Source organism: Rissa tridactyla, chromosome 19, assembly GCF_028500815.1.
Source record: "Rissa tridactyla isolate bRisTri1 chromosome 19, bRisTri1.patW.cur.20221130, whole genome shotgun sequence".
NCBI classification, from domain to species: Eukaryota; Metazoa; Chordata; class Aves; order Charadriiformes; family Laridae; genus Rissa; species Rissa tridactyla.
Genome location: NC_071484.1, coordinates 1,003,892 through 1,057,538, shown reverse-complemented (window position 1 = coordinate 1,057,538; position 53,647 = coordinate 1,003,892). Strand labels below are relative to the sequence as shown.

General features: G+C 51.5%; 2 protein-coding genes, 1 pseudogene and 1 gene segment (V, D, J or C); 1 reads left to right on the top strand and 3 right to left on the bottom strand.

The window, feature by feature from the left end:
* Positions 1–8,153: 8,153 nt before the first annotated feature.
* On the bottom strand, positions 8,154–9,092 carry LOC128919360 (olfactory receptor 6F1-like; annotated as a pseudogene).
* Positions 9,093–26,528: 17,436 nt separating this feature from the next.
* On the top strand, positions 26,529–29,088 carry LOC128919464 (T cell receptor alpha variable 1-1-like). The segment is given in 3 exon segments: positions 26,529–26,642; positions 27,532–27,827; positions 28,984–29,088. Coding segments are annotated over 3 exon segments (450 nt in total).
* A 690-nt stretch (positions 29,089–29,778) lies between these two features.
* Positions 29,779–32,648, bottom strand: LOC128919463 (feather keratin Cos2-3-like). The gene is made up of 3 exons (XM_054224782.1): positions 32,475–32,648; positions 30,555–30,656; positions 29,779–30,108 (listed from the first exon to the last, which is right to left on the bottom strand). Exons 1-3 carry the CDS (start codon positions 32,646–32,648, stop codon positions 29,779–29,781), a joined length of 606 nt encoding a protein of 201 aa, XP_054080757.1.
* A 14,630-nt stretch (positions 32,649–47,278) lies between these two features.
* On the bottom strand, positions 47,279–48,075 carry LOC128919252 (feather keratin Cos2-3-like). The gene is made up of 2 exons (XM_054224460.1): positions 47,995–48,075; positions 47,279–47,614 (listed from the first exon to the last, which is right to left on the bottom strand). The coding sequence occupies exons 1-2, from the start codon at positions 48,061–48,063 to the stop codon at positions 47,279–47,281; spliced, it is 405 nt and encodes a 134-aa protein (XP_054080435.1). The 5' UTR covers positions 48,064–48,075.
* Between the last annotated feature and the right edge of the window lie 5,572 nt (positions 48,076–53,647).

Genomic DNA, 53,647 nt, shown 5'->3' with positions numbered 1-53,647 from the left:
CACAGCAAGGCATGCACACTCACAGGCATGCACACACCCCAATACGTGTGCTGTTGGGGGATTTTTATTGTATCTTTTGAGGCAAATGAAACACATGTTTATGCTTAGATTCAAAAAAAAAAAAAACCACAAAACAAAAACCAACCAACAAACAATGACCAAATGATGAATGTATTGGACAGAGTCTTACCACAATATGCAGTTCTACAAGGAGTTTGCAAAGATGAGTCAGAAGCCAATTCCTGATATACACTGGCAGCAGCACAGGTGCCAACTGTCATAAGTGATCTCCCTAAGGGTGACATAGGGGTGTGGGACCAGCCCCAGCTCTGTAAAGGGAATGGTGCCTCAGTGATGAGTATTCACAGGGCAGCAGATTGTGGCACACCTGGGACAAGCCAGACTCCCCACAGGCTGCAAACACTGAGGCTGGGGCACCCAAAATTATAATAACCCAGTAAGAAAGGCACTCCTCCTCTTCAAAGCATTCCTTAAAAATGTCATTTATTAGTGCTAAGACTAGAAAGAGATGATAATATAGGTAACCTTACATCCCTTGAGACGCTGGGAACACTGAGCAGATCCCATTCACAGAAGAGTTGCCCCATTTTGGTCCATTGAGTTTTAGAGCCTTTTCTTCAAAGGAAACAATTCCATTCATCATTTTAACTCTCAAACACCACGACTCTGCCAGTTGTTTATTGCATGTGAACAACTACGAGCAGCTTTCCGATCCTTGTTTCTTAGGGTGTAAATCAAGGGGGTTGAGCAGGGATGTAAGAAGGATGCAAAGAAGAGCCACTGCTCTGCCTAGTGACCCTTTGGAGGGGGTTCATGTGTAGGTGGAGACACACGTGCCATAGAAACAGGCCACAGCAGTGAAATGGGAAGCACGGGTTGAGTCAGCTGAGTGCCTGCCTTCTGCACAGCAGAGCTACAGGACGATTCTTGCTCTGCACCTGTAGAGAAGTGAGGATGAAGTGGAAGCAGCAGAGGGTCACCTCATCAATACCAAACATGATGACATCCTTGTTGGCACAAGTACCAGCACAAGCCATGTCCAGGAGGGGTGGCAGATGACTGAACTGGTACATGTGCCTGGGTGCACAGTAAACCAAATGGGACATGATTATTGTAGGCAGAGCACGCAAGGAACTGGCCAGTCATGTCACTGCCACCAGCCAGATGCACACAGCTGATGCGTGATGGCCCAGTAGCACATTGGGGTGCAGAGAGCCAAGCAGTGGCCACAGGACATAGGAGAAGTACAGCTGGGCCATGCAGCACTGCAAGGAGATGGGTTTGTTCCCTGGCCTGAGGAAGCCCTCCAGCACCTTTGGAAGGAAGACACCGGAGAAGAAGCTTTTTGTCTTCAGTTGTGCTGAGCTGGACATTGTCAGCTGTAATTCCCTCTTGGTGGAGGACATGGCTGTGGGGATTTCCATCCTTCCACTTGTACACTTTTGTCAAGAAATCCAGATTTACATGTAGGAAATAAGATATGTAGTGGCTGCCAAGAGACATTTCCACTGATCAGAAGGGAAGAGATTTACATGTAGAAGAAACCTCTCCTCCCCGAATGGCACCCAGTCCCTGAGCACAGATTTTCTGTGGGGACCAACAAAGCAGTCACGGGCTCTGCATTTACCTACACCTCTCTTGGAAAGTGCACCCAGTCCCCTCATCCTTGCTGATCTTCTCATTCCCCTGCATGCTCCTTATGAGAACAACTTGATCTCCCTCAGAAATACACCGTTTCACTGTCCCCATTTCTGTGCTGACTGCCCTCAGTTCCCACAGGTTTAGCTCCAGTTTCCAGCCTCAACTCATTCAGCAGAATGAGTGACTTGGGAGCATGGGTGACTTGACAGCATGGGAGCTCCTCAGCATGGTTGGCAGTCCCCGCTCCCTGCCTCTCCAGGCCAGGACACAGCTCCTTTCCCCAGTATTAGGGAGTTCAAAAGGATGGGGATTGCTTTCTGGGCAGGGAGAAAGGATGAGGAATCTTGTCCACCATGTGCTGGCCATCCCTGGGTGCAAGTTTCCAATGCGGTGTTGGTGGTGTCTGGGGTGGGATGCAGTCTTCTCTTATGTCCATGTCAATGCCAAATGGACTTGTACAGCCCATTGACCTGATGCCATGTCAGGCAGGGGCTAAGACCTTGAATCAAACAGGTCCTGAATGAAAGGAACATGAAGCCTGAGGTCACTGGTGAGTGGAAGGACAGACCCTGTGGCTTGCACAGGGAAAGCCAAAGAGCTGACAACTGCTTTGGTCTTTCAGCCTACAAGGACCTTCATGTCCCACACTGGAATCTCAGTCTGAGTGCCCAGCAACTGCCGCAGGAGGGTACAGACATTAGATTTGAGGCCACATCCACCAAAGCCTAGTGCTGTCCCAGAGGGGTGTCGGTCCTCTTTCCGACACGGGGTGTCAAGGGTGTATGGAGTTCCTGAGCCCATCTCCCCTCCCAAATGTTTGTCTTCCTGGGCTCAGGCCCAACCAGGAGACAGTGCAGCCAAGCCTTCCCCCACTTCGAGTGTTGTTCCTCACTCCCAGCAGAAGGAAATGAGTGGCTGCTGGTTCCAGCCCCTGGGCTCGGAGAGAGCTCTGGGAAGCTGGTCCATGTGCTGGGCCAAGGCCCTGCTGCTGTGCCAGGCTGCAGCTGGCACTGTGCAGGCTGCTTCTTGCTGGAGGACGGGAAGAGTCCATTTCCCAGCTGGGCAAAGTAGTGCCCCTCCAGAGTCATGAGCGCTTTGAGTCCGGGCGAGCACCCGAGCAGCAACGGCAGAGGGCTGAGCCCCGGGGTGGAGCTGACGGTGGATGGCAGGAGCGGAGAGGAGAGGAGGAGGTGGAGAGGAGGCCGCGCGGCTGGAGAAGAGAGCCGAGGCTGGCGGTGGGCAGCGGAGCGGCGGGATGCTGAGGTGCTGAGGCGCAGGTCTGGCAGGGCTGGCAGCGCTGCTGCTGGGTGCGTGGGGCTGGCGGCGGTGCATGTGGCCAGGGCTGTATCCGGTGGGTTCCCCGGGGAGTCTAGCGCCAACTCTTCCCTCTCCTTCTTCAACATGTCTTTCCCCCTCCTGCCTCTCTGCCATCTTTTGTGTCTCCGAGTCTCCCCTTGCTATTTTCCCAATGTCTTCATCATTTCTGTCGGTAGACCTGCTCTGCATTCATGTCTACCTTTGCATGCACCCTCTCCTTCCCCTGTTCATTCTACAGTTCTTATTGCCCTCAATATAGTCCTCTGTCCTTTGCTGAAACACCCACTTCCCCTCTTGGTCTTCTCTCTCCATCCATCCATCCATCCATCCATCCATCCATCCATCCATCCATCCACTGATCTGACTTTTATTTAACCTCCGCATGCATAAATTTCAGCTTACCTCCCTTCCTCCTCTAATCCCTCTGGACACCCACACCAGGATCATTCTTGATCTGTGTTGGTAGGCCCATGTCCCCATCTGTTCCTGTCATGTGTCACTGCTACAGTTCCTGACAAATTCTCTGCTTCAAGCGCCATCAGAGCTGGACCATCTTTTAGAGTTGTTGTCCTTTCGTTCTCCTTTCCCAGCAGCATCTGCAGGAGGAGCCCAGGTACAGCAGCAGCAGATGGCAGAGACCACCGAGGGCATCAGCATCAACATCACTTGCTCGCACCCCAATATAAATTCTTATGACTGCATCCACTGGTACTGTCAGCTCCCAGGACGAGGCCCCGCACTGCTCCTGAGCACTCTCAAAGACTCCAAAGAGCTGCGGGACCCGCCGGGGCGGCTGTGGGTGTCGGCAGACCGCCGCTCCAGCGCCCTGTGGCTCGCCCGGCCCCGGCGCGGGGACGCGGCGGTGTATTACTGCGCCCTGGGAGACACGGGGAGAGGAGCCGGGGCTGCGGCCGGGCAGGAACCGGCGCGGGCGGGGCCGGGCGTGTGTGTCGGGGCCAAGGGGACCGGCCCGGGCGGGCCCGCCAGGGGGCGCTGCCGCTCCGCCCGCCGGGGCCGCCTCGCCCCAAACGGCCCCTCGCCCCTCGCCCCTCGCCGCTTCCCCCGCCCGACCGGTCCCGGCCCCGGCAACCCCGCACTTCCCAGCGGGACGCACACAGAAATCCCCTGCCACACTGCCGGCGCCGCCGGGGCAGGAATGGCGCCGGGAGCGCTGGCCGTGTCCGGCGGGACCCGGCAAGGGGCGAGGGCAGCCGCCGGCCCCGCTAGCGCCCGGCCAGGAGCAGCGCCTTTCTCCTCTGTACAGGCCAGCTGGCGGCAGAGATCCTCCTGCCCACGGGCAGCCGCCCAGCCCTCGCTCCTGCCGCACGGACTGCCCACTGCTGCTGCTGCTTCACGGGCAGGGGCTGGGGATCTCTTCCACCCCACTCACTGGCATCATTGGGGAGCAGAGGGCAGCCCACCACCCTTCTGCCATGGCCTCGACTGAACAACAGGACAGTATAGGCCTTGTGGAAGTGTGGTTGTGAATGGGGGCTGAGGAGACCTGCTCCAGGCAGAGATGTTTCTCTTCAGGTTCCTCCTCTATGGCCAGAGGAGAAGGGAAAGAGTGTGTGACACCTGGGTCCAGGCACTTCAGTGTGTGCCTGGTCCTCTCTCCATCCAGACAGTCCCAGGGACAGGGTGGACATGGGTGGGTGCAGGGGTGCCTTCTCCCTCTCCTGCAGAGCTGGGTGCAGGCCTGTGCAGCTGGCTAGGTGGTGGGTGTCAGGAGAAGTTCTCAAGGGATCTTTGTTCTTTAGATGGCCACTACTTAAACCATGATTCTTTTATGTCTCTAGAGGGCTGCCTTGTGGTAGAGGTCGGGGGAAAGGCCCAAAGAGGCCTGGCTGGAGCAGCAGGCAGAGAGTTTTGCTCCACCCTCTGGGCTGTGGTTTGGAGGCCTCTTTGATCGGGCAGAGGTAGAAGAAGAGGTGAAGGTGCAAGCCTCGGGTCCCTCATGCTCGCAGGTCCCTGGGCACCCCGTGAAGAGAGAGCGTGACATGGTCCTGATTTTTCTGTCAGCCCTGGTGGGACTGGCTGACTTTGGTGAGATGTGACTTTCAGGCTGGGCTGGTGGTGAAAGGGAGGGGATGTGAGTGCTGACTGCCTGGGATACCTGGGAATGTATCCGTAGGGAGATCAGGGTCTGCATATGGGTACAGCAAATAATCTGGGAGATGTCAGGAGTAATGGGCGTCAAAGGAGGACTAAGACCTCACCTGAACTTTGCAGCTGCTCAGCATTCCTGAATGTGCTGCTAATGCATATTAAGCCTGAAAAGAGGGAGGGGTGCTGGGGAATGGACCAACGTGGCATAGAGCAGCTTCTCTGCTGTTTGTATTGGATACAATGCTACCAATCTCTGTAGGGATGGCTATAAACAAGAAGCTGCAGAACAAACAGGGACAAACAGCTCATCATTTCTGAGGCAAGGAAAAGTGAGATGGACAGTGGGGACAGTGAGCAAGCTGATGAAGTGGTAGATGGACAGGTCCATAGGCAAGCAAAGCTGAAAGCCTTTTCTGGCTTTACAGGTCATGCCCAAAAGGACTCTGTGCTCCAGTTCCCAGCAAAAATGACCATCCAGGCGGGATGCAAGGCAACGCTGCACTGCAATTTCTCCACCAGCGATTCCAATCCCTACGCCTTCTGGTACCACCAGCACCAGACCCAGTCCCTTCAGATGCTGCTATGAGTAAGCAAGTACAGACCTCATGAGGCATCAGGGAGGTTCTCCTCCACTGTCTGCAAAGGACTCCCAGGTGCTTCTGCATGTGCGAGACACCGAGCTCCAGGACAGCGCTGCCTATTTCTGTGCACTGAGCCCACACTGGTGCCCACAGCTGGCAGCAGTGCACAGAAACGTGGGGGTGCTCTGAGGAGCAGTTCCCTCCCTGCCACTGCTTGCATGGAGCTCTGAGCTCAGCCTGCCCAGCAGTGGCACCTGGGGCTGTGGTGAGGGTGGGCCTCTGCCTCCCCAGCCTGTGCTGCTGTGAAGCACATGCCAATGTGACTTTTACAGCTGTGTCTAGATCCAGGGTCTTTGGTGATGAATAGAACCCAAGAAACCTGACTTGGGCAGGCCCATTGGAGGCTAAACCATAAAGAAGCCAAACCAGGCTTGTAAATGCCCTCTGCTTAAAATAGCTGGTACACTGGCGTGAGTCCTCAGGGCAAGTAACCTATCAGCTTGTGTGCTTCTTCCCTTTCCCTGTGACTCCACTGATGGACACAGCTGGAGAATGAAGCTTGTGGTAGGAGGCACAACTGCTCTTATGGTTTTGCCACGTGGCCATAGTAGCCCCAGAAGGGAAGAGCCCTTCCTTGCCCCATATGTAGGCATCATCAAGTGTAAAAGACCCACCAGCCAGATGCTGAACAAGATTCTCTGGTTAAACCCTTCCTGCACTCAGCCACTGCCAGAGAGTGGTCCCACTCTTTTTCATGTCTCTTTTCCTTCTCAGGAAAACCACCAGTGCTCAACTGGGAGGAACCCCTGTGTCCCCGAGCCCATGCTGGTTTCTCTGTCCAACAACTGGTAATCACATCCCAGTGATCTTCTTTCCTGCCATAGGCAACAGGAATCATTCTGGGGATCCATTCTCAGGTGATCCCATCCCAGCAATGCATGTGGAAGCTCAGGTGGAGGGTGCTGACTTTCCAGGTGGACCCCACCCTATGAATTGGAGTCTGTTGCTCATGAAGCATCATCCACTGCACCTGAGAAAGCCTAGGCTAGATTGCAGTTGTCCTAGTGCTGCTGCAGCATGGCCTGCCTCTCCCAAGTGATGTGGGTCTGCTCTGCCAGCCCTGTTGCAGGCTTTGAATGCCCCTGTTTATCTCAGAGGGCTTTAGGCAGTGTTGATGGGGAGTTGACAGCAGCCTTCGGGGTCCGCACTCCTTTGTGTTTCAGGTCCCTTGGACACTTCAGGTCCTGCTTTTGATTGCTCTCCAGGGCTGCAGAGTGCTTCAACACTCCACAGACACAGTTCTCCCCCAAAAGCAAGGAATGACAAACAGTGCTGGCTACTTGAGGACACATCCAGTCTCAGGTTCTTTCTCCAGCCTCAGTGGTCTGTCGCAGGGATTTTCCAAAGTGCCCCTGAGAAAGAGAGCACAGCTGACAAGGGCGGGCATCAGACTGTCCTTGGCACTGGTGCCTGGGTCTGGCTGCAAGTCTAGGAGCCAAGTGCCCAGGACAGGTGGACACAGGAAGATCACCTCCAGAAGCTCCACTGCTCCAGAAGGGAGGTGCAGATGTTCAGTATGGATTCAATCATCTCAATGGAGAGCTCTACACTCAGGTGAAATCAGTCCCACGCTGATCTTAAAGGTGTGTCTGCCATCTTGATGCCTCCTCCTTCTGAAGTGGTGATATGGACTCCCTTCATTGTCCTTGTGCAGAAAGAAGAGCTTTGAGAACATGATGCCTCAAATGAAAATTGGAACGGGAAAAGCAAGTGCCCTTTGGAAGTGCTGACGTCCTCCCAATGAGTGTGAGGAGAGAGCTGCTGCCCAGCCAGCCTTTCACATTTCTGAAGTTTGGGGACTTTGCCAATCTCATTGAAGTGTTTCCACAACAAAGCCCAAAATGAGTGGCATGATGGACTGTTAAAAGCTGATGTGGAGTTTCAGATGTGGAAATGTCCTGCCACATCTAGCATGAAGCATAGTGATTTGCATATTTTTAATTAAATATTTAAAAATACCTTAAGATACAGGATTGAGGGAAGGAGAGGGAGTGTAAATTTTGTTGACTGACTTCTGTTAGGAATAATGGCTATAGGTAGAGATACCAGACATTGCCAAATTTTCTGTTGAACCAGAGCATGATTCTCTGAAACAGCCAAGGGATTGGGACATAAATCCTTCCAGAAAATGTCAAACTAAACAGAGAAATACATGCCCATTTCCTAAAGCATTGAACCAGCTGCTGGGAATAATTTAGGGGGCACAGGTGAATCCTTGACAAAATGAAGCCCTTGGCAACCTGGAATTCAAACCTATGGGAAGACCACTCCTCCAGTCTTCTGTTGGAGAGCTGTTTCTGGATGGTATTTGTGAGCTGTGAGTGGAGTGAAATGGGCTCAGTGGGAAACTGGTGGCAGGGTAGAAGTCATGGGAGGGAGGGGATGTACCTGTTTGCTCCCACTGAGGCCCTTTGAAAAGTCACTTCACTTGTTCTGGAAGGCCCACCATGAGAACAACTCATCTTTGTTTCTGAGTGTGTAAATGAAGGGGTTCAACAAAGGAGTTACAAGTGTGTGAAAGGTGTTCATGAGTTTGTTCAGATCCAGGGAGTTCTGGGCCGATGGCTTGACATACAGGAACATGGTGGAGCCATACCAGATTGTGACGACACTAAGGTGGGCGGAGGAAGTGGAAAACACCTTTTTTTGACCATGGGTTGACATGATTCTGAGCATGGAAGAGGTGATGTACACGTAGGAGAGCTGGGTAACCACACAGGGCGCCACCAGAACAGTTTAGGAGGCAAGGAACGTTGCTAGCTCCATGGGCCACATGTCACTGCAGGAGAGGGCAAGGCAGGAATCTATATCACAGAGGAAATGATTGATGACATGTGGCCCACAGAACATCAGCCTGGATGTCAGAAAGGCCATCAGCGAGACGGACAGAAAGCCTCCCAGCCAGGAGCTGAGCGCCAGCCGAGCAGAGAGGACACTGCTCATGAGGGAGCTGTATCTCAAGGGGTAGCGTATGGCTAAGCGGTCATAGGCCGTGACAGACAGGAGAAAACACTGAGTGGAGCCTAGGGAGAGAAGAAAGAACAACTGGAGGATGCACACACTGAAGGAGATGGTCTGGCTACTCCCCAGCATGACTCCTATGGCTTCGGGAACAACACGAGTGGTGTGCCAGATCTCCAGAAAGGGGAGTTTACGGAGGAGAAAGTACATTGGGGTACAGACGTTGCTGTTCGTCCACATGAGAGCTATGATGGATGCATTGCATGTTACTGTCAAGGAGCACGTCAGTGCAAATACCACCACAAGGGAGACCCAGAAATGCCACGTGCCTGGGAAGCCAAGATGGATGAATTCTTCCACAGTTGTGCCATTTGCTATGTGTCCCCCAGGATTGAGGTTCATCTGCAAAGACAGGAAAGTTTCTGGGAGAGTCTGCATGCCTGTGCTGGTCCTTCAGATGGCACTAGGAGTGAAACTAGAACAAATGATGCCTCACCAACCTCATTGCTTTCTATGTGGAGATGGGAGGCACTGTGGGAAGGGGAGGGGCACTGCCTGGGGTGTACCTTGACTTCATCAAGACCTTTGAAATGCCCTCATGGGTGCACACACATGCACACCGAGCTATGCACACTCACAGGCATGCACACGCATAAATATGTCTGCTGTTGCGGAATTTTATTGTACCATTTGAGGCAAATGAAACACATGCTTATGCTTAGATTTATAAAAAAAAACCAACCAACCGACCACCAAATGGTCAACGTATTGGCCAGAGTCCTACCACCATAAGCAGTTCTACAAGGAGTCTGCAAAGATGAATCAGGAGATGATTTGTTACATACACTGGCAGCAGCACCAATCCTGTGAATGGTGCATGGGACACCTCAGCCTGGCATTGGGTCTATCCCTCAGCACCAGCTCTGCTGCCCAAAGGTGGCCACACAGCATTCCCATTCCAGGGTTGCTACAAGACAATGCTGCAGCTGTTTCTCATCTCATCACCAAGGGAAACTGCTCTCCCTTCCAGAGAGTCCTTCTGTCTCTGCATTCCTGCTGCCAGCCACTTTAACCCCTGCTGCATTTGGGCCTTCATGCCCTCTGTGGCAGATCATTCCTTGGTCACAAATTACCACTGCTGAGCAGTTACAAGTTTAATTTCCCCTTCATTGCACACACAAACTCACACACATGAGCACAACCACACACGTCAGCTGACACACACCCAAAGAGCAACTCATTCCTGTGCACTTATAAGGAGGTGTGTGCACACACATTTCCAAAGGAGCCCATCTCCATACCAACACGCACAGCCAACCCACACACAAATGTGTACGCACAGATATTCACACACACGTGCTTACACTCCTGCATGCATGCATTTGCATACAGATTACATGCATGCTCCTCTACACAGATGCACACACACTAAAGCACACATATACACACACCTACCCCCACACAATTACAAATATACAGACCAGTCACACACATTCATGCTCTCCTCCATCAGTGTACGTGTCTGGCAGTGTGCTCTCCCCCTTTCCCCTCCTCGGCTGCTGCTCAAGCCATAACCATCAGTGGGAGTTGTGATGAGTTGCACCTGGACTTTGGGGGATGGCTGGCAACACAGTCAAAACACTGTCTGGAGTGGGGACCTAGATATTTTGTTCACATGTGAATATGACTATAGGTCAATTCTCTTACTCTATAAATAGTGGATAGCCCAAGAGCCCTTGGACCTCTCCTGTATGGCAGAGGGCTGCATGCCAGGATCTTCCCTTGAGTGGGTTCTGCTCCTCAAGGTTGAGAGATTCCTTGCCGCAACAGATTCTCGGTAAGTGACTAATAGCATGCTAAACTTTGAAATCTTAGCTAAGTGATATAAAGGATTAATTGTGCATATATAATCCTTTAGACATAACCCATTGACCAAGTCTGGGACTAGGCTTGGATCCAGCTTCAGCCAGCCTCCTCTCTGAGAAGGAGTTTAGAAAGCAAGGGGGTCCTTTCTGAACCTTGTGACTCAACGGGAGGGTCTCCCTGACAGCTTGTCTGACCCTGTCCTCTATGCAGTAAATAAACAAGTGTACCCGTCTACCACAGGCACATGAATGTATGTGTGAATATGTTGTCCCAAATCTGGGTTCTTTACCCAGTGTGCAGGCCAATAACACACAGAGCAGAGGTATTTCCAAGTTTATTCCATTACTGCACAGAAATGGAGTGCTCGTTCCAAGGGAGCACCCCTTAGGTTTTAAAATTTCCCTTTTTATACACTGATTATTACATATTCTAATAATTGATACATATGCGTTTCTATTCTCTTTAATGATTGGTCAAGGTTTCTTTGCTTCCTTTGTGTATTAGTATGCAGACTCTGTCCTCTTCATCCACGGTTCTCTTATAAGTAGGTGGTATCAATGAGTCAGTGGTTGTGATCTCCCCCTGCCGAAATTACCTTTTAACTACTTCTCCTCTAATCTTAGACTAATCATGTCTAGTTACTATTTCTCTATAATTAATGAAACATGGTTGGGGCTGTATAGATGACTTCTAGCAGCAGTGGCAGGTTCCCTTGGTTGCTTCAGATACCTGCTATATTTCACTTTTCAAGTTAATATCAATTTTACTACAAGTGCACACATCAGCACAGTGAGAGGAACATGTACACAACCACGATCATGCACACACACCACTGAGAACCAGGACTCCTGACACCAGCTCTCAGCCCCTCTAGAGGAATCTAGGCCAGTCCTTCAGACCCTACAGGTAAGGAAGGAATCAGCCCTGCATGCTCTGTATCAGAGCAATATGATCTCCCTCAGAAATACACCGTTTCACTGTCCCCGTTTCTGTGCTGACTGCCCTCAGCTCCCACAGGCTTAGCTCCAGTTTCCAGCCTCAACGCATTCAGCAGCACGGGTGCATTTCCCAGCTACTCCTGCACACACGTGTTGGCCATGGCCCCTGGATTGGTTGGTGGAGGGGAGAGGAAGGTGGAGTGGCAGCTATGGGCCATCCCAAGGGCTGTTTCCTGCTTAACCACTCCTGCCATTCTGCAGAACAAATCATCTTCTGCAGACCCACATTCACCCCCTGCCACACCAGAGCAGCTCTGGCCATAGCAAGAGGAATGCCCTTCTCCAACAGCTCATGGGGCTGCTGACACCTCAGGGTCTTCTGCCTTCCTGGGAAGGGGCAGAGATAACAGCAAGGCAAGGCCTGATGGTCACTGGCAGCAGAGCAGTGGATATCTTCCTCAGGATATCTTCCTCAGCTCTAACTAATGGTGCTCAAGAGAGGAGGCCCTGCGAACTGTCCCAACCTCCCACTACTCTGCAATTGGTGACAGGTCTCCTTGTGCCCTCACCCCTTTCCACCCCAGAGCAACACCCTTCTCCTTCGGTAGCTTAGAGAATGTCCACAGAGGGAAGGACACCATGGAGGCCAGGCTTGAATGCAGCAGAACTTTAATGAGTCCAAAGAGGGTAACAAAGTCACTCCAGGTGGGGGCCGCAAGTTCATGGAGCCCTGGCAGCCACGGAAACTCTGCGGTCCTTAACCACAGAGAAGTTCTTGCATGATGTCTGTCTGCCTGCCCCATAGAGGAAGAGGAGACAGAAGGTACCCACCAGGCTGGCATTAGTGGGACCATGCTGCAAAGGGGAACCAAAGCAAATAAAGAAAATGGAGAGAAAAGCAAAGCCCTTCAGCGACACCGAAAACACATCCTAAATCTCAATCCCTTGCCCAGCATCATGTTCTGCGTTGCTCGAGGTGTCTCCCTGGGGCTTTCCCAGCATCTTTATCAGAGGAGGGACCTTCTGCCATAGTAGCGGCTGGAAATGCCAGAGAGGTCACAGCACCCAGAGGTGATGGGCACTCCATCACAGCTGAGGATGCTGCCAACAGCAGCAGAGGTGGAAGATCCCACAACGGTGTTCTGTGGGAAGGAGCTGAGGATGGGGCCAGGCAGGGTCACCACCACAGCAGGAGGCTCAATGACGACGCAGGAGTTCTGGCACTGCCTGACACAGGGCTCGTTGCAGCTGTTGGCCAGTGGGGTGGGGCCACAGGGCCGGCAAGGCAGGCACTGGTTGTAGCAGGACATGTCTCGAGTGTGGATATGCACCTGGGAGAGGATCAGGGAGGAAGAGAGCACAAGGGTGGGTGAGGAGCAGCCTGTTAGAAAAAGAGCCACGACCACTTCTGGGTGGGGAGCTGGCAGCTCAGCCAGGAGACACACAGTTTTCATCACCCTATATTGAGCAGCCGGGCCTGTAGTGACTCTCTCCTAGTCTGTAGACCAAAAGCCCCTCTGCCACATCCCAGCCTCTCTCTACACTTCTCCACACTTCCCTCTAGCATGACAAGAACATGCAAAACACAAGACAGGAGAGAGCTGAGATGTCCATTGAGGAGATGTCACTTTGGAAGAGAAGGAGAAGGAACTGCAGACTCACCTGGTTCCCAAGGACAAGGAGGCCAGAGAAGTGGATGAGAGAGCAAGGACTTGGGCTGGCTTTTATACCTGCCCTTCATTGCTGCAGCACCAGAGGCACCCTTTGCAGAGGTAACAATTTTTGCACAAGCTCATCTTGAATGCAAACCATCACAGCTAATGATATGGGCTGTGCTTTGGTTTCCAACACTGCTGCCTTTTCATTTCCAGGTTTGTTCCATGCCCATTCCCCAGTGAAGGCTTCCTGTGATCACTGGGATGAAAGGCCCCAGGACTTCCAGGGCAGGAATGCAGCAGCGCGGGTGGAAGGGTAAACTCAATTGCTGTATGGTTCCAGGGCAGGAAAGACACGTCAGCTTGGGTCACCTGTTGGGGCTGTTTGAAATGTTGTTCTCAGGACAAATCTTCAGCCAGCCTCAGCTGGATGCCCATAGGCTCCTGTGCAGGAGGACCTGCCATGTCCTTCTCTTTCCCTCGCTCCTCAGCTCACCCTCGTCGTCACTTGATGTTGCTTCCCGAGATGTTGCACTGCCAGATTTTGGTCCCAGCCTGCTTAACACTGCCCGGTCCTCAGCAGAGTCCATCGTTCACGGTGTTCCTGTGTGTGTTCTTATCTTTTGTGTACTTGTAAGTAGCCAGATTTTTGTGCCTATACACGGGAGCACAAATTTGTGCCCAAGCCTCTCTGTGTGTGTCCCTGTGTATCATCAAGAGGGCATGTGCTGGTTATGGCAGGGATACTGTCCACTGCTCTCTCCATGATCACCACAGAGCAGCAGGTTCCCAGGGTCAGAAGGATCCCGAGTGCAGTGGAGTGGTGATGGCACCAGCCTGCTGGAGATGTGTCCAGGGAAGAGGCACTGAAATGTAGACCCTGCCTTCTGAGACCTCCTTCTTCTGTCTCTGCACAGTTGATGCTCTGCCATTGCTGATTGCAGGCCACAACAAAGATGGTTCCACTCCAACCTTAATCCTTAGTTGAATTCATTGTGACAATATTGGGAATGCCTCAGCATGGCTGGCGGTCCCCGCTCCCTGCCTCTCCAGGCCAGGACACAGCTGCTCTCCCCAGTGCTAGAGAGTTCAAAGGTTGTGAATAGCTTTCTCGGCAAGGTGAACACTGAGATATCCTGCCCACCATGTGCTGGCCATCCCTGAGTGGATCTGCTTCCAAAGCACTGTGTACTGTGTCTGGGATGGGACACAGCCCACCCTCATGCCGAAGCCAATGCCAAAAGTACTTGTGCTCTTCACAGGCCTGGTGCTGTGCCAGGCAGGGGCTGAGACCTTTTCCCAAACAGGTCCTGAATGAAAGGAACACAGAGTCTGATATCACTACGCTGTGAGCAGAACAGTCCCTGCGGATTTCACAGGAGGAGCCAAAGAACTGATGACAGCTTTGATGTTCATGCCCAGAATGTGCATGTCCTATATTGGAGTCTCAGTCTGAGCACCCAGCAACTGTCCCTGGGAGGGAAGGACATTGGATCCAAGGCCACACTCCCCCAAAGCCCACTGCTGTCCCACAGGGCTGTCCAGAGATACCCTCATTCAAACAAGGGCTATGCACAGTACAGAAAGTTCCTGAGCCCATATCCCTGCCTGAAGGTTTGTCTGCCTGGACTCACATCCAGCTTGGAGATAAGGCAGCTGAGGGCTCCTCCACTTCCCTGTAGTGACCCCGTAGAGATGAGTGCCAGGGAGCTCTTCCGGGAGAGCTCAGCCGGGGCTGGTTTCCCTCTCCATGGAGGTGCTTCTGAGCTGAGAAGCTGATGGCCAAGCTCATTGCTTTCTCAGGAGGTAACAGGCACTGTGGAGAAGGGAAGGCATGAGTGTCCGTAGAGTTTAGCAAGACCTTTGACAGCCTCTCTCCTACTTTCTTCAGAGCCAAATTGGGGATAAATGGGTTGGAGCATGATAAGGTGAGAGGAAAATTGGCTGGAGTGTAAGGCAGAAAGAGTTATGAGCAGTGGTGCAAAGCCCAGCTGGCAGACACATACTCATTTCTGGAGACCAGCTTTATTGCTACAGAGACCAGTTTCAGGGCAGGTAAGACTGCACTGGGGAAGGGATCTGCAGCAAAAGGGGCCCACAAAAAGCTCTTTTTGGTGGTTTTCAAAGCCAGGAAAAGCCATCGGCTTGTGCTGGGGGCAGTCAGTTGGTGGGCAGGCTGCTGAGTGAGCCTGGGTCGAGACAGCACCACCCCCGGTTGATCAAGCCACCAGCTTATAAGAAGCCTCAGGGAGGGCAGGGACTAGTCCCTGCCGACAGAGTACAGAGCAAGCAACCAGTGCTTGTGTGTGCCCTGGATAGCTGCAGCTTGTACGTCACGGTGCCGAGCCTCTGCCACTGCAGGAGGTAAATTCAATCCCTCTAGGTGGTCAGAGGATGAGGGCGCTCACCCCAACTGACCCTCGTGTCACAAGGTGTCACTTGCTTGTAGAGATCCAGCCATGGTTGCTACCCTGTCGAAGGCTATTGTTAGAAAAGCTGTGGGCACCCAGACAGAGGTCCCATGCAAACACGTGGGTGTCCAGGCCTCCTCCTGCAGAGAGTGCCAGAGCCTGGCACTTGCAATGGAGGGCAGCAGAGACAACACCTTTGTCAGATGTGAACAGGTAAATGATCTGTTCAGCCAGGTGGCTGAGCTGAAGGAGGAAGTGGAGAGGCTGAGGAATATCAGGGAATGTGAGAGGGAGATTGACTGGTGGACCCACTCCCTGAGAGAAAGGGAACAGGTTGAGGCCCCACACAAATCAGAGGACCCCTTCCCCTCTCATCACCAGGCAGTAGGAGGGGATCTCAGAGAAGGGGGGGAATGGAAACAGGTCCCTGCTTGGGGAAGCAGGTGAATCCCCTCCCAGCTTCCCAGTTACCCTTGCAGAACAGGTATGGAGTCCTGCAGGAGGAACTGGCTGTTGGAGAGGAGGACGATACACCCAGGCCAGAAATGTCAGAAAGACCAAGTTGCCATGGACCCAGCATCACAACTGTCTCCAAAAAGAAAAGCAGATGGGTCATTGTTGTGGGTGACTCTCTCCTGAGGGGGGCAGAGGGGCCGATATGCCCTCCTGACCCACTTCACAGGGAAGTCTGCTGCCTCCCTGGGGCACGGGTCAGGGATGTGTTGGACAAACTTCCGGCCCTAGTAAACTCCTCTGACTACTACCCCCTCTTAGTATTTCAGGTGGGTAGTGATGAAGTGGGTAGAAGGAGCCCAAAATCGATTAGAAGAGATTTTAGAGCCTTGGGACGACTGCTTAAGGGATCAGGAATGCAAGTTGTATTCTCCTCTATCCCTTCAGTGGCAATCATGAATGAGGAAATTAACAGGAAGAGGCAACAGGTCAACTCATGGCTCTGGGACTGGTGTTATTAGCAGGGCTCTGGCTTTTTGATCATAGGCTACTAATACAAGACACCTGGCCTGCTGGTGGCAGGTGGGATGCACCTGTCCCAGAAGGGGGAAGGAATTCTGGGGCAGGAGTTAGCAGGGCTCATTGACAGGGCTTTAAACTAGATATGAGGGGGGAAGGGGAGATAACTGGGCCTGTCAGGAGTAAACCTGAGGGAAGCATGCCAGGGCTTGAAGGATGGTGGACTAGTGAGGACTGTCATGCTGCCATTTCATTTGAGAGAAGGGAGAGATGTTTAGAAATCATGGAAGCAGCTGAGAAGGGTCTGGTAGGACATGGGGCCCACACTCACAAAAAGGTGTTGGAATCATTAGCTCATCTGAAGTGCATCTATACCAATGCATGCAGTATGAGCAACAAACAGGGGGAGCTTGAAGCCATGATGCACCAGGAAAACTGTGACATAGTGGCTATCACAGAAACGTGGTGGGATGCCTCACACGACTGGAGTGCCACAATCGATGGCTACAAGCTGTTCAGGAGGGACAGGGAGGAAAGGAGAGGCAGTGGAGTGGCCCTGTATGTTAGAGAATGCTATGAGAGCTCGGAAATCAAGTATAGTGATGACGGGGTGGAGAGTGTTTGGATTAGGTTAAGGGCCAAAAAAGCTGATATCGCTGTGGGAGTCTGCTATAGACCTCCCAACCAAAGCAGAGAGGTGGATGAAGCTTTCTGTAAGCAGCTGGGGGAAATCTTGCAGTCACTTGCCGTTGTTGTCGTGGGGGACTTCAGTCTCCTGGGTATCTGCTGGGAATACAACACAGCAGAGAGGGAACAATCCAGGAGGTTCCTGGAATGTGTGGAGGATAACTTCCTCACACAGCTGGTAAGTGAGCTGACCAGGGAAGGTGCCCTCCTGGACCTGCTTCTTGTGAACAGGGAAGAACTTGTGGGGGAAGTAAGGGTTGGTGGCCGTCTAGGGCACAGTGATTGTGAGATGACTGAGTTTTTGATCCTTGGAGAAACAAGGAGAGGGGTTAGTAAAACTGCCACCTTAGACTTCCAGAGGGCAAACTTTGACCTGTTCAGAAGACTGCTTGACAAAATGCCTTGGGAGGCTGCCCTGAAGGATATAGGAGCCCAGGAAGGCTGGACCTACTTCAAGAGAGAAGCCTTAAAGGCACAGGAGCAGGCTGTCCCTGTGTGCCGAAAAACAAGTAGGCAGGCAAGGAGACCAGCCTGGCTAAATAGGGACCTTTGGCTGGACCTCAAGAACAAAAGGAGAGTCTATGACCTTTGGAAGAGGGGGCAGGTCTCTCATGAAGACTATAAAGATGTAGTGAAGCTATGCAGGGAGAAAATTAGGAGAGCCAAAGCGCAGCTAGAGCTCAACCTACCTACAGCTGTTAAGGATAACAAAAAATGTTTCTATAACTTCATTAACAACAGAAGGAGGATTAGGGAAAATCTCCCTCCCTTATTGGATGCAGAGGGAAACATAGTCACAAAGGATGAGGAAAAGGCTGAGGTGCTCAATGCCTCCTTTGCCTCTGTCTTTAGCAGTGGAACGAGCTGTTCCCTGGGCACCCAGCCTCAAGAGCTGGGAGACAGGGAGGGGAAGCTGCACGAGGTCATGACAATTAAAGAGGAAGTGATCAGTGACCTGCTACACCACTTGGATGCACACAAGCCTTGGGACCGGATGGGTTACATCCAAGAGTGCTGAAAAAGTTGTCAGATGTACTCGCCAAGTCGCTTTCCACTATTTGCCTGAAGTCATGGCTAACTGGGGAGGTCCCAATGGACTGGAGGGGAGCAAATGTAGTGCCCATCTACAAGAAAGGCAGAAAGGAGGATCGGGAAACTATAGACCTGTCAGTCTGGCCTTGGTACCAGGGAAGGTCATGGAGCAGATCATCTTGAGTGCCTTTACAAGTCATATAATGGACAACCAGGGGATCAGGCACAGTCAGCCTGGGTTTATGAAAGGTAGGTCCTGCCTGACGAACCTGATCTCCTTGTACGATAAGATGACCCAATTATTGGATGAGGGAAAGGCTGTGGATATTGTCTACCTAGACTTTCAAAAAAGCATTTGATACTGTTCCGCATAGAATTCTCATGGAAAAACTGGCTGCTCATGGCCTGAAAGAGCATACGATCTGCTGGATCAAGCACTGGCTGGATGGGCGGTCCCGAAGAGTGGTGGTCAATGGAGTTAAATCCAGCTGGCGGCCAGTCACAAGTGGTGTTCCTCAGGGCACAGTGTTGTTGGGACCATTTCTGTTCAACATCTTTATTGATGATCTTGATAAGGACATAGAGTGTATCATCAGTAAGTTCGCAGATGACACCAGGTTAAGCAGGAGTGTTGATCTACATGAGGATAGGGAGGCTATACAGAGAGACTTGGATAGATTGGATCAATGGGCCAATACTAACAGTATGAGCTTCAACCAGGCCAAGTGCCAGGTCCTGTACTTGGGCCAGAACAAACCCATGCATCACTACCGGCTTGGGGAAGTGTGGCTGGAGAGCTGCCTGGCAGAAAAGGGCCTGGGGATTCTAATTGACAAGCGGCTGAACATGAGCCAGCAGTGTGCCCAGGTGGCCAAGAAAGCCAGTGCCATCCTGGCTTGTATTAGAAATAGTGTGACCAGCAGAAGTAGGGAGGCGATTGCCCCCCTGTACTCAACACTGGCAAGGCCACACCCTGAGTAATGTGTCCAGTTTTGGGCACCTCAATATGAGATCTCAAGCTCCTGGAGTGAGTGCAGAGGAGGGCAACGAAGCTGGTGAAGGGTCTGGAGAATACATCTGATGAGGAGCGACTGAAGGAGCTGGGACTGTTTAGTTTGAGGAAGAGGAGGCTGAGGGGAGACCTCATCGCTCTCTACAGCTACTTGAAAGGACATTGTCGAGAGGTTGGTGCTGGTCTCTTCTCACAGGTAATTAGCGATAGAAGAAGAGGGAACGGCTTCAAGCTGCAACAGGATAGGTTTAGACTGGACGTTAGGAAAAAAATTCTTCACAGAAAGAGTGGTCAGACACTGGAATAGGCTGCCCAGGGAGGCGGTGGAATCACCATCCCTGAATGTGTTTAAGAGTCATTTAGATGTGGTGTTAGGGCATATGGTGTAAGGGAGAACTTTGTAGAGTGGGGATGGTGGTTGGACTCAATGATACCAAGCGTTTCTTCCAACCGAATTGATTTTATGCTTCCAGTGGGGTCTCTCAGGGATCAGCAGTAGGACCACCACTGTTTCTTGATTTCATGAGCAATATGAGAGGTGGGAAGGAGGGCATGCCCACCAAGGCTTTGGCAAACACTGACAAGGGGGGAACAGGCGCTACACTGAGCTGTGTATAGGTAAAGCGTTCTGAACAGGTCCAGGAACCACTTGTTCAGAGGAGAAAGAAAAGGTGGGCCTAGACTCTACAAGTGCCCAATGACAAGAGTAGAGGCAATGGACATCAGCTGGAACATGGGGAGTTCTCATGAAGCAGTAGGCTAAAAGAAATAGTGAGTCAAGGAAGGGGTTTCCCAGGGAGGCTGTGCAATTTCCATCCTGGGAGGTGTTCAAGGCTGGACTGAATGTGACCTTGAGAAACCTGATTTGTTCTGAGCAGAGGCTGATGCAAATGACATCTGGAGGTCCCCTCTCACCTACATTCTGACACTGGGATTCCCCACCACCCCTGCCCTCCCTGACCCCTGCCCACCCATGGGCACATTTGTCCTCACACTCCCTCTGCCCCAACACAACTCCTAGGCATTGCACTGGGGCTGCAGAGCAGCATCTGAAGGGAGGCTCTCAGCCTCCTCACTCCCAGCCACGGGAAATAAGTGGCTACTGGTTCCAGCCCCTGGGCTCGGAGAGAGCTCTGGGAAGCTGGTCCATGTGCTGGACCAAGGCCCCGCTGCTGTGCCAGGCTGCAGCTGGCGCTGTGCAGGCTTCTTCTTGCTGGAGGACGGGGAGAGTCCATTTCCTAGTTGGGCTAAGTGCTGCCCGTGCCGGAGAGAGCCCCGGAGAGGCGCAGAGGAGGGGCTGAGCCCCGGGGTGGAGCTGGCGGCTGCGCAGAGGAGAGGAGAGGAGGCGGCGGACAGGAGGCGATGCGTTCTTAGCAGAGAGTCGGGGCTGGCGGGGGGCAGCGAGGGGCGGACTGCGGAGCGGCGGGATGGGGCGGTGCCGGGGCGCAGGGCTGGCGGGGCTGGCTGTGCTGCTGCTGGGTGCGTTGGGCTGGCGGCGGTGGATGGGGCCGGGGCTATGCCTGGCAGATTCCCCGGGGAGACCAACACCAACTCCTCCCTCTCCTTCTTCAGCCTCTCTTTCCCCCTCCTGCCTCTCTGTCATCTTTTGTTCCTCTCCTCTTCCTACTTTCCTGATGTCCTCATCATTTCTGTTGGTACACTTGCTTGCATTTATGTCTACCTTTGCATGCACCCCTGTTCATTCTGCAGTTCTTATTGTCCTCAATATAGCCCTCTATCCTTTGCTGTAACACCCATTTCCCCTCCTGGTCTTCTCTCTTGCCATCCATTCATCCTCCCATCCATTAACCTGACTTTTACCTAATCTCCGCATGCATAAATTTCAGCTTCCCTCCTTTCCTTCTCTAATCCCTCCAGACACCCACACCAGGATCACTCTCCATCTGTGTTGGTAGGCCCATGTCCCCATCTGTTCCTGTCCTGTGTCACTGCTACAGTTCCTGACAATTCCTCTGTTACAAGAGCCATCAGAGCTGGACCATCTCTAACAGATGTTGTCCTTTCCTTCTCCTTTCCCAGCAGCATCTGCAGGAGGAGCACAGGTACAGCAGCAGCAGATGGCAGAGACCACCGAGGGCATCGGCATCAGCATCAACTGCTCGCACCCCAACATAAAGCCTTACGACTCCATCTACTGGTACCGCCAGCTCCGGGGACGAGGCCCCGCGCTGCTCCTGAGCACTCTCAAAGACTCCAAAGAGCTGCGGGACCCGCCGGGGCGGCTGTGGGTGTCGGCAGACCGCCGCTCCAGCGCCCTGTGGCTCGCCCGGCCCCGGCGCGGGGACGCGGCGGTGTATTACTGCGCCCTGGGAGACACGGGGAGAGGAGCCGGGGCTGCGGCCGGGCAGGAACCGGCGCGGGCGGGGCCGGGCGTGTGTGTCGGGGCCAAGGGGACAGCCCCGGGCGGGCACGCTAGGGGGCGCTGCCGCTCCGCCCGCCCTGGCCGCCTCGCCCCAAACGGCCTCTCGCCCCAGGCCGCTTCCCCTGCCTGAGCGGCCCCGGCCCCGGCAACCCCGCAGTCCCAGCGGGACGCACACAGAAATCCCCCGCCACACTGCCGCCGCCGCCGGGGCAGGAATGGCGCCCGGAGCCCTGGCCGTGTCCAGCGGGGCGCAGCAAGGAGCGATGGCAGCCGCTGGCCCCGCTGGCGCCCGGCCAGGAGCAGCGCCTTTCTGCTCTGCACAGGGCGGTGGGCGGCAGAGATCCTCCTGCCCACGGGCAGCCGCCCAGCCCTCGCTCCTGCCGCACGGACTGCCCACTGCTGACATGGAACATACAGGGCCTCTTCTCGGCGTTTTGACTTTCTCCACGAGGATGCCGAGGGAACCCTGGGCAGCTGCTTTCCTCTGTTCTGCGACCACAGGGACTCCAGGACGCAGTTGCCAATGTCAAACCTGCCTTAGAAAAGGACAGCCAGAAAGGGTTTCTCATTTCGTTACTCTTTAAAAGCTCAGATATACAATGGAAAACTGAGTCCGCCAGCTACAGAATTCCACACACCTGCCCAAATGTTCCTGCTAGCCTTACAAAGTCGTTGCATGGGTTCAGGAGTTGAAGCTCCCCAGCAGCAGGAGAAGGGCATGTCGAGGTCAGAGGCACCTTCAAACGCTCCCCAGAGGGGCTCAGTGGTGAGACCATGAGCTTGTTTGACAGGATTCAGCACCTCTGGAGTTGAGGCCCAGGAGACAGGGCAAAATGCTTGGCCTGGACACACTGAGCGCAGCCTCAAGGTATGCCAGGTTCCTCCTTGAGGAGTGAGTCAGAAAGGGATTTGCTGAGTTGCCCTCAGGGGCTGGAGGTCTGAGGGGAGTGAGAGCTGGCAGGAGGCCTCTGGCAAGAGACTGTGGGCTCCAGCCAGTCCCCGGGGAACCCTGTGTGACTCAAATAGCTGACAGACGTGGTCAAACCAAACCATGGGCAGAGGCTTCTGAGGCACAGAGGGAAGGATCAGCCCTGCTCCCTGTTCCAGCTGGACTTGAGAAATGTGTTTCCAGGCAACTCTTGGCAGGTGACAAAGAAGGCAGAGTAACAGGTATGGCCAGGCCAGCACACGCATCAGACACATGTTCACACACTTTTAGTCCTTCTCATTCTTTTCTCCATCTGTCTTCCCACACTTGTTTTAGCCCAAACTGCTTTGATCCTTCCATTTTCCTGTGTTTGCTGCTTATTTTAAGCATCCCATGTCATGTGCAATCCAGAAAAAAAACTTTTCCACTTCATCCCATAAGGGGTTTGATCCCATAAGAGGATGTAGAAACACCCGGAGCTGAGAGGCAGCGCTTCTACACCAGACTATGCCTGAAATGATGCTCAAGCACCTTCTGACATGGGTCAGAGGTTCCAAGGCACTCCTTCTGAGTGAAGGATCCTTATTTTATTTGGACTCCTTATTTTATTTGGACTTGATGACTGTGTTTCCAGGGAACTCCTGGCAGGTGACAAACAAGGCAGAGCAACAGGCATGGCCAGGTCAACACACAGAGCAGACACATCTTTGCATGGGATTGGCCCCTCTCATCCCTGTCTCTATCTGTCTTCCCATGTTTGCTCCAGGCCAAACAGCTTTGGTCTTTCCTTTTCCCTGTCTCCCTGTTCCCCATCTCTCCTGCTTCTCCTAAACATCCCATGCGTTGCACAATCCAGAAGAAACTTTTACACTTCATCCCATGAGAAAACAGCCTCCCGCCTCCTACTGCCTGACAGCAGGCTGCTTTGTTTCCTCCTTCAGGCTCCTACAGGGATTTTCCGGTGCCCCAGGCCCCTTCGGCAGTGTGACCTGGAGCTGGGAGGCAGCACTTATACACCAGGCTATGTCTGCCTGAGAGGAAGCTCAAGCACCTTGTGACATGGGGGGCTGTGAGAAGCCTGGCTGTGGCCTGACTGCCCAAAGAACCACCAAGTGCTGAAAAAACTCCCTTTAGCCCTTGTGAAGCTGGAACAGAGTAAGGGTCAGTTTGGTGTCTTTCCCTTAGTTTCTCACCCTAATGATCATCTTCACCAAAGAGCTGTGGAGTCCCAAGGAGGCCTGGCTCAGAAGAGTCTCTTCTTCATTCCTTCCCATCAGCTATTTACACACATTGCCAAGATCTCCCAGAAGCCTTCTCTTCCCCAGGGTGAACACTGCCAGCCCTCTCAGCCCATCCTCAGAGGAAACATGCTCCAGTCCATCCACTATTTTGCTGTGCTCACTCCAGTATCTTTCTTGTACTGGGGAGTCCAGAACTGGACCCAGTACTCCACAAAGGGCCTCACTAGCACTGAGTGGAGTTTAAGGGTCAGGTCTCTCATCCTGCTGGTGATGCTCTTGCTACTGCAGCCCAGGATGCTGTTGGCCTTCCTTGCCATGAGGGTGCATTGCCACAGCAGACTCAGGGCCACCTTTGAGCCACTGAGACTGAGCAGGACACAGCAGTGAGTGCTCAGGAGAAGTATCCCAGCTGCTTGTCCAGCTCTTACTCTTCCCACCAATGGCCACCAATGGCCACTGTTGGAGAAGGGGGCTCTTGGTAGGAGACATGACTGCTTCTGTAGCTTTATTTCCAAGGTACAGAAGCACAAGGTGAGAAAATGTCTTCCTGGCCCTGCATCTGGAGATCAGTGAAAGCCTCGACATGCGAGCAAGACCCATCTGCCAAGCACTGGACAAGATTCCCTGTTCATCCCCTTGAGCTGTCCCTCTGCTTTTCACAGCTCTCCTGCAGCTCTGGCTGGACTGTATGGCCTGAGGGAATTCCTGTGTCCCTGAGTCCCTCTGGATTCTGTGCCCACATTCTCTCTTCAGGAACTCACACACATGAGCAAGGTTAGCAGATGCCACTGCAAAGGCGTGTGGAAGGTGAGAGTGGCTGGTTCACTATGGCTGTCAGATCAAGTCCCTTTTCCTTTCAAAGGGAAGCAGCAGCAAAAGGGAAAGTGTTAAAAAAAAAGCACACAATGACACCAATCTCTCAGCAATTGACAAGGGAGACAAGGAGGGAGCCCAGAGCCATTCAGCTGCTAATTGATGGGCCATTTGGAAACTGCAGGTGTAGCTCTGAAGTGGGTCAGGCTGAGCTTTGGAAGTGACAAGAAGTGACAAGTGGAGCATGAGGATTATGGGTGTTTGAGGGGGTCCTGTGGGACTAGACAACACTTATTAAAGAATGCTTTGGGGAAGGGTCAAAAGTGGGGAAAAGAGAGGACTGGGGTGTAGCAAGAGGAGGCAATAGAGAGGAGGAAGGATAAAGGGAGGTACTTGCAAGTAAGCAGGGGCTGGTGAGTGCACTTGTTGGGATGAGCCCTGTGCCTGATCACTACAGCCCCCCCTGCCTTCTTCATAAATCCTTTCTTAATCATCCTTCTGCATACCTTCCCTTCCTTTCCCATGTGTGTGTGCTGCAAGGTCTGAGGGCCAGTAAATGGAGCGACTGGTGTGAAAGAGAGCTCTGGGTGCCAGTAACTGGGCAAACAACTAATGGCCATGGAGACTGTAGGCCTGGGTGCCAGTAAATGTATGGACCAGGGTGTGCTGCAAGGTCTCAGTGTCAGCAACTGGAGAAGCGGCCTCTGGTCACAGACCCTGTCGATCTCTGTGCCGGGGCTGGAGGGACTGGGGTGTAAGCAAGGCCTGGGTGCCAGCAACTGGAGAAGGAAGAACGTGTCCCAGGGCTCATACCTCTTGCTGTGAGCAACTGGAGGGACCTCATTGCATGTATATGTGTTAGAGGTCAAAGAACCAGTGACTGCAGGGATGATGAAGGTGGAGCATGGTTGTAGATAGATTACAGGTACAATGTGGCTCTTCCTCCACAGAGTGCTGACTAAAAATACCGTTAATTGGAGATAACACAGAAGGTAAAGTGGTATGGTACAGGTGATGTTATGCCCTTTTGGATGCTCAGAACCTTGATTTATAGACCATCAGGCAGAGCTCAAGTTGGGTTTCACAAAAAGTGCAAATCCTGCCCATGCCGAGACTAACTGGCATTGTCATCTCTGGAGTTTTCATGGCATTTCCTTAGAAATAAACCACTAATTTTTTCATGTTAAGCAAAAGGACAATTATATGAAAGCACAGTGCCTCACTCCTAGATCAAGACAAGGACGTGTTTGTTGGAGTGTTGCCAAGTTTGCCAAATGATATATACAGCTCAGCACAGCACAGGTCGGGGCCTACTCAGGTCAGGTTAACTTAACAACAATGAAGAGTTTGTTCTGTCTGCCATGGATTGGGTGCCATGGGATGGGTGTTCTCTCTGTCAACTGGTGCATGGGATCAGTCTGGAGTTCCTGTGGCAAAGGTGTGGGAGTAGGAGTCTTCATCTGCAGTACCCCCAGCCTTTCACAAGCCCTTTCAGCTGTGGGTGCAGGGCTGCCCTATCCCCAGCCCTCGCAGTGCAGCACTCCAATGGGAGCCCTATGTGTTTTCTGAGAGTGGGGGCGACCCACTCATCCCATATTCTGTTCCCTGCTGACCTTTCACCCTTTCTCATAGAGTAGGAATAGGTTGTCCGTGTCATCTCTGGGTTTGGGGCATCTAAGAACAGTTCTGGAGCCATATTCTTCTCTCTCACTGTGAACCCCCACAGGGGCTCTTCATGGGGAAATGCTGAGAATGCCACTGGCTGAGGGAGCCACAGGTGTTGCTGCTGAAGGAGGGAGAAACCCAGTAGCAGCATCTGAGGCACAGGAAGAACAGATCACTGCTCTTCCCCGCTTCTTCCTTGGCTCCCCCAACAGCGTTGTTTCCGGCAGCTCTGTTATCTCGGGGCTGGGAGGGGGTTTTCTGACTCTGTCTCACTCCACAAAGAGGCGGGTTGATGTCGACATGCACCTCGGATCTCTCATCCTCACAGCCTTCCTGGGGCAACTGCTGGGTAAGTCCTGGCTTTCTATAAATGCATCCTTCTTCCCCCAAGGAAACCCTTGTCAGCCTGATCAGGATCATGCAGAGAACTACTCTTGAATTACAGGAAAACACTGTGAAATACCAGCTCACATTTCTGGTTTTGCATCTCTTTTCTCAAGATGCTCTTACTGTTTGAAAGGAGAGAGGAGAGACACCTCAAACCTCTTCCGCTGCTCTTCTCTCGCCTTCAATGCCTTTCTCTCTGCCTCTCTCTTCTGATCCACCTGCTCTCACCACAGGAGATCTCAGCGCTCTCTCTCACTCTCACATTTCTCCCTTTCCAGTGCAAATCAGTAGATCCTGTCAAAGCTCTTACAGGGACTTGAAAGCTCTCATCCCACTGACATTAACTGGGTGTCCCATTCTGCCTCCTGGCTGGCACATGTCTGCCGTGGCTTCCACTTTTCTCCTGGATGTTGACACAGCCAGGGATCCCTCTTTCAAGCTCACCATTGTTTATACTCAGGGAGCTGGGAGCCCTCGGAGATGGGATGGATGGGGAAGCAGGGTGAATCTTTTTGCCGTAGCTGCATGGGCCCCTTTACCTGCTGGAGGGTTGCTGGTCCCAGCACATGAAGGTCAGGCCTGACAGGCTTTTCTCTGCTCCTCTATGTAGTAGGAACAGGAGCAGGGAGGAGGAGCAGGGACACAGTACAACTCTCACAGGGTCCATGCTGGGCTGAGAGCTCCGACGTGCTGCCCAAATCTCCTCCCTATCATGCTGTCCCCAGGCCTCAGAATATTCCTGCAGGGTAAGGGAAAGGGAGGGATGCTTCGCAACCAGGGTTTTTTATCCACTCCTGGTTTGCTTCCCAGAGCCTTTCCCTGCCAAGCTGCTGACCTTCACTTTCTTCCAGGCACTATGGGACAGATCACTGTCACCCAGCAAGAAGGACACGTCACAGTGAAGCAGGGAGACACCTTCCAGACAACCTGCACATACCAGACTTCCAACTTTAATGGCTTGGTCTGGTACCAGCAGAGGAAAGGCCAAGGTCCCCAGCTGGTCTCCTATCAGGGAACTGCTGGCCGCAAGCCCAGTGGCCGTCTCACCACCATGCTGAACACCACCGAGAAATACAGCTTCCTGCAGCTGGAGGAAGTCGAGCTCTCTGACAGTGCCTTGTACCTCTGTGCAGTGCGTGACACCCCGGTGCAGGGAGCTTCCTTGGCTGTGCAAGAACCCAGGGGAGGGAGGGGATGTGTCTGTGCAAGGCTGAGGGTGGGGGAAGGGGCCCTCAGCTGTGCCCTGGCAGCGCTGCTTCCCAGGTACACCCAGGGATCTGCAGGACAAGATCCTGTGATGGAATGTTTTCTGTCCATTCCAGACATCAATTTATGCAACCATGGCCTCAAGCATTCCCATAGCACACTAAATGAAGGCACAGTCTTCCTATAGCCAATGCTTTGGAAGTCTGGTAAAACACAAGCAGCACACACATGAGCCATTGCACATACTGGTTAGTGATTTATTAATTTTGACCACTATTAATAACTGCAGGCACATTCATCATCCCCGACACCAATTTGGTTTGTCTTCTCTTGAGATAGAGACACCTTAAAACTGGTTCCATTGTGTTATTTCCCTCTTGCTCCTTCCTGGAATTACATGATTACAAGAATTTTTGAAAATACTCAGAACCACGTTGTGGACCCTCCAATTGTTGCATGGTCATGTGCTGTGATCTGGAGGACCTGCTCTCCCCAGTGCACTCTGCCCATCCTTGGAGCCCTTCTCATGCAATACCTCATAGGCTTCCCGCAGCCCTGCCCCATTTCTTCTGCAGTTGGACCAGGTTTACAAAGCTGGGGAGGTGGAAAACCCACCAAGCAGAGGTGAGCAACAGGCCCTACCAGGAGAAGAACTCGCCTTGGGGAAAGATACTTTATGCCTAGAAGAAGGCCAGGCACCCCAGGCCAGGCACCCCAGACCAACCATGGGGGCTTTGGCACTGGTTGCTGCCCTTGGGGTGCCCTGTCTGATGGGAGCTGGGTGTGTGTGAGAGGCATGAATGCCCTGGTGTGTTGCCTGGCCATGCTGATTTCAACATCAACCTGTGAGTCCCCTTAGCCCTGCACATCTGTGTAACTGCTGGACTGTGCAGGGAACAGAGGGAGTAGAGGGTGTATAGGTGTCCTGCCCTTACTACCTTTGCCCTTGGGTGCAGACCGTGCTCCTTCATTCAGGGGACAAGTGGGAGAATGAGGATGAGAAGGTCAGGGGTTGTTCTGAAGGCTTTTTCTCACACCATCTTTACTCCTGCATCCTCTGGGGCCACCTTCTGACTGAGCTTCATTTCCCACCACAGGGCTATCCAGAGCAGGAGGAATCCCCTTCTGCACAGGACTGTGAGCTGCTGGCCTCTCAGAGCCTCCAGCAGCACTGGGGAGCACTCTCCAAGGGAAAGCAGTGATCAGTCTCCCTATTGCTGGATATGCTCTGACACCAGGGGATAGTATGTGAGCAGAGATGCTGGAGTACCGGGCCTGATGCCCACTGGCTGTGGAGGAGATGAGTATATCTTCCTCAGCTCCAAGGGACAGTGACTGGAAGGAACCCATTGCTCTGTAGGCCACCCTTTGCTTCCTGTTCTGTTTGTGCCCTCACCTTATCCTCTGCTACGCAAGGCAATGCCTTTCTTCCTTGGCAATACAAGACAAGGTCCACCATGAAAAGGATGACATGGAAGCAGAGGTTAGCATGCAGAAAACTTTAATGACCCTGAAGTGGGAAACAAATTCACTTGTAGAGGAGTTGGCCAGAGCAGGGAGAGGATCAGCAGCTGCTGAAAGTCTGTGCCCATGGCCCGCAGTTGAGATCCCACAGGCCTGTCCCACAGAGGCAGAGGGGCCAGCAAATACCCCATGGTGGCTTTGCAGGTCTTACAATCCCAAAAAACAGAAGACAAGGAGAAGGGAGAGAAAATAAGGCAGGGAAGTTAGACTTTGGCCACATTTTCAGAGAAACCCAGCAGTCTCCCTCCCTTGGAAGGGCAGCACTGGATGCTCAGCCTCTCTGAAATCGATGGTCAGGTGCTCTGTCTTCACGGAGGCAACAGCTTCAAGATTCCTGGGGGTCCTTGTTAGGGCTGTCACCAGCGCATTTAGCAGGGGGGGCACCTTCTGCCATAGTAGCGTCTGGAAATGCCAGAGACGTCACAGCACCCAGAGATGATGGGCACTCCATCACAGCTGAGGATGCTGCTAACGGCAGCAGAGGTGGAGGATCCCACAACGGTGTTCTGCGGGAAGGAGCTGAGGATGGGACTGGGCAGGGTCACCACCACAGGGGAGGGCTGGATGACAACGGTGGAGTTCTGGCACTGCCTGACACAGGGCTCATTGCAGCTGTTGGCCAGTGGGGTCGGGCCACAGGGCCGGCAGGGCAGGCACTGATCATAGCAGGACATGACTCTTGTCTGCTGCAGACGCACCTGTGAGAGAGGGCAGAGAGGCAGTAGAGCACATGCACATGTGAGGAACAGTCTGCCAGGAGTCTGTCACTCCACCACAAGCGTGTCGAAGGCACCTGCTGAGCCAGGAGCTAGAAACTGTGCAGTGAGGCAAAAGGGTTACCAGACACAGTACTGTGAGGATCACCCAGGCCCAACCAGGCTGCTGCCAGTCTTTGCAGTGAAGGGCAACCTCAGCCAAGTGCCAAGTCCTCTTTCAAGATAATGCAAAGTGTCTCCAGGCCCAAGGAGGCTGCTGCCTATCTCTTAAGAGAACAGCTCCCTCAACCAAGTCCCAGACACTCTCTACTCACACCTTCACCCTTCTTCCCCTTCTCATGGTGAGCAGCACCACAGCCCACTATAGGAGGGAGGAGTACACAGCTGCATGAGCAGAAAACGATGCAAGGAAAGGGCTTCAGACTCACCTGGTTCCCAAGAAGAAGGAGGAGAGAGAAGTGGATGGGAGAGCGAGGAGTTGGGCTGGCTTTTATGGTGGCCCTGACCTGCCCTGGGCCCAGAGGTAGCTTCTATGGCAGTGGCAATTGTCTAAGCTGCTCATGATGAACAGAAAACATCCCAGCTAATGACATGGGCTGGGTAGCTGTTTTTCCAACGCCGCCTTCTCATTTCCTGGCTTATGCTGTCTACCATCCCTCACGGAGGCTTCTTCTGAGTGCTGGGATTGTGAGACCCCATGATTTCTGGGTCAGGAATGTGTCATTGATAGCAGAAGCCTCAGCTCAAGTGCTGGATGGGTGCAGTGCAGGCAAGTGATGTTGGCCTGGGGCACACTGGTGGGTGGTCTGTGACTGCATTGACAGGAATGGGCCAAACTACTCCCAACCCTTTAATCCTTGGTTGGTCTCCCAAGGACATGCCTTGTCTTTCTTTCCCTCCCAGCTCATTCCAGTGGTCACTTGTAGGGTGCAGGTGGGCTGGGTTTCATGGATTCTTTTAATCTTTTACTCAGGAAACTAAGCAGCCTTCCCCAAGCTATGGGTATTAAAGAGCTGTAAAAGTTATTTCCCCCATTATTTCAATGCTGCTGAAAATCAAAGTTATGTGGGCCCTCTACCACCACCGGGATATTATTCTGCCCTGCTGAGGCTGCATCTGGAGGAGGAACTTCTTTACTTTGAGGGTGGCAGAGCACTGGAACAGGCTGCCCAGAGAGGTGGTGGAGGCTCCATCTCTGGAGACGTTCAAAACACATCTGGATGCGTTCCTGTGCAACCTGCTCTAGGTGAATCTGCTCTGACAGGGGCGTTGGACTAGATGATTTCCAGAGGTCCCTTCCAACACCTACCATTCTGTGATTCTGTGATGACCTCCCTCGACCTGCTGACCACACCCTTTTTAATGCACCCAGGAGACCACTGGCCCTCTTGGCCACAAGGACACATTGCTGCCTCACAGTCAACTTGCTGTCCACCAGGACTCCCAGGTCTCTCTCTACACAGCTGCTTTCCAGCAGGTCAGCCCTTAACCTGTACCGGTGTATGGGGTTATTACTCCCTTGGTGTAGGACCCTACAGTTGCCCTTGTTGAACTTTATTAGGTTCCTCTCCACCCAAGTCTCCAGCTTGTCCGTGTCTCGCTGTATGGCACCACAGGCTTCTGGTCTGTCAGCTGCTCCTCCCAGTTTTGTATCATCACCAAACTTGCTGAGGGTACACTCTGTCCCCTCATCCAGGTCATTGATGGATGCATTGAACAAGACTGGGCCCGGCCCTGACCCCTGAGGAACACCCACTGGTTACAGGCCTCCAACTGGATTCTATGCCACTGTTCCTGGTCTCAAGGACATAGGATTCCTCAAGACTGATCTTGCTTGTAAGGACTCAGGCAAAGAAGGCATTCTGCACCTCAGCCTTTCCATGTCCTGTGTTGCCAGGCTGCACAGCATCAGAGAAGGCCCACTCATTCAGCAGGGGGACTACAGTTCCTCTAGCCTTCCTTTTGTCACCTGTGTCCTTACAGAAGGCCTTCTTGTTGCCTTTGACATCTGTTGCCAGAGTCAGTTCCACTTGGCCTTTGCCTTTCCTAACCTCATCCCTGCATGCTTGGACAGTGTCCATGGATTCCTCCCCAGTTATCTGTGCTCACTTCCTTCTTGTGTTTTAGTTTGGCCAGGAGCTCCTTGTTCATCCATGCAGGCCTCCTGGCATGCTTTCCTGACTTTCTGCTCATTGGGATGGCCTGCTCTTGAGTTTGGAGGAAGTGGTCCAGATGTCTTAAGCCTCTGTTGCCTCCAGGGCTATACCCCACAGGAATTTTCCAAGCAGGTCTTTAAAGACACCAAAGCCTGCTGTCCTAAAGGCCCAGGTTATGAGCTTGCTATTTACCCTCCTCAGTCCCCTTGGGATCATAAACTCCACCATTTCACGGTCACTGCAACCCAGGCTGCCTTTGATCTTCACATCCACAACAAGCTCTTCCTTCTTGATACCTATGAGGTCCAGCAGAACACCTGTCCTCATGGGATCCTCTATCGCTTGGGTGATGAAGTTGTCATCCATGCACTTGAGGAAACGTGCTTATGTCCTGCTGTGCTGCTCCTCCAGCAGATATTGGGGTGGATGAATTTCCCCATGAAGGCCAAGGCCAGTGAATATCAGACTGCTCCTGCCTGCCTGTAGAGGGTCTCCTCTGCTGGTTCTTTCTGATCAGGTGCCCTATAGGGGACACCCACTACAGTGTGTTCTTTATCTGTCTTCTCTTTAATGCTTACCCACTGCCGTGGTTTAGCCTCAGATGGCAACAAAGAACCACGTGTCGCTCGCTCGTGCCTTCCAAACACAGGAAGAATCGTAAGAAAAGGCAAGACTCTTGGGTTGAGACAAAGGCAGTTTAACAGAACAGCAAAGGGAACAGGCAAACAACAACAACAACAACAACAACAACACGGATAGGGGAATATACAAACGCGATTACGGAACCGCCGCTCCCCCCGCCGCTCGCCGCTCGCCGGCCGGACCGGGGCCGCCCCAGCCCGCTTTTAAGCAGCAACTTCCTGCCCCCTCCCCCGGCAGCTCAGGGTGGGCGTGGCTCACATGGCATGGAATACCAGGAAAAGTTAACCCTATCCCCACCGGAACCAGGACATTATCCACCCCTTATTCCATACCATCTATGCCATGCCCAGCAGGTTCCAATGAATTGCCACCACTTTCCCCTGTTATATATATATATATACACACATATAATACCCTTAGTTTATGGGTCATCCCTCCAAAGTGTCCGTTGAGTTCTTTTAATCCACGGCTTTGGGCTCCATCTGTTAGAACAGTCTCTCAGGGCAGGTGAGATGCTGGGTGGTGCTGGTCTGTTGCATGCTGTATTTTTCGGAGCTTGTGACTGGTGCACCTGGTGTGGCTCATGCACGCAGTCTGTAGGCTGAAGATGTAGATCTTGAGGAAACTGCTATAACAGCACACAATCTGATTCATTGGCTATTCTCGCCCAAAATCAGATCTCCATGAGGTACACATCGGACTTCCCCATCCTTCCGCATCACCCACCAAGTGCACCCAGGTCCTTGGGCAAAAGCAATCCCACGGATGGGTTTGCCTTTGCCTGAGGCAGGACTAACCCAGACTGTCTTCCCTAGCATATTCTTCATGTGCACTAAGGGGACTTTATCCCCTTCTACAGTACGTGGAAGTTTTGATTGGGCAGGGCCAGCCCGATTGTTAGATCCCCTGGTGTTAACTAGCCAGGTAGCTTTTGCTAAATGCGTATCCCAGTGTTTGAAAGTCCCACCACCCATTGCTCTCAGTGTAGTTTTTAACAGTCCATTGTATCGTTCTATCTTCCCAGAGGCTGGGGCGTGATAGGGGATGTGATACACCCACTCGATACCATGCTCTTTGGCCCAGGTGTCTATGAGGCTGTTTCGGAAATGAGTCCCATTGTCCGACTCAATTCTCTCTGGGGTACCATGTCGCCACAGGACTTGCTTTTCAAGGCCCAGGATAGTGTTCCGGGCAGTGGCATGGGGCACAGGGTATGTTTCCAGCCATCCAGTGGTTGCTTCCACCATTGTGAGCACATAGCGCTTGCCTTGACGGGTTTGTGGCAGCGTGATATAATCAATCTGCCAGGCCTCCCCATATTTGTATTTCAGCCATCGCCCTCCATACCAAAGAGGCTTCAAACGCTTGGCTTGTTTGATCGCAGCGCATGTCTCACATTCATGGATGACCTGTGCAATAGTGTCCATGGTCAAGTCCACCCCTCGGTCACGAGCCCATCTATATGTCGCATCTCTCCCTTGATGGCCTGAGGAGTCATGGGCCCACCGAGCTATGAATAGTTCACCCTTATGTTGCCAGTCCAGATCCACCTGAGCCACTTCAATCCTAGCGGCCCGATCCACCTGCTGGTTGTTCTGATGTTCCTCCGTGGCCCGATTCTTTGGTACGTGGGCATCTACATGGCGTACTTTCACAACCAGATTCTCTATCCGGGCAGCAATATCTTGCCATAGGTCAGCAGCCCAGATGGGTTTGCCTCTGCGCTGCCAGTTGCCCTGCTTCCACTGCTGTAACCATCCCCACAGAGCATTTGCCACCATCCATGAGTCAGTGTAGAGATAAAGTACTGGCCATTTTTCTCGCTCAGCAATGTCCAAAGCCAGCTGAATAGCCTTCACCTCTGCAAACTGGCTCGATTCACCCTGTCCCTCACTGGCTTCTGCAACCCGTCGTGTAGGACTCCACACAGCAGCCTTCCACTTTCGATGCTTTCCCACAATACGGCAGGACCCATCAGTGAACAGGGCATATTTCTTCTCATTTTCTGGCAGTTTATTATATGGTGGGGCCTCTTCTGCACGCGTCACCTCCTCCTCTGGTGACATTCCGAAATCCTTGCCTTCTGGCCAGTCCATGATCACTTCCAGAATTCCCGGGCGACTGGGGTTTCCCATTCGAGTTCGCTGCGTGATCAGTGCAATCCACTTACTCCATGTAGCATCGGTTGCATGATGTGTGGTGGGGACCCTTTCTTTGAACATCCAACCCAGCACCGGCAGTCGAGGTGCTAAGAGGAGCTGTGCTTCTGTACCAACCACTTCCGAAGCAGCTCGAACCCCTTCATATGCTGCCAATATCTCTTTTTCTGTTGGAGTGTAGCGGGCTTCGGATCCTCTGTATCCACGACTCCAAAACCCTAGGGGTCGACCTCGAGTCTCCCCTGGTGCTTTCTGCCAGAGGCTCCAGGTAGGGCCGTTCTCCCCGGCTGCGGTGTAGAGCACATTTTTAACATCTTGTCCTGCCCGGACTGGCCCCAGGGCCACTGCATGGACTATTTCCTGTTTGATTTGTTCAAAAGCTTGTCGTTGCTCAGGACCCCATTTAAAATCATTCTTCTTCCGGGTTACTTGATACAGAGGGCTTACAATTTGACTGTAATCTGGGATATGCATTCTCCAAAAACCCAAAATACCTAAGAAAGCCTGTGTTTCCTTTTTACTAGTTGGTGGAGACATAGCTGCTATTTTGTTGATCACATCCATTGGAATCTGACGGCGTCCATCTTGCCATTTTATTCCTAAAAACTGGATCTCCTGCGCAGGTCCCTTGACCTTACTTCGCTTTATAGCAAAACCAGCGTTCAGAAGGATTTGGACTATTTTACTCCCTTTCTCAAAAACTTCTTCTGCTGTGTTTCCCCATACAATGATGTCATCAATGTACTGCAGATGTTCTGGAGCTTCACCCTGTTCCAGTGCAGTCTGGATCAGTCCATGGCAAATGGTGGGGCTGTGTTTCCACCCCTGGGGCAGTCGATTCCAGGTGTATTGGATGCCCCTCCAAGTGAAAGCAAACTGTGGCCTGCACTCTGCTGCCAAAGGGATTGAGAAAAATGCATTCGCTATATCAATCGTGGCATACCACTTGGCTGCCTTGGACTCCAGTTCGTACTGGAGTTCTAGCATGTCCGGCACAGCAGCACTCAGCGGTGGCGTGACTTCATTCAGACCACGATAGTCTACAGTTAGCCTCCACTCTCCATTAGATTTTCGCACCGGCCATATGGGACTGTTAAAGGGTGAGCGAGTCTTGCTGATCACTCCTTGAACCTCTAGTTGACGAATCAGCTCATGGATGGGAATCAGAGAGTCTCGGTTAGTGCGATACTGCCGCCGATGCACCGTTGTGGTAGCAATCGGCACCTGTTGTTCTTTGACCCTCAACAACCCCACAACAGAAGAATCCTCTGAGAGACCAGGCAAGGCAGACAACTGTTTAACTTCCTCTGTCTCCAAAGCAGCTATGCCAAAGGCCCAGCGGTACCCTTTTGGGTCCTTAAAATACCCTCTCCTGAGGTAATCTATACCAAGGATGCATGGAGCCTCTGGGCCAGTCACAATGGGATGCTTTTGCCACTCATTCCCAGTTAGGCTCACTTCTGCCTCCAGTACAGTCAACTCTTGGGATCCCCCTGTCACCCCAGAAATACAAATGGGTTCTGCCCCTCTATAGCTTGATGGTATTAAAGTACACTGCGCACCCGTGTCCACTAGAGCCTTATACTCCTGTGGGTCTGATGTGCCAGGCCATCGAATCCACACCGTCCAATAAACCCGGTTATCCCTTTCCTCCACCTGGCCGGAGGCAGGGCCCCCCTAATACTGGTCATAGTATCCATTACTCACTTCTTGCATAAATGACTTGGAAGTTCCTTCAAGAGGATCAGAAGCAAGATCAAGCCTTCTGCTTTGTCTGGGGAACGGCCCACTGGAAACTGGGGCGGCACTTTTCCTGGAGGGATCCCCTTTTGTGGTTGTCCTTCCTTGCAACTCCTGTACCCGTGTCCGCAGGATCGAAGTAGGTTGTCCGTCCCACTTCCTCATGTCCTCTCCGTGGTCCCGCAGGTAGAACCACAGGGTGCCTCGTGGTGTGTACCCTCTGTACTCTCTCTCTTGAGTGGGGAAATGCCTGCTTCTAATAGCTGAGATGCTGGCCCGTGCAGGTGGGGAGTAGGACATATTCTCTTCAAGTTGCTGGACCTTCCGCGACAGTTTCTCCACAGCTGAGACAAGGGGGGAAGAGAGACTTTCTTCATATCGCCGGAGCCGGCCAGCTACCTCATCCACCGTTGGTCCCTCTTCACCTTTCCATTCCATTACTGCCAGGGAGTTGGCATATGACGATGGTGCGCTCCGTACAAACTTCCGCCACATGGGCCTTGTGCATCGCACCTCATCAGGGTCTGTGGGTAAGTCTGCATTGTCCAAGTCATAATAAATCATCTCCCGCACGGCTAATTCTCTCAGGTACTGGATACCTCTTTCCATGGTAGTCCACTTGCTTGGCTGACATACAACATCCTCGCTGAAGGGGTACCTCTCCCTCACGCCTAACAGGAGTCGTTTCCAGAGGCTGAGGGCTTGGGTCTTTTTCCCGATCGCCTTGTCAATGCCGCCTTCCCTAGACAGGGATCCCAGCTGCCTGGCCTCCCTACCCTCTAATTCCAGGCTACTGGCCCCATTATCCCAGCACCGGAGCAGCCAGGTGACAATGTGCTCGCCTGAAAGTCGGCTAAAATCTTTTCGCATATCCCGCAGCTCACTCAAGGATAGGGATCGAGTAATTATCTCTGGTTCTGCCTCTTCCTCCTGCTCTCGTGATGGCCCTGGTTCATCATCATCTCTTACTAAGCGAACTGATTTCTTTGTGTACTTCTTCTTCTGTATGGGGGCAACTGATACTGGCATGGGTTGGTTCCCTGGTTCAGTGGCAGTGGCTACCACGGGGGTTGCAGTAGCCGCAGTGTCTGTCGCAAGGATTGCAGTAGCCGCAGTGTCTGTCGCAAGGATTGCAGTAGCCGCAGGGGCCGCCGCAGGGGCTGCAGCAGCCGCAGGGGCCGCCGCAGGGGCCGCCGCAGGGGCTGCAGCAGCCACAGGGGCCGCCGCAGGGGCTGCCGCAGGGGCTGCAGCAGCCGCAGGGGCCGCCGCAGGGGCTGCCGCAGGGGCTGCAGCAGCCGCAGGGGCCGCCGCAGGTCTGGTTTCCATCTCTTCCCCTTGAGGGTGCTGCATAATTCTGAGCAGTGCCTGGTAGATACTGGCCAGGGCCCAGCACAGCGCGGTGAGTTGTGCCTCTCTAGAATAGCCACAGCATTTTCCCTTCAAATATTCTACCACTTTATCAGGGTCCTGTAATTGTTCAGGGGTGAAGTCCCAGACCATTGGAGGTGAGTAGTTCTCTAGGTACCTGCCCATGCTCTCCCACATGCCATGCCACCCCTGACTATCCAGCCTCGGAGCAGATCTCCGGGTGGTAGTCTTAAATAGTCGCTTAACCCAAAACAAGACCTAGAACGTATTCAGGAGACATAGCACTACGAACACGCTAGTTTGAGTATCCCAAGGATATTCAAAATTCTCAAAAGCTGTCATACCTGACCCGAAGGAGAAAAGGGAGGCAAAAGGGCTGGGGAAATTATTAACAAATTCTGAGAGACGGTGTCCAATGTACGGACAGGACAGCAAAACCGCATAAACACCCCAAAATAGCCGTCTGAACAGTGATGTTATCATATCATAAACAGATATCGCACAGGACAGCAGAATGATAATCCTCATCCCTGTTCCAGACATGGTAAACAGCATCGCAGGGAGTACATAAGCCATATAGGAATTTATGTAACACAGCCATGAGAACAAACCAAGCAACATGATGACCAGTGACTACTTACCTAATAAAATAAATGCATACAAAAAAAACCCAAAACCGTTTTTTCCACGTTCTAGTTGGATTCTGTCGTTATCTCAACCCTTCGAGCCCCACGTTGGGCGCCAAAAGGACTGCCGTGGTTTAGCCTCAGATGGCAACAAAGAACCACGTGTCGCTCGCTCGTGCCTTCCAAACACAGGAAGAATCGTAAGAAAAGGCAAGACTCTTGGGTTGAGACAAAGGCAGTTTAACAGAACAGCAAAGGGAACAGGCAAACAACAACAACAACAACAACAACAACAACACGGATAGGGGAATATACAAACGCGATTACGGAACCGCCGCTCCCCCCGCCGCTCGCCGCTCGCCGGCCGGACCGGGGCCGCCCCAGCCCGCTTTTAAGCAGCAACTTCCTGCCCCCTCCCCCGGCAGCTCAGGGTGGGCGTGGCTCACATGGCATGGAATACCAGGAAAAGTTAACCCTATCCCCACCGGAACCAGGACACCCACAAGCTCTCGGTTGGCACATCACCCATCGCCAGGCAGGGCTCCATGCACTCCTGCTGCTCTCTCACAGAAAGAGAAAGTCCCCCTCCTTGTCTTTTCAGTCTGTCTTCTGAAAGAGCCTGTATCCCTCCACTGAAACATGCCAGTCATGGGAGCCATCCCACCCTGTCTCCATGATCCCAACATGATCGTAGCCCTGCAACTGCGCACTCATCTCTAACTCCTCACGTTTCTTCTCTTTGAAGGCAATGTATGTACTTGTAAACCAGCATTCATCCTGGGATTGTGCCTTGAGAATCTGCTTTTAGGAGTCTGCAAGCAGTATTCAGTTTTTAAGAACCATCTTTTAAAAGCACAGGAACAGGCAATTCCACTGTGTTTCAAGCTAAGCAGGCGGGGCAGAAGACCTCATGGAACTGAAGAGGAAGAAGAAATTGTACAATCTCTGGAAGGAAGGTCAGGCTTCGCAGGAAGGTTATAGAGCTCCGATGCACATATATGCAGGGAGAAGGCAGGAAAGGCCAAGGCTCAATGAGAGTTGAGGGTTGGCCCGTCTTGTGTCATTCAATAAGAAACGATTTTTAAGTACTTAGATAGCAAGAGGAGGTCTAAAGGAAACATTGAACAAATACATGTTGAAGATGGTCACTTGACTAAAGTCCTGTTGAACTAATTAGATATCCTTCTGTGATGAGGTCACCCACCTAGTGGATGAAGGGAAGGTGGTGGATGGAGTTTTTCTGAATTTTACTAAGGCTTTTAATAGTGTCCCTATCCTTCTGGAAAAGTTGGGAAGTCAAGTGAGAAGTTCTGGAGAGTCAACTGTGGGATGAGCAGGTATATGGTGTGCTGGGTGAAAAACTGACTGAAAGGCAGGGCTCAAAGGGTTGTAGTGAATGGGGCTACATCTGCCTGATGACCAGTCAGCACTGGTGCTCCTCAGGGCTCAATTCTGGGGATGGTTCTGTTCAATATTTTGATCAGTGATCTGGATGCAAGAGTTGAATGTGCCATGAGCAATTTTGCTGATGATACCAAACTGGGAGGTGTTGATGCATCTCTGGAGGGACAAAAGGCCTTGCAGAGGGATCTAGATAATTGGAGCATTGGGCAATCATTAATGGCATGAAATTTAACAAGTCCAAATGACAGATTCTGCATCTGGGATGGAGTAACACCAGACACAGGTATAAATTTGGAGAGGAGTGGCTGGAGCTGCCCTGCAGAAAGGGATCTGGGGGTGGTGGTTGTCAGCAGGCTCAACAGGAGTCAGCAGTGTGCCCTGGAGGCCAGAGGGCAAACCACAGCCTGGGGTGCATTAACACAGTCCAACCAGCTGGTCAAGAGAGGGGATTATCCTGCTGTATTTAGCAGTGGGGCAGCCTCCCCTTGAGTACCATGTGTAGTTCTGGGCCCCACAATTTACGAAGGAAGTGAAGGTGCTTGAATGCATCCAGAGGAGGACAACAAAGCCTGTGAAAAGGCTGGAAGGAATGTCCTATGAGGAGTGGCTAAGGACTTTGAGCTTGTCTAGTTTGGAGAAAAGGAGTCTGAGAGGTGACCTCATAGCTCTCTAAGCTTCCTGAGGAGGGGAAGTGGAGGGAGCTGCTGATGTCTTCTCCCTGGGATCCAGCGGCAGGACACATGACAATGGTTCAAAGCTGCATCAGGGGAAGTTCATGTTGTCATTAAGAAACATTTCTTTACTGAGAGAGTGGTCACACACGGGAACAGGCTTCCTAGATAGGAGGTTGATGCCTGTCAGTAGTTAGGAGGCATTTTTGGACAATGTCTGTGGCGTGAAAGGGTACAAAGCAGTTTTGGCAGAAGATAAACCCCCTTGCATTGTAACACTCCTCACTGAAGTGGGAGGCTAGGCGCGGCTTGGTTTAAATTCTGAGTGATGCCCAATGCAGCACTATCAATCCAATCGTGTTTAATATGTATTAAAGCGTTACGATTTGGATACACTAATAGTAGACGGCACCTTCAGTCTAGTCATGCTCATGAACTAGCATGGCCACTCTCGAGTCTTTGGTCACGTTCAGTGAGAAACTGAAACAACTAGCTACTTAAACAGTGCAGTTTAAGTAAACAACAGATATATAGGTTCTTAGGATTGCCAGTGATAAATACACTGTCTTCAAAGCATGTGCAAATAAAGGTATTGTTAAATATACAAGATGCGTGACAAGTTATAAACAATACAGCCTGGCTATAAATGTAGGATAGAGATTCTCTAGAGAGATTTCTAAGTTCCCTGAGGAAACACTCGGTATAATCTAAGTCTTACACAAAGGCATCCCTATGGGGGGGAAGAAACTTCCAGCCCATCAACTGATCCCGGAAGCCAGTGATGGAGTTCTCCTCGACTTGTTCGCAATGGTGTCTTCCCTGATATCTCCCCTCTCTTGAGCTATTTTTATACTATTTTTTATCTTCAAAGTGGAGTTTGAGTGACTTTAGTCATAAATACATTTGTTATGACTGGTGCACTCAAGAAGGAGCGGTCGCACCTTGGAGGCAGGTAGCCTCTGGGATGGACGTGTGTTTTAGTACATTACGATGAGCAAAGTTCACACAAAGAACAACATTTCATCAAAATTTGACGAAATGTTGGCTCAGGGTAGCAAGTAGGCAGCTTACCGGTTCCATAGTACCATCTCGTTACCATATCTGCTGTTCGTCACAAGGCAAGGTCATGGAATGATAACATTTCGTTCCATCCATTGTGTAGCTTCGCAAGCAACCTTGTACAGGCAACCACAGAGGTTGCATTCTTCACATGCCAGCTCCAGCTGTTTTCTACCTCAGAAGCCTCTTGATTTTATACTTTTCCTTAATGTGTGAACAATGCTGTACTTTTGTATTCTTGGCCAATTTATAAATTATTCCATATAATCCACCCCGTGACTACAGTCACTCAAGCTCCACAATACTCAATACTGATAGGGAATATCACTTGTCCTCTTGGGGTGGGGGTTATCAAGTGCAAATACATATCGTGGAGTGATCAAGCGAGTTAAGCTTTTCATCATAATCCAAAGTCTAACATACAAAACAACTGTCAAAGCAAAGCACAATACAGTGAGTACTAGTAAAACAACAACAGGATGAAGCATCTTATTAAAAAGTCCTGTAGCTGTTGGTGACCATCCAAAAAGAGTGTCCCACCATTCATGTCCTCCGTCTCTCTTGACTCTTTCCAGCACTTGGTGTATTTCTTCAACATCATGACGGACAGTCATCAAAGTTCTTTGCCCATTTTCTTGGGCCTCTTTCAGCAGTCACTTCAAGTCATCGTTTTGTAGCAGCTTCTTCACCAGTATGAGATTCATTCCGACAGGGGTAGGCAACAGATCTCGAATCAATGTGTAATTAGATTGTAGCAATTGAAAAGACGTAACAGTAGCTGAATAATTGAAGTCACATCCGATAATGTTAGTAAAGTTACAAACACAAAGATTTGAGTGATTACTTATATCAAATACTATGTCATCTATGAACACAAGACTACAGGGAGACCTCATGCAAACGCACCCTTTCCCAATATATACAAGCACAGTTTCTGGGGTTTCATTGGGATGTATCTTAAACTGAGAAACATTCTGGTTGGTGTCAAGATAAATGTCTTGTGCTTTGAGAGTATTACTCTCACAAATGAATCCTTGCTGGTCTCATGAAACGCATGCGTCAACACCAACAGTTTGCCATTTATTCTCATTTTGTTGTGCCCACAGTCTATGCTCTATTGGATAGAGTATAGCTCCATGGTGATTCAACCCCAGGGCGATGATTGGGTATATGGTGTATACTAAAGCATTGCATATTGTTAAGACAAAAGCTGTGGCCTTGCTCTCAATGGGATCATAGGTGAAATTAACCAGGTACCATCAGGATTGAAATTTTTTCTCAAACTCAATTGCATTATCCCATATTACTTTTAGAATTTTGGTGGGCTAGGTGCCTTACTCACCTTCCCTAACGATTGTGGCTGTCATAGATTGCATCCACAATTGTGCTTGGATACAACTAACAGCCAAAGAAAGCAACATTATTTTGGGTTGTACCGAGTGAATTTGTGATCAGCTGATGGTCCTTTTCACCTGTTTCTTCCCACTGAGGCAATATATTCGATAAAAGCCATTGGTGATTTCCCAATGCTGATAGAGAGGACTGTAGAGGATGTTTTAATTTGTCTAGATCACTAGTGGTTGTGACTAGTTTGTTGGCAAATATCTCAGCATCTATACTATTTAAGACTCCAAGTCCTGTTCCTGAGATACCAGTCACATCTCTCTTCAGTTGTTGTGAGGTGGCAAAAGTTCATCTGTGTAACCTTGCTGACCCCCCTGCATAAGATATACTCAGGAATGGTGAGCAGGTAGGCTTGATCGCAGAGATATTAATCTGCATTGACAATTCTATTCATTTGACGGAATATGTTGGATTAAACAGTATCTGTTGTTGACCTGTGTGTTTAATAACATAAGGGCCAGTGTTGAAGGTGTAAGGAGTTAGACTAATGGAAGGCTGAGTCGGTACACCTTTGAAAGTTTGTGAGGGTGTAGGTTTTCCATTATTTTCAGCAGGTTCAGGTGTATTTGAGTCAATCATAAATTCAAATGACAGTTCTGTGCCCTTATAGCCCCAAAGACAATACACTACTATAGGTTTGGTAAAAGTGAAGCTGTGCCAGCAATCTGAATTTGGCTCCATAATTTTGTAACATTGAGTGTTATATTTTTCTGGTTTGGTAGAGTCCACGTAGATGGTTTTAATCTCAGTTGGCCTGTGGTAAGTAGACCCATTGATAACTCAGCAACCAATGTGTATTTTCTTTCCAGGGGCGGCTTCGATTTTAGCCATTTGAAGTGAGTCTTTCCATCTCCATTTATCTCTGGAATATACTTCACTGCCTTGTATAACCAGAGTGGAGAGATTTAAATCCTTTTTGTTTTCTGCTGTTCCAGTGCTTGCAGTGTACTGTGACAATGCATTATCCCAAAGCTCATTAGTTGGGTCAGGTTCAACTATGTCTATCTTGAATTCTAACAGCAGTGCTATTTCATCCTGTTGCCAACAACAAGTTACAAGAGTGGGTTCCACAAGAGTAAAATTATAACAGCAATCCCACTCGTCAGTGACACAGTGCTTTGTTGTCATTGAGCGTGAGTTCTGAGGGTGAAATATCTCTGTTCTCATGGCCTTCTCATGGTTTGAACCGTTGATCATTCTACATCCTACTTAGATTTCCAGCCCTGCCTTACCTTTCAGGGTTGGGTGCCAACTATTCCAGGTCCACTCATGTAACACCTCATTTTCATGTAGAACTACAATGGCCAAACTCAGTTCTCCCTTTCTTGTTCCTGCCATCGCATTGTGTTTAACAAAAGCTTGAGACCATGGCCACTCTGGATGTCTTTGACTACAAACAACAGGAAATAAAAAGGTAAAACTGAATAGCATCAATTCCATCTGCCAATTCATCATTTTAGAATTTGGTCCTCCAGATAGCCATACATAATAAAAATAACATTATTGCCAGGATCAATGTCAGGATTCCCTGGAGACACTCAGGGTTAGCGTAGGCCAATCCGTCTGTCCACGTACAGTTCATTCAAGATTCCTGTAAGACACAAAGGAAAAGAAAATCTGCTTGGTCTTATTTTACTGATGGGGTTAAAAAGAGGGCGAGATCCACCGGGTGCTGATCCAGTGTGTCTTCCCTGAACAGTCTTTGGCTTCCCATGCATGGGGATTTTTGGGAGTAGCTAGCACCATTGGAACCATTCCAGTTTGAGGCATTTTCACTAGCACAGGTTGCCCAGGGTGAAATCTTCCTAGGTATTTTCCCGGTTCATTGGGAACTTTTGGAGTGATGATATTGGCAGATACACAGAAAGTTTTCATTTTAGGACAGCCATCTCCACTCCATCTGTTATTTAATTGATAGATGGCATCATCCAATCACAAATGCGAACCAAGTTCATGAGTTTTTGCAAAACGCTTAACCAAGCCATTGGTGCATTCAACAATGCCATTAGCCTGAGGATAAGAGGGAGTATGAAATACCCATCGAATCCCTTCTTCTTTGGCCCAATCTTGTACCACTGTAGAGGTAAAGTGTGAACCGTTATCACTTTGGATTTCCTCAGAAAGGGGAAGTGTGCTGAACCACCCCTTTAGACCTTTTACTGTGTTGTCCCCAGTAGCTGATTTGAAGCTGATGGCCACAGTGATGCCGGAGATAATCTCCACTCCTACTAGGACGTATCTTTTCTCACCTGATGATCTCAAGGACCCAATATAATCAATCTGCCATGAATGACACAATGTTTTCTTGTCCTGAATGTGTAAGGGAGGCGCCTTACTGGAATGATCTTTACTGAGTCGTAGGCGACATTCTGAACAGGCAGTTACTACTTATTCGCACAGCTTAACTGATACAGGCAACCCTCGGGCTAGATCTTGCTTGTATAGGTCAGCACAGCCTGTGTGGCCACGCTTAACATGTAACCATTTGAGTAAGCGTTCCCATTCCCAACCATCATCTACAATATCAATTTGCTACAGCGACGTGAGGCTATCTACCTGTTGGTTGAATTAGGCCTTGATCGAGGTCGAACAATCATGGCCCTTTACCCAACCAATGTGCAGTGCTCTCTGTCCTCCTGTTTCTAACAGTTGCTTACAACTATCCGTCTCCCAAACTGCGACCCTATTCACCTGGGTCAGCACAGAGCAGTGTTGCATCTTTGGGCACCAGGTCATAGTCCTAGGCCTGCCTTCACCCAAGGGGTGTTGGGTTCACAGGGACAGGGGACTCCAGTGAGTGGCCTGCTGTAGCTGATACCAATAGGAACTTGTGAACACCTCAGCCCTACATATCTGGGCAACAGATGAAACATGCTAGATGCTAGAGGGTGATAGAATTGCATGGGGAATCTGTCCCTGCTGCTCATGCCATGGCATACTGACCATGTTCCCTAGATCAGGAGATGGAAGGAAGGGGCTGGTGGAGTAGGGAATGTGGGCCATCCCCAAGGCTATTCACCCATTCCCAGTTCCTGCCATCCTTTGGGAACATGGTCTTCTGAGCCTCCTTGCCCAGCACAGCTCCACCCAAAGCAAGAGGAGCACTCTTCCCCAAGAGCTTGTGGGACTGCAGACCTCCCAGGCCTCCCACATGCCCACAGTTCCTCTCTGGAGGACAAGAGTTGTCAGGATTCCCTTTCACATGACATGGTCCATGGCCAAGGGGCTATTTCTGAGCAGAGCTGCAGCAAGGCAAGGACTGATGGCCGTTGGCTGTGGAGTAACCAGGGATGTCTTCTTCAGCTTTAAGAGGCAGTGCCTGAAAGGGGATTCCCTGCAGTGTGTCCCACCCTCCAATGCCTCTAGGAGTGATGAAGGGTTCCCCTGTGCCCTCACCTGATTCCTACCACAAAGCAATGGCTTTCTCCCTCCACAGTCAGAGTGCAGATGGAAAGATCATGTAAAGGGCACAGGCGGGGTTGCATCAATTGTTTAATGAGTCTAAAGAGGGAAATGAGGTCATTCCAAGTGGAGGCCCCCAGCGTGGGGAGCAGAAGGAGCAGACAAGAATGTGTTCCCCATTTCCTGTGGCAGAGTTCCCACAGGGCATCTGTTGACCTGCCCAGCAGAGAAAGGCAGGCTAGCAGGTCCCTCCAGGCTGATTTCTGGGGTCTTCACAACAAAGCTTTGAGGGAAGCACCGGACATCAAAGAAAAGAGAGAAAAAGGGTGAACGGAGGACAGGAAAGGTAAATATTGACTGTGTTTTCAGAGAGCCCAGGTCAGCGTATTCATGTCTGTCCTTGCAGGGAGAGTCAGAGATGGTCAGCTGCTCTTAAAACAAATGGCATGAAGTCGGATCCTCTGTCCAGCACCATGTTCTGAGTTCCAAGGGGTCCTTACGGGGAGCCATTGTCAGCATGTTTAGCAGGGGAGGCATCTGCTGCCACAGTAGCGGCTGGAAATGCAGGAAAGGTCACAGCAGCTAGAGGTGATGGGCACTCCATCACAGCTGAGGATGCTGCCAACGGCAGCGGTGGTGGAGGATCCCACAACGGTGTTCTGTGGGAAGGAGCTGAGGATGGGGCCGGGCAGGGTCACCATCACAGCAGGAGGCTCAATGACGTCGGTGGAGTTCTGGCACTGCCTGACACAGGGCTCATTGCAGCTGTTGGCCAGTGGGGTCGGGCCACAGGGCCGGCAGGGTTGGCAGGGCTGACACTGGTCATAGCAGGACATGTCTTGGCTTCGGAGGTGCACCTGGGAGAGAAGGCAGGGAGGAAGCAAAACAAGGGGATGTGTGAGGAGCAGCCCGTCACATCACCATGAAGGAGACAAACAACATGCAGGGCTGGGATACGGAGGCTGTGCCAAGAATGTGAGGACTTCTTGACCTCGTTCTGACAGGGCCCAAAAAGAGCCACCAGCTCCTATGCAGCTACTGTCTGGCCCGTGAGTCCAGAAGCCACCTCAGCGCAGTCCCAGCCTCCCTCCATGTCTAACCTTCTCCCTGCTTCCGCCTCCCATGACAAGCAGCCCCATGAGCTGGCAGAGAACAAAGCCAGTCTCAGCTGAGAGGTCAGCTGAAGTGAGACCTCCTTTTAGAGAAAGCAGAGAAGGAGAAGGGGCTTCAAACTAACCTGACTCCCAAGGAGAAGGAGGCAAGAGAAGTGGATGAGAGAGTGAGGCGCTGGGCTGGCTTTTATCATGCACCTTAACTGCCCCAGGCTGCCAGAGGCATCCCTTGTAGAGGTGATTCTTTGCTGACAAGCTCCTTGAATGCAAAACATCCCGAGCAATGCTATGAGCTATGTTTTGGCTTCCTGGATTGCTGTCTTTCCATTTCCAGCTTTATGCCAGGCACATTCCCCAGTGGAGGCATCTTTTGCATGACAGGATGAGAGCCCCAAGCATTCTGGTGCAATACATGTTGGCGTGGTCAGAGGACTCATCTCACATGCTGGAAGAGTCCAGGAAAGGTCACTCAAGACACACTAAACAGCCTGCTTCGACAACACCCACACATACTCACACACTAATCTAGACCTCTAGGCATCTAGAGTGAAATGAGAAGACTCAAGACACCCAATGAGAGGCTGCCTACACTGTCCAGGGCACAGGACACGCACTTCACAGAATCATCTTCTGCAAATCCTGTTTGAAAGAGCTCATTGTGGCTGAGGGAAGACTGATGTGCACTCAGGGAGAGCCAGAGATGCAGCTGAGGAGAGTAACATACCCAGCTTGATTCCATTCACCCACACAAAAGCCCTTTCTCTGTTATCCATCTGTGCCTGAGTACCAGGGACATGGATTTGGGGTTTAGCCATGGGATAGAGGTGTTTGTAGGCTCTGGTGGAAGAGCCTGTGGGTTCACTTCTGACCGTATGATGAAGCAAGCCATGTGCAGGTGACCAGGTAGGCAGGCCCTGCTGTGAGCTTAGTTCAGAGATCAGAGGCTACCATTGGTCAATTGCAGGATCGGTGTCTCCAGAAAGACGACTCATTCCATTTCCTGCAGGTGTCTGCTTAGGATGGGACAAGGCCCGTGAGTGAGCTGATGTCTCTTCACTTCCCACAGTCGGAGTCTGTAGAGTCTGTTGGAGTGGGTCCAAAGAAAGGCTCCAGAAATGATCCAAGGGTTGGAACACCTCTCATGAGAGAGCTGGGGTTGTTTAGCCTGGAGAGGAGGAGGCTCTGGGGAGACCTTCTCGTGGTTTTGCAATTTTTGAAGGTGGCTTATAAGAAAGAAGGAGAAAGATGTTTTATCAGGGCCTGTGGTGAAAGAGCAAGGGTTGGTGGCTTAAAACTGAAAGAGGGTAGATTTAGATTGGACATAAGGAAGAAATCATTGTATGATGAGGGTGGTGAGACACTGTAAAATGTTACCCAGAGATGTTATGGAAGGCCCATCATTGGAAGTGTTCAAGGTGAGCTTAGATGCGGCTCTGAGCAACCTGATCTAGTGAGAGATGCTGCTGGCCATGACAAGGGGGACTGGACTAGATGGTCTTTCGAGGTGTCTTCCCATGTGTGCAAATGCATACATGAGCACAGCAAGAGGAACATGTATGTGAGCATGAACATGCACACACACCACTGAGAACTACGGCACTCAATGCCAGCTCTCAGCCTCTCGGGATGACTCTAGGCAAGTCCTTCAGGTGCCACAGTCAAGACAATGAATCAGGCACCATCAGCTTTAATGAGCTCAAGACCTTGACGCGGGTTCAGTCAATTCTTTTCTCACCAGAAAAGAGAGAGAAAGCACAGTGGAGTTGAAGCTGCCATGACCTTTCCAGATATTGAGCTTCTCCATGCCCCAGCTCTGCGGGTCAGGCATAACATAAAATCTAGAGAACATCCATATTGCTGCAACTACAAAGAATCTCCACATTACAACGGAAAAAACTCCTCCAGCCCTCAGATCATCCCAGACGTCCTAAGTGATCTCTTTAAGGGCGATGTTGGGGTGTGGGACTTGCCCCAGCACTGTAAAGGGTACAGTGCCTCAGTGGTGAGCCTCGGACAAGCCAGAGTCCCCACAGGCTGCAAAAACTGGAGCACCAGAAATGACACGGATTGATCCCACTAAGAAAGTCACTCAGCATCTTCAAAGCATTCCTTAAAATGCTATTTACTAGTGCTAAGACTAGAAAGAGAGGACAGTATAGACAACCTTAAATCCCGTCAGAGGCTGGGAACTCGGAGCTGCTTTACATCACCTGCTCTCACAGATCGAAAGAATCACAGAATGGCTGAGGTTGGAAGGGACTCCTGGAAGTCACCTTGTCCACCCTCCCCACACAAGCAGAACCACCAAGAGGCAGTTGCCCAGGACCATGTCCAGGTAGTTTTTGAATATCTCTAAAAAGGGAGACTCAGTAAACTCCCTGGGACACCTATGCCAGTGCTCAGTCACTCCCACAGCACAGGACAATGTGCTGCCCCCTCTCCAGGGCACAGGTCGCTGGACTGATCGCATCCACAGAGGATTACCCAGTTTTGGTCAGTCGAGTATTAGAGCATTGTCTTCAAAGGAAACAGTTCTATTCATCAGTTCTACTGTCAAACACCACAACCCTGCCAGCTGTTTATTGGATGTGAACAAATACGAGCAGCTTTCCCATCCCTGTTTCTTAGGGTGCAAATCAAGAGGTTGCGCAGAGGAGTAAGAATCATGTAAAGAACAGCTGCTGTTCTGTCCAGTGACCATTTGGAGGTCACTTCCCATGATGGTGAAGACACATGGGCCCTAGCAACAGACCACAGCAGTGAAATGGGAAGCACAGGTTGAGGCAGCTCTGGGCCTGCCTTCTGCACAGCAGAGTCACAGGGTGGTTCTTGCTCTGCACCTGTAGGAAGTGAGAATCAAGATGAAGCAGTGGAGGGTCTCATCATCAGTACTGAAGGTAATCACGGCCTTGTTGGCACAAGTGCCAGCACAAGCCATGTCCAGGGCAGCTTGTGAATCAGCTAAGAAGTGGAGGATGTGCTTGGGCCTGCAGGAAGCCAAATGGGAGGTGAGTAATGCATGCAGAGAAGGAACCGGGGAACCAGCCGGCCATGTGCCTGCCACCAGCCAGATGCACACAGCCTTATGCACGATGGCCTCATAGTGCAGTGGGTTGCAGAGAGTCAAGCAGTGGTTGTAGGACATGAAAGTGTAGAGAAAGCATTGAGCACTTCCCAGGAGCCAGAAGTACAGGTGGGCCATGCAGCTGTGGAAGGAGATGTGTATGTCCCCTGGCCTGAGAAGCCATACAGAACCTTTGGAAGGAAGGCACTGGAGAAGAGAGACTGCAACTTTTGGTCTTTGGTCATTCAGAGCTACAGTTCATCCACCATAATTCCATCCCAGGGAGAATGTGGGTAGGGCGATTACCGTCCTTGCACTTGTACAGTTTGTGCCAAGGCAACTGGATTTTCATGGTGGGAAATAAGATATGAGACTGTGGTGGCTGCCAAGAGGTAGTTCCACCGATCATAAGGAAACAAGGTTGCTCGGAGCCCCGTCTAACCTAACCTTGACACTTCCAATGATGGGGCTTCCATAACATCTCTGGGCAACATTTTACAGTGTCTCACCACCCCTATCATACAAAAATGTCTTCCTTATATCCAATCTTAATCTACCCACTTTCAGTTTTACGCCATCGCGCCTTGCCCTTTCACTACAGGCCCTGGTAAAAGGAATTTACATGTTAAAAAGTGCTCTCCCTCCAAGAAAGGCAGCCAATTCCTGAGTAAAAATTATTTAGGGGGACCAATGAAGCAGTCAAGAGCTCTGCACCTGCCTTCAGCATTCATGGGAAGTGCACCCAGTACCCTCATCCTTGCTGATCTTCCCGTTCTCCTGCACGGTCTCTATCACAGCAATTTGATCTCCTTCAGAAATCAACTGTCCCCACTTCTGTGCTGACCACTCTCAGCTCCACATGCTTAGCTCCAGTTTCGATCCTTGATACATTCAGCGGCATAGACGACTTTACCCTGCTGCTGCCTCCAGGCCATGGCCCCTAAATGAGGTGGTGGAGGGGAGACGTCGACCCAAAGGCTGTTCCCTGCATGACCACTCCTGCTATTCTGCCAGCAAATCATCTTCCAGAGCCCCACACCCTTCACCCCACCACCCCAGAGCAGCTCCAACCATAGTGAGAGGAACACCCTTCCTCAAGAGCTCATGGGGCTGCTGAGTCCTCAGGGCCTCCTGCCTTCTGGGCATTTGTGGGCAGAGATACCAGCAGGGCAAGGCTTGATGGTCACTGGCAGCAAAGCAGCTAGGGATGTCTTCCTCAGCTCCAAGGGATGGTTCCCAAAAGAGGAGCCAATGTAGGGTGTTTGAACCGTTCATTTGTCTGTGACTGGAGCAGGGTTTCCTTGTGCTCTCAATCCCTTCCACCCCTTCTCCTTTGGCATCTTGGGGACCATCCAGATAGGGAAGGACCACATGGAGGCCAAGCTTGAATGCAACAGAACTTTAATGAGTCAAAAGAGGGAAAGAAATCTCTGCCAGTGGAGGCCACCAATGCATGGATGCCCAGGGGCAGCTGTGAGTCTTTGGTCCTTGACTGTGGAGATGTTTCCTCATCGTGTCTGTCTGCCTGCCCCATAGAGGATGAGGAAGACAGATGGTCCCCAACAGGGTAGCCTTGTGGGAACCTTGCTGCTAAGGGGATGTGAAGCAAACAAGGAAAAGGGAGAGAAAACCAAAGTCATTCAGCTATGCTGAAAGCAACATTGAAAACATCAATCCTTTGCCCAGCACCATGTTCTGAGTTCCTCAGGGTGTCTCCCTGGGGTTTCCCCAGAGTCTTTAGCAGGGGAGGCACCTTCTGCCACTGTAGCATCTGGAAATGCCAGAGAGGTCACAGCACCCAGAGGTGATGGGCACTCCATCACAGCTGAGGATGCTGCCAATGGCAGCGGAGGTGGAGGATCCCATAACGGTGTTCTGTGGGAAGGAGCTGAGGATGGGGCCAGGCAGGGTCACCACCACAGCAGGAGGCTCAATGAAGACAGTGGAGTTCTGGCACTGCCTGATGCAGGGCTCATTGCAGCTGTTGGCCAGTGGTGTCGGGCCACAGGGCCGGCAGGGCAGGCAGTGGTTGTAGCAGGACATGTCTCAGGGCTGGAGGTGCACCTGGGAGAGAGGATACGGATAGTGAAGACCACATGGGTGAGTGAAAAGCAGCCTGATTTCCCTGTCACAAAGAACCTAAGGCCACTACTGAGTGGAGAGCTGAAAGCTCAGCTTGAAGCCAGATGGTCCCATTTTCCTACAAAGAGGAGCCTGGACCATGGAGGACATTTCCTAGCACATAAACTAAAAGATCCCTCTGCCATGTCCCAGCCTCTCGCTAAGCAGACGCTCATCCCTCTTCCCTCTATCATGACAAAAACACCCAAGCCCCCCAGCACAAGCCAGAGCCAATATCAGCTGAGATGTCCACCAGGAGAGATCTCACTTAGGAAAAGAAGGAGGATGAGCTTCAGACTCACCTGGTTCCTAAGGAGAAGGACGCCAGAGACCTTGGATCAAGGAGGACCTGAATGAAAGGAACATGAAGCCTGACTTTGCTGTGCTGTGAGTGGAAGGATAGACCCTGTGGCCTTCACAGGAAAGCCAAACAGCTGATGACCACTTTGGACCTGAGCCCACAAACAACTTCATGTGCCACATTGGAATCTCAGTCTGAGCCCAGCAGCTCTCCCTGGGAGGAAAGGGACGTTGGATTCAAGACCACATCCCCCAAAGCCAGCTACTGTCCCACAGGGCTGTCCAGTATAGAC

What these genes read in the sequence shown, in the direction of transcription:
- LOC128919252 (XM_054224460.1), bottom strand. Translation starts at nt 48,063, where the DNA reads ATGATAAAAGCCAGCCCAGCGCCTCACTCTCTCATCCACTTCTCTTGC. An exon ending in TCCTTCTCCTTGGGAGTCAG is followed by an intron (nt 47,615 to 47,994) that starts GTTAGTTTGAAG and finishes CTTCTCTCCCAG; the next exon opens with GTGCACCTCCGAAGCCAAGA.
- LOC128919463 (XM_054224782.1), bottom strand. Translation starts at nt 32,648, where the DNA reads ATGGATGACAACTTCATCACCCAAGCGATAGAGGATCCCATGAGGACA. An exon ending in TCCCAAGGGGACTGAGGAGG is followed by an intron (nt 30,657 to 32,474) that starts GTAAATAGCAAG and finishes CCACTGCCATAG; the next exon opens with AAGCTACCTCTGGGCCCAGG. An exon ending in TCCTTCTTCTTGGGAACCAG is followed by an intron (nt 30,109 to 30,554) that starts GTGAGTCTGAAG and finishes CCTCTCTCACAG; the next exon opens with GTGCGTCTGCAGCAGACAAG.